General features: G+C 56.5%; 6 protein-coding genes across 10 annotated transcripts; 1 reads left to right on the forward strand and 5 right to left on the reverse strand.

Moving 5' to 3' along the window:
• Nucleotides 1–2,920: 2,920 nt before the first annotated feature.
• Nucleotides 2,921–5,962, reverse strand: NAT16 (N-acetyltransferase 16 (putative)). Its single transcript, XM_053447907.1, is given in 4 exon segments — nt 2,921–4,740; nt 4,742–4,857; nt 4,860–4,908; nt 5,529–5,962. Coding segments are annotated over 4 exon segments (984 nt in total). The 3' UTR covers nt 2,921–4,355.
• Nucleotides 5,963–23,314: 17,352 nt separating this feature from the next.
• Nucleotides 23,315–26,688, reverse strand: MOGAT3 (monoacylglycerol O-acyltransferase 3). The gene is made up of 7 exons (XM_047839270.1): nt 26,616–26,688; nt 26,294–26,401; nt 26,138–26,208; nt 25,649–25,853; nt 25,090–25,264; nt 23,557–23,759; nt 23,315–23,469 (listed from the first exon to the last, which is right to left on the reverse strand). Exons 1-7 carry the CDS (start codon nt 26,686–26,688, stop codon nt 23,315–23,317), a joined length of 990 nt encoding a protein of 329 aa, XP_047695226.1.
• Nucleotides 26,689–30,615: 3,927 nt separating this feature from the next.
• PLOD3 (procollagen-lysine,2-oxoglutarate 5-dioxygenase 3) lies at nt 30,616–37,632 on the reverse strand. 2 transcript variants are annotated; one of them, XM_047838986.1, is made up of 19 exons: nt 37,395–37,632; nt 36,871–36,962; nt 36,574–36,710; nt 36,301–36,464; nt 36,045–36,157; nt 35,834–35,897; nt 35,331–35,428; nt 34,997–35,098; nt 34,708–34,833; nt 34,421–34,542; nt 34,085–34,189; nt 33,863–33,988; nt 33,477–33,618; nt 33,278–33,391; nt 32,994–33,062; nt 32,428–32,532; nt 31,742–31,888; nt 31,345–31,470; nt 30,616–31,057 (listed from the first exon to the last, which is right to left on the reverse strand). In XM_047838986.1, the coding sequence occupies exons 1-19, from the start codon at nt 37,507–37,509 to the stop codon at nt 30,902–30,904; spliced, it is 2,223 nt and encodes a 740-aa protein (XP_047694942.1). In that variant the 5' UTR covers nt 37,510–37,632; the 3' UTR covers nt 30,616–30,901. The 2 variants fall into 2 exon arrangements, with proteins under 2 accessions (XP_047694942.1, XP_047694941.1); XM_047838985.1 differs by having other exon boundaries at nt 35,681–35,897.
• A 413-nt stretch (nt 37,633–38,045) lies between these two features.
• Nucleotides 38,046–44,171, forward strand: ZNHIT1 (zinc finger HIT-type containing 1). Of its 4 annotated transcripts, none has more exons than XM_047838989.1 (5): nt 38,046–38,250; nt 41,960–42,130; nt 43,437–43,516; nt 43,651–43,820; nt 43,916–44,171. In XM_047838989.1, exons 1-5 carry the CDS (start codon nt 38,193–38,195, stop codon nt 43,935–43,937), a joined length of 501 nt encoding a protein of 166 aa, XP_047694945.1. In that variant the 5' UTR covers nt 38,046–38,192; the 3' UTR covers nt 43,938–44,171. The 4 variants fall into 4 exon arrangements, with proteins under 4 accessions (XP_047694945.1, XP_047694946.1, XP_047694947.1 ...); XM_047838990.1 differs by lacking the exon at nt 38,046–38,250 and adding an exon at nt 38,428–38,543; XM_047838987.1 differs by lacking the exon at nt 38,046–38,250 and adding an exon at nt 38,551–38,821.
• Nucleotides 44,172–48,010: 3,839 nt separating this feature from the next.
• On the reverse strand, nt 48,011–53,997 carry CLDN15 (claudin 15). The gene is made up of 5 exons (XM_047838763.1): nt 52,481–53,997; nt 49,715–49,879; nt 48,685–48,766; nt 48,501–48,617; nt 48,011–48,417 (listed from the first exon to the last, which is right to left on the reverse strand). The coding sequence occupies exons 1-5, from the start codon at nt 52,695–52,697 to the stop codon at nt 48,297–48,299; spliced, it is 702 nt and encodes a 233-aa protein (XP_047694719.1). The 5' UTR covers nt 52,698–53,997; the 3' UTR covers nt 48,011–48,296.
• A 764-nt stretch (nt 53,998–54,761) lies between these two features.
• On the reverse strand, nt 54,762–59,022 carry FIS1 (fission, mitochondrial 1). Its single transcript, XM_047838764.1, has 5 exons — nt 58,866–59,022; nt 57,841–57,973; nt 56,215–56,291; nt 55,673–55,778; nt 54,762–55,083 (listed from the first exon to the last, which is right to left on the reverse strand). The coding sequence occupies exons 1-5, from the start codon at nt 58,908–58,910 to the stop codon at nt 54,986–54,988; spliced, it is 459 nt and encodes a 152-aa protein (XP_047694720.1). The 5' UTR covers nt 58,911–59,022; the 3' UTR covers nt 54,762–54,985.
• Nucleotides 59,023–63,067: the final 4,045 nt, after the last annotated feature.

The following is a 63,067-nucleotide window of genomic DNA, read 5'->3' on the forward strand; positions in this document are numbered from 1 at the left end:
GTGTGTGCATGCACATATATGTGCATGTGTGTTTGTGTGTGTGTAGAGATTGATGAAACATAAACGGGTGGGGAGAAAGGGAATCGGAAGACCAGTTGTGTATTTAATCAGATAGAATGGATGGGCATGGTAGTGTTCCAATTTAAATATGAAATCTCTCCCAATCTGTGTGGCCGTGTGTTTTGCCTGTGTCCAGATGTCTTTGTAGAAGTATGAGTGTGCAGGGGTTCTGATCCTTCTGAGTGTCCATATACTTGCGTGGTTGGGAGACTTTGAGTGCATCCAGTCTGGGCATCTGCTGGTGTCTGAAAAGTGAGCCTGGCTTGATGTGTCAATTGTGTGTGTGTGTGTGTGTGTGTGTGTGTGTGTGTGTGTGTGTGTACGCATGTGTCTTTGTGCATTTCCCTGGGTCCTTCCATACCTTCTGATATATGTTAGAAGTTATGTGATGTTTCTGTCTTTGATCTTGCTCGCCCCTCCCCCACATCCACCATGTCTAGATTTCTGTAAAGTAAAGCCACTCATCTGCAGCCCCCAAGTTTGGGTCCTTGCCCCCCATTTTCAGATCATTCCTCCATTCTTCCCCAACTCTTCAACCCTTCCTTCCTTCACTCAGCCCAGAAGCTCAGGAGAGCTTCTCAGACACTGACATCCCAAGAATTTCAGTCAGCATGGGGTGGAGTAGGGGACAGCAAGGTGGAAGCCAGGCACCCAGGGTGATAGGCTTGGTCATTCCACAACCTGGATCATGCCTGCACAGACTCTGAATCTCTGGGTCTGTTTCCGCCTCTCTTCGTGTCAGTTCCCTACCTGGGTCTGCGCATTCACACACACCCCACCTCTCAGAGATGTGATGCGCCCTTCATATCCTGCTGCCTCTAGGGGCTTCTGGAAAAAAGCTGGACTGGGGACAGAATCCTGGAATCGGTAGAGGAGGGAGGTGGCAGGAAAGAAAGAAAATGGAGAGACAGAGCTGGAAAAGGCATTGCTGAGATGGGAACCTGGAGGGTATGCCTGGTGCTTGCTCTGAGTTATTTGTATAAATCTATCTCTGTCTTTGTTTCTGAATCTCTCATACTCTCCAAGAGGGTAGCAGGAGAAGCTGGGGTCTGGTGGAGTAGTGATCCAAGCTGAAGATTTGGAAAGCCAGGAGAGGGGGGACAGAGCACTCTGTCTTTTCCCTGAGAAGCTTTGGAAGAGAAAAACAGGCCAGGGGCTTGGGGACCCTGCAGCTCACCGTCCCCCCATCTTTCCCTTCCCCCCAACTGGTGACTCACCTCTGCAGCCTTTCATTGCGTCAGCGATGGGGGGACAGACAGGGAGGGGGCACTTTATGAGAGGGGAAGGGGTCTCCACTTAGAACTGAAAGAAGGCACAGGAAGTCCCCCTGAAAATGGCCCCATTAGAAAACATCATTGCCCTATCCCTTGCCCACCCCAGTTCAGTAGGGTGTAGGGTGGGGAGTCCTGGGGAGGGGACTGAGAGGAGGCTGAGGGCCACTGGTGGGACTGGGGATGATGAGTGATAGGAAGGGGGTGCTCACCCTGATTTTCAGTTCCGGGGTCCCATTTCCTCATACCCCCACCCACTCCCGAGTGGGGGATGGGAGACCCAGCAAGCCGGGGGAGGGCAAAGCCGCAGAGATGAGTCACCAAGAGAATGAGAGAGAGAGAGAGAAAGAGACAGAGATGAGGGGAGACACAAAGAGAGACAGCTTCTGGAGAGACTGAGAAGGGAAAACACACACACCATGAAGATGATATCCACAAACTAATCAGAGAAAGCACATTACTTTCATAATCCTGAACCAGCCTCCTCCAACACCCACCGGTCACATACAAACATACTATTATTCAGAGTTACACTGATATTCTGAGACACACCCACTTACACAAACACAGTATCACACCTAGCCTCGGCAGTGTCACTCAGACACATGCTAAGATGTGACCAGGGTAATGGAGATTTGCGTTGAGAGCCCTCGTTTCTTTTACATGGGATGGTGGGAGGGGGCAAAAACCCTGAGGGAATGTGACTTCACAAATCCAAGATGCGGCTTCAGGGACTCGCAGGCTATGCCTTGCACACACCACGATACACAGTTGCCTACCTCCCCATCCACACATACATAGTAACATATCAAGCATCCTCCTCATCAAAAAGCCACTTGGAGTACCTGATTCTGGGGTACACCAGGCACGTTGTCCAGAATACATCCCACCCGGACACCCTCTGACTTGTACACACATGTACAGAAACGCAGACACACAAAGACTCCCATGGACACACTCACACGGACGGAAACCACCTTGCGCTGCCTCGCCTGCGTCCACACGTCCTGGCGCCCCCTCGCGTTACTTTTCGGAGTCGCAGTCTCCGGCGCTCTGGAGCTCGGCTCCCGGGGGGGCGGTGCCCAAGCTCCCTCCACCTCCTCCCCCTTCCGCGCGTTGCCCACCCAGGAATCCGGAAAGCCAGCGCGCTGGCCCAGAGAGCTGGGAGTTAGACGCCTGGATGGTGGGGCTGAGGGAGGCCGGTCCTGGATGCCAAGGGGAACTTGGGAGAAAAGCCCATAGAATTTGGATAGCAGCGGACTCCCAGGCCCAGGGGAAAGCGAGACCCAGGCTTGTCAGGGCGCCGCGCAGCTGCCCGCCTCGCTTCTGAGCAACCGCTTCTTTCTGCCGCTTGGCTGGGGTGGGGGTGGGGGCGCGCAACGGCCAGCAGCCCTCTCCAGCTCCAGGAAGTCATTAGCCCCATTGCCACAGGGCTTAGAGATCCTCTCTAATACAGGCTGCTGGGGAAGGGGGAAGGATAATGCTCCTCATCCCTCCCCCGCTGAGAAGTGAAACAGACACAGAGGGTGGGCTAAGGGTCCTTTTTATTGTAATACAGCCACGGCTGAAGTGACAGGGAGGGTGGCAGCATGGCCAGGCGTTGAGGCAGACAAGCAAGGCAGTGTAGCACAACAGCAAAACCGTAACTGGGGGAAGTGATGGAGCAGCGGCTATCCTCTGTGCCCACCTTCTTCCACCTCCTGGCGCCCTCCTCTGCCCACGTCTCTGATTCCATCCCCAGCGACCCCTGTGCTTACTGTCAACAAATCCCTAGCAACTGTCCATCGTCCAACAAGAAGTTCAAACAGTCACCGCCACAACGAGTGAGGTTCTGAGGCATGCTCTGGCTTGGGACAGACCTGAACTCCAGTCCCTGCCAGGCTCCCAGCTACTCTGAATGACTTGGAAGTCACTTTGATCTTTCTGAGCCTGTTTCCTCCCTCGGTGGTAGATGTGAGGATCCAGTGTAGAAGACAGCGCTGTGCAACTGCAGCTGTTACTACTTGCATTGAAATAGAAAACTGCCGAAGTCCAAAAAAAAAAAAAAAAAAAAAAACAACCCATAAAGGAACCAGAGGAAGGGAGGGATGTCCAGAAATATCTGGAGGCAGGGGTTCCAGTTGCATTGGAAGGAAGCCTGGTTAGAGCCAGAAGACAGCCCCATACTGGGCTGAGGAAACTGCCCTTCCTAGCTCAAGCCCCCTGTTTCATGTCCTGGTTCAGGCACTGGTTGGGGATATAGGAAGGGGGCCTGGGAAACAGCAACATCGTGCAAAGTTGGACGAACCCCATCAGGGGGGGCAGGCTTGTAAAGATGTGTCACCAGAGGGTCAACAGGGCATTATGATTGTTTCATTTACAGGCTCTCTCTCCGTATTGCACACAGGGCGGGTGATGAAGAGTTCATGGGGAAGAGGAAGGGAGGAGCAGACAAATGGGCAATGAGGAGCTAAGTGTCTGGGGGGGGGGGGTCCGGGGAATAGGAGGATGGGAGCTCAGAAGGAGAGAGGGGACACTGATGTAGAGGCGCAAGAGACTGAGAGGGAGGCAGGAGGGGAGCGCGGGGCAAGCTCTGAGAGCTTGAGAAAGGGCGGGAGGAAGAAAAGTAATATGTGTTGGGCAGCTGGACCTTGCACATCCCTCTACCCGCTTCCGCCCACGAGGAGGCAGAAGGGAGAAGCCAGGAAGGACGGAGTTCCCCGCCAGCCCAGGGCGACGGACAAGAAAAGGCTCTGAAGCCTGTGAAGGAACCCATTCTTTGGCCCGTGAGGGGAACGGGCGGACCATAGCAGAGCAAGGGCCTCCCCCAAACCCGGCGATCGGATCCAGTTGTGGGCCATAGAGTGGGCGCGCTAGAGGCGAGATGGCAGAGAGGCAAGGCTAAAAGGTTAGGGGGGGCGCTCCGGTAAGGGTAAGCAGGCTTCCCAGCAGACCACGGAGAGTAGGGGGAGGGGGCGGGGCTTTCTGAAGAGCAGCGAAAATGGACGGATCTAAATGCTCCTCTCGCCTCCGAGAGGAGAGGCCCTAGATGTCGGCCTCCAGCGGGTACTGTTCTGCGTAACCCTTGACCAGCTCGAGCCCCAAGCCGGCCTGGCAGAGGTCTGCCAGCTGCTACCATAACTGGGACGCCAGGAAAAGCTGGCGCATGGCGTTGAGACCGGCGAGGCGCGGGGCCTGGCCCTGCAGGTGCCGCAGAAGCCGGCTCTGCGCCTGCGCACCAGCGCTGCGCACGGCGTCGACGTTGAGGTAGCGCCACGTGCCGTCACCGCCGTGCGGGATGGGGAAGGGGCGCGTGCGCAGCGTGGGTAAGCGCGCGCGCGTGGAGCTGTCTACGTGCCACTCCAGGCCCTTGGCCGCCAGCAGGCGCAGGTTGCTCTCACGTGGCCGGTAGGGCTGCCAGTCCTGGGTGAACGTCGCGCTGCACGGAAGGCAACAGTAGGAGGCGGGCCACGTCGCCGCCAGTCTCCGACACGGTCTCGGTGGGCAGCGGCGAGGTGACGGAGGCCCGCAGCGCCGCCAGCTGCACACGCCCAGCCGCGCCGGTAGCACGGAGGCATTGACTCAGACCCAAAGGATGCTCCTGTGGGGGGCAAGAGTGAGCGCGGAGTGGGCAGCGGAAGGGCTGGAGAGCCCAGCGCCTCAGCATCTTCACACCCACGGGCTCCCAGCAGGGCCCCTCGGAAGGACCGACTGTGCCGGGCCAAGTGGAGTGGGGTATGTGAAAGCCTGCCCCACCCCCGAGGGTAGCATGGAGGACCCAGGGGCAAGTCCTCAGGATAGGTTCCTGGAGCCCCAAGGAGGGGCGGGGTTAGTGTGCGGGAGCCAGGGGACTGGGGGTGTGGGCCCCTGGGTCTCGGAGGGGAGTGGAAGGAAGGAAAACAGATCAGTCGGTAGGATAGGGGAGCCGGACGGAAAGGACAAAGATTCACATTAGGATGTTTGGATCCCTGGAGGGAGGCCGGATCAACAGAGAGGAGTCCTGGTCACGGAACTCCGGACGCGTAGGCTCCTCAGCCATCTGGAGTAAGGACTGAGGGTTTGAAGGCTGGGAGTCGGGAACTTTTTGACTTCCCCTGGGCAAAAGGGCCTAGGTAAGGACTGGGAGTCCGGGGGCGGGGCTCACGGGCGCCCCCACTCGGTAGAGCCAGCAGAGAAGGAAAGCCGGTGACTGGGCTCGCGAGGAGGACGCCCGGCCACCCGAGCTCCCTTGTCCTTCTCACCTGCTTGGTGATTAGGCCGTGTTTCTTGAGCTCCCGGGGGCCCACTTGGTCGTCCCGGGTGAGCCGTGCCACCTTGACCCCCGGGTTCTGTGTCTTGACCAGCTGCGGGCAGAAGCGCCGCAGCAGCCCGGCCACGCCCTTGCCGCGCTCCCGGGGAGCCACGCACAGCCCCTCCACCAGCGCTGTCTCCCCGGAGTCGATCACGTGCGCCGACTCCAGCGCGATCTGCGGACCCAGGCCGTTAGGGGGCCCTCCGCCCCTGCCGGGACTCTCGGCTCGCAGGGCTCGCCTCTTCCCACACGCTGAGCACTCCGTCGTCACCACCCCGGGCACCAGGCCAGGCCCGGGCCTGCCCCAGATCTCCTCAGCACTTGGGTCTCGAATTCCAGAGCCGGCAGAGAGGGAGCTCATTCGCCGGGCTCTCGTCCACCTCTTGAGATGCTCCAGCTCCGCGTGCACCCCGTGCCTGAGCACTGGCCACGCCCCCTTCCCTTGGATCCACCCCAGGAGCTGGCTACGCCCTCCCGCCCCGGGCCTTGCCACGCCCCGCTTCTTCTTAGCTCCGCCCCGGACCCCGTCTAGGGGCTGGTCCTGCTAACCGCGTCCAGGTGCTTTTTCGTACGCGAGTTCGGTCTATCGGGGGTCCTGACCCCACTCTTGCTCTCACCCCCGGTCTACCCTCTCTTGCCTGCTCTCTTCTTTTTGTGCTCCTGCTCCCAGGAACTCCAAATGAATGCTCAAACACCGAAGCTATCACCAGCCCCTCCCTCGGGTTCCTCTGCTACCCGTGTTGTACACGCTCTCCATTCCCACCCTCATTGGCTGGGCCCCTGGATCCGCACATCCTACTCTTTGGTTCCAAGGCCGACTGGCTCCTCAGCATCCGGACGGGGGCTGGGGGAGAGGCTCGCCTCCTCTCTTTCTTAAGGTCCACTCACCCAAACGTAGCTTCACCCCCTTTTCACCTGGGCCCCGGCTCTCCTCACTCCTGTTTCGCTTGGCCAGCACACGGTGCCGTCCTGTTCTGTTGCCACCACGAAGTCCAATGGCTGGGCCGTGGCCTCAGGCCCCGATCCAGACCTGGGGTTGGCCCCCAAGGACTTGGCCTTGGCCTCAGGCCCTGATTCAGCCCCCAGGGGCTCAGTCTCAGCCTCAAGCCCCCATCCGGATCTGAACTTGGCCTCTGCCTCCTGTAGCGGGGTGTTTGAGTGTGGCTCGACATCTGGCTGGGCCTCTTTTTCAGGCTTAGGGAGCTCTGAGCTGGCTGAATCACAACTGGATTGTTTCATCACCCTGCAGAAAATAGACAACCCAGTATCATGGTCAGAGCCCCTGTTTCCACATATAGCACCTGACACGTGCATGCGCGCTCACACACACACACACACACACACGCACACACACACACACACACACACTCCCCACAGTACTTTGCTACACAAATACCCCTTCTCTTTCTCTCTCCACACTAACCCTGGGAATTCAGGGCCTCCAACTCTGATTAAATCCCAATCCTACCCTGCCCCACCCTATCAGGGTGCTCCTCAACAGTGACAAAGTCAGGAATGCCATGAGCTCCTCACGGACTGGCCCCAAATCTCCTTCAACCCCAGTCACCCCCAGGGACTCAGGCAAGGGGCAGAAGGTCCTTGGAGGGGTAAAAAAAAAAAAATGGAAAGGCATCCCTCTAGGGTCCCACCATCTCTCTCAGGCCTCTGCAAGAACATGGGAAAGCCCCATCATCCCCACTCCTCCCACAAGAGGGTTCCCTGGGAAAAGCAGAGGGTTCAACCTCCTCCCCTTCCTACCACTGCCACTCTCAATCCCCAGGGCAAAGGGAGGAGGATGTAGACGCCAGATCTTCCCCCTATGTCCACTCCAGTGCCTTCCACTCCCCTCCAACACATACATTCAAACATAAGCCAGAGGAGTGGACAGGTGGACAGCTCCATTAAAAAATTTCAAGTCATTTCTCCCAGGCTAATCAAACCTGCCTTTCCCTTCCTTCTGCTGAAGTTTGTCCTCTCCTTCTCCATAGGAAGACCTGGTTCCACTCTAGGGCTAGATGATTATTTGGAAAAGGGCTCTGTTGGAGCTCCTGCAAACAAGATGTGCACAGGGATCACCGATGCCCCCTCACCCCATTTACCTTCCCTACAGAGAGTCTCTGTGTTCTCTCTCTCCCTCTGTTCTGCTTTTAGTTTCTTCCTATAATTCTTGCTCTGTCTCTTGCTCAATACTTTCTGTGCCCTTCCCCTTCTCATTTTTGGGTCAACTCCTATGGATCTGGTACCCTTTGGCCTCCAGCTCTTCTGTTTTCCCTGCCAGAGACAGGGCCAAAGAGAAAGGCCCCTCCCCAAGTCCTGAAGACTCCTCATTTCCAGACCTCTCTCCTTCAAACCAACCAAATCAACTAATCGTTATTAATTTTTATTTGACTGGGGGAGGGGCAAAGGGAGGGAGAGAGAAAGAGAAACAGAATTCAGGCTCCATGCTCAGCACTGAGCCCAACGCAGGGCTTGATCCCAGGACCCTGGGATCCTGACCTGAGCCAAAATCAAGAGTTGGAAGTTCAACCGACTGAGTCACACAAGTGCCCACCCAAATCCTCCAATTAAATCCTTCTCCTCTCTTTCAGCCAATTATAACTGTCCCTTCATATAACCTACTTTAAGCCTCATAAAGCAACATCCCAGGGGACACACATACCAGCTACTTTGTGAGAGATAATATGGTGTTGGTTGGCTATTTATTTATTGTTAACAGGAACATGACCTAGGCTTGGGATAGGGGACAAACAATGACACCAAGGAGTTTAGGGATGATCTTAGCCTCCATGCCATAAACATAGCTTACATGTACACAGCGTGCCTGCTGTACAGACAAAGCTTTAAAACAAGAGCCCCATCTCCCTCTTTCTTTTCAGTCTGATGCTGATGTCTAAGGCTCTCCCAGGTAAGCCTGGATGAAGTAAGACAGCATCAGGCCAATGTCATCAGAGGTGGGGGCAGCACAGGCTCAGAGGATCCTAGAGCCCCTGCTAGAGTTGGGGACCATCAGGTTCAACCCACTTTCACAATGAGGAAACAGACCCCCAAGGAGGCTAAGGTCTTGCCTAAAGTGACTTAGCTTGGGCAGAGCCAGGCTAACAGTTAAGTTTTCCTAGCCCCCAGGCTAGTGGTGGGGAGACCTCTTTTTGGTGTATATTTGGATCTCCAAACCCAGCCTGAAGAGCAAGGAATTACTGGGTCCTTGGCAGGAGTCAAAGGTCCCAAGGGCTGAGGGCTAAGAACCAGAGATGGGACCATGGGAGGAATCCCCACTACCCTCTGCCCAGGTCAGCAGTTCCTATGCCAACAACAAGCCGGGGACCAGCTCAAGCATCAGATTCCTTGTGGCAGGCGGGAATGATGAGGCTCAGAAGAGATAAAAGCAAGTTAGCTTGTGGCTCCCATCTATGTCTCCAGGCAACCTCACCAGCTGTTCTTGAGTCCCTGGAAAATAACAAGCTGGTAGTTCTGTGCTGACTCCAGCGATTCCCCACTGCCCCAAAAAGGGACAGAAAGTGAGCAACTTGTAGACTGGGACACATCCAACGAATAATTCGAGACATGAGGTTTTGGTTACCCCTCCTGTGCTTTCAAGATGGGGGAGAGTATTTCCAAAGGGTGTGTCTATGCCTTGGATAAAATGGTTTGTAAGGGGGTCACAGGGAAGAAGGAAGCGCCTGCAAATTCATCTCTTCCATTTTTCCCCCAGTCACTCTTCTACACCTGCTCCCTTTGGTGGGGAGGGGGGGGACAAAACAGTTCCAAATTCTTTAAGCCCTGGGGGAGGTGGGGACTGGGAAAAAAGCAGGTCGGGGGTTCCAGGCCAAGCCAAAGTTGCTGGCTGGCCCCACAACCCTGGCTCCACACTCTGATCCCTTCCCATCCCTCAGAATAGCGCCCTCCAACCGGGCTCCTTGAACTATCGCTCCCATAGGTGTCTAGGCAGAGGAAGGGGCAGCCCTTTGCGTCCAGGGCACTGTGGGAGATGTAGTTCCGGCATCTCCTGGACCAAGCTCCAGGAAGAGGGGCGGCACATCCCCTCCATATCCTCCGCATCCTTGGATCTATTCTTTCAATCTTATAAATATAAATGATCGCTCTGGGAGGGGATGATTCTAGTCCTCGCTGGGCATGCTGGGAGCCCCCCTACCCCACCTCCACCGCACCCCACACACCTGAAATATTGATGCCCTTGAGGTCGACAGCTTCTCGGAGCTGGAAGAGGGAGCAGAGGGAGCAGAGAGCGGAGAGGCGGAGACAAAGAGACGGCAGTTACACAAAGCGCCCAAAGAACAGAGCGGGAAGGACAGGAAGGGAGGCAGGAAGGAGACAAAGGCGGACAGGGGGATGCGAGGCAGAAGAGGATGGGAGAGGGGAGTGGCAGCAGGCATGGATATCAGACACAGACATGACACCTCGTGACTCAGGGCCCAGCAGATGCCAAAAAAAAGTCCTAGCGCTGCACCCCCTCCCCAGAGAGACCATAAATAGAAAACAGCGACACACCCCCTTCTCCCCACGGTGTGCGATGGGGGAAGGGTTCAAGGGGAAGAGAAAGCCAGAAAAGGGTCTGGAAGAGAACAGAGACCTGGGGACAGAGGCAGGGAGACAAGATAACAGGGGCAAAGGCAGGGGGTGAGGAAGATAGACCAACGAGCAGTGTGTGCGTGGGGGTGGGGGGAGAATGCCCCAGGGCCACAGCCATGGACTGGGGACTGTACTTGGGGGTCTTCCCCAGTTTTCCCTCTGCCCTGTTCCAAGAGTGGGGGTGGGGGCGGCAGGCGCGCGAGATTCCGAAGGAAGCTGTCTACTTGACAGGGGTCCCTCTGGGCACCAGGCTCTGGGGACAGGTGGGAGAGCAATGGCGACGGGGTGGGGGAGGGATGACGGACAGGAAAGTGTCTCTGAACACCTAGGCGAAGTCCAGGTCCCAGTTATCTAGGTCACCGGACAGGGAGAGGTTGGGCTGTAGGGGGCGCAGCGGCTGACTTCCCCGGGCGGGGGTGGGGGGTGGGGGACGGTGGCCTTCTGCTGCCCCCATTCCGCGGTGGAGGAGCACGCCAGCCCTGAGGCCCGCGGCCCCCTACCTCGCCGGAGCCGGAACAGGGGCGGGGAAGCCCAGACACGGAGCGGGGCCGGCCACGCGGACAGCGAACGGTGCCGGTAGAGGGGTCCCTTCGGAGCCCCGAGGGTCGAGCTCGGGTGATGCGCGGGGACCGGAGCAGTCCCAACTCGGAGTGAGAATGTAGGGTCTGCGCTGCGGCTCAGTTCGGCACGCGGGCACGAGCGGGGACATTCAGGGTTCGGGCGCTGCGGGCACCTCCCGCGGCGACGCTCCGCCGGGCCGGGCGGCGGCTCGGAGGGGCGGAGACCCCAGCGACGTGGAGGAAACCCGGCCCGGATCTGGAGTGGACTCGGGGCGGCCTTGGGGAGGTGCGGGCGGAGAGCAGGTGCCCTGGCGGGGCGGGGGCGGGGGGGCGTGTGGACCTGGGTGGCAGGCGCAGCAGGATAGCCTCAAGTCTGGCGGACGAGACTCCGCCCCTTGTCCTGGCTAGGGAGCCGGACCTTAGGTGGAGGTGCCTTGGGTTTTGGTGGAGGGGGGAGGGGGTACTGCTGGCTTAGTTATTGCCCCCACGTCCCTAGCACCTCTATGCTCTGTCCTGAAGCACCCCCCTCCCCCAATCTCGCAGTCCTCCCTCCGACCTCCCGCCGCCAGATAAGTCAGAGCGACTGGAAGGGGCACGCAGAGCCCTGGGGACCAGGTCAGAGAAACTGATCAAAGAAATTGGAAAGTCGTGAAGATGGGGATGTGAGGGGACACTAGGAGACAGAAGCAGAGAGGCGGAAGGGAGCAGAGCGAGGCCAAGACCGGTCAGAGTGTCCACCCCTCCCCGGGGGGCGCAGGGTAGCCTCGTCCCGCAGGTGCATCAGAGGCCTCAGCTCACGTTCAGCGGCTGGCCGGCAAGCAACCAGGCCCCCACAGGGCAGCACGCAGAAAGAAAAACTCCAGGTACACCCACCACGAACCCACTCCCTCACCCCCAGCACACGAACACAGACCTCTGCGCGCGCGCACACACCACACACGTCCTGGGGATCTCCGCACAGGCTCTGCACCTCGTGCTAAACCGGGTGTGTGGGGGAAGGGTGGGAAGAACAGGCAAATGTGGACTTGGAGCACTGTCCCCAATGAGCTGGTGGCCCGGCACTTAACTCCTGAGGGGCTCCTTCCCACCCTCCCCCCCCAAAATGAGGTAAAAAAACACCTGCAATTCTACCCTGTAAGGAACCAGGTAAGTGATGGATGGGGAAAGCCCTTCAGCGACTGTAAAATGCTGTAGGGATTATTAAGGTCTGTTAAGGGTGAGAGCCCCTCTCCCTCGCCCTCCCTCCAGGGTCTGCCCAGCTCTCGTGCTCCTCCTGCCCCCAGAGTTAATTTCTCACCTATGTCATTCCACTTTTTTTTTTAATTTTTTAAATGTTTATTTATTTATTTTGAGAGACAGAGCATGAGCAGGGGAGGAGCAGAGAGAGAGAGACACAGAATCCGAAACAGGCTCCAGGCTCCGAGCTGTCAGCACAGAGCCCGACGCGGGGCTCGAACTCACAAACCGTGAGATCATGACCTGAGCCGAAGCCGGGCGCTCAGCCGACTGAGCCACCCAGGCGCCCCTCATTCCACTTTTTTTACACTTTCCAATGGGCTGTGATCAGATGAAGGTTCATGTCGTGTTCCTCGGCTCCCACACACATGGCCACACAATAAGTAACTTGACAAGTTACTCAACCTCCCCCCACCCTCCTCCTCCTCCTTCTTCTTTTCTTAATAGGACTTCTCCCCATTTCTATTTTTTTTTTTGTATTTCTGAGTTTTAAAACTGCTAACACACTGCACATCTCAAAGCCGCAGGTCAGGTGGAACTTGCTCAATTGTGGGATAGCACGTCAAAAAGTTAGAGGAATTGGAGGAAAAAAAATCACTAGTGGCAGGCGGTAGATGCAACCAGGCTCTAATCCTCCCCCTTTTCACCAGAAGCCCCGCCTTCTGCTACCAGAAACTCTGGGATTGGTTCAACGTCCTCCACTTCCAGTTCCGTCAACCAATCAGAATAGAAAATCCCCCCTCGCCCCGCCCCGCAAATCCTTCAAGTCCAAACCGCTCTGAAGGAAGAAGTCAGCGCCCATTGGGCCGATCAAACACCGTCAGGGTCCTAAATCACCAAGCTCAGACTTCTGAAGTCTCAGCTCCCCAGAGGGGCTAGCGGGTGGTAGTGGTTGGAAGATGACTAATCTCCTGGCTGCCCGTCCCAGCGAGGGAGAACAGGAGGCTGTCAGCATCCTTAAGTGCTCTGAGGATGTTGGCAAGTGGGACATCACCCTGTGCTACTGTGCTTTAAAAGAGGCCGAGGTTAAGACCGGTGGGGATGGAAGAGTGCTCTGCTGGTAGAGGTCTGGGTTCCAGAGCCACCCTGTACCCCCTCCTGATGGTGAGCCACAGCACCACCCAGAATGTTTACAGAGCACTTTGACTTAATTCTCACAGCACTGTAGGATGGGTGAGGCTGTATAGTGGGGGTTCCGAGAGGTCGCATGGTGTGGGCTAGGGACGCTGGGGGGTTTTCTGACTGCAAACTCAGACCCCACTGCCCACTCACCTCTCGGAGGTGCTTTGCAAGCTGTAAAGCAAGCAAATGCCAGTGCTGTTCATGTTGGAGATTTCCCTTAGTTGCTCTGAATTTTGTAAACACCTATACCTTGGGGTCCCTATTGGCTTTGGCCCTCACGCTGGGCTTGCTTATTTGGGCCTTTTATTTGGGAGAGCCTGATGTTTTGTTTGCCTTCTCTCAGGGCAGGTGGGCCCTACTGTCAGCCGGGCAGTGCTGTCTCTCTCTGTCATTTCTTTTGGGCCCATCCTCTGCCGCAGGGGCCTCCCCATCCTTGCCTTTCTCTCCCACCCCTCATCCCCAACAGACCACCTTGGGTCTTCCTCCCTACCTTCTGAACACCTCTGCACCCCAGGATTCTTGTGTCCAGGACTTCCTCCTCCAGAGTTTGTGGGTTTTGACTGTTCTCCTCTCTGACCCCTCTTCACCCTCTGACTCTCCAAGCTGTGAGATCGAGGCTGAGACCCCTGCCCTCTCCCTGATCCAGCGACCCCTCTATCTGGGCAGTTCCCTAATCCACAAGTCAGGTCTTGACTTCCCAGGTCGTCTCCAGCTATCTGTGGGAGGACATCAATTGGCTGATAGCAGAGAAATAAAATATGCTTAACAGGAACTGAACTGGGCACCTCGTATGCTTTTTGTGGTACAACTTTCGTGACCAGCTCATCTGCAGATAAGGAAGGAGACCAAAGATCAGAGGGTTAAGTAATTGGCCCCAAGTCACAGAACCAGAGAATCCATAAAAGTCTTGCTTAGGATTATAACACTGAAAGGAATCATCCAGATCATCTCAGAAGGCAAAGTATCACAGATGCCACATACTCCTGGTGACTCACGGTTTCCTCATCTGTAAAGAGAGCATAGCACCTAACTTCCAGTAAAGGTTGAATAAGATAACGAATGAAAAGTGCCTGACATTGCATAGAAATTCAATTAAAGGTAGGTGTTACTATCTAGCTAACTGGAACAGCAGTTCTCACATGTGGGACACTGTAGCTTATACACTGGAATTCACACATAACCAGAAGCCCGTCTTATTTATTCTTCCTTTGGGGCTGTCAGATGTTAGGAACTTCGTAAACCAGGTGATAGAAAGCTCGGAGACCATTGAGCTTGATGGTGAACTCTTTTCAGAACAAGGCTGATGTTACAGTTAACTTTATGCCTTTGGCACTTTGTTCAGGTCTTGGGCACATAGTAAGTCCTTAATAAGTATGTTATGAATGAATGAATGAATGAATGAATGAATGACTTCAACCTGTTTCTAGAGTGGGGTAAGGCAAGACCACCTTTGATCACTTAGCAAAGGTCACCCACTGGGTAGAGGTAAGACCAGATTCCCGGTATCTTAACCCCAAGCCAATGCACAACCCAGCCTCACGCTACATTTCTAAAGGGTCAGCGTGATGGCTCTACTTAGAAGTCCCTGAAGTTCCGCCTCGTCTCTCCCCACTCATCACCAGGTTCCTCTCTCCAGTCCACATCATGCAACACCAGTAACATCTGTCATTCATTCATTCGGCAAACATTAATGTCATCTTCTATGGGCCTGGTTGACCCACTTCTGCTCTCAAAGAGTTCAGTCGAGTTAGCCATCCACTTTTATTCTGGACAATACCTAATACAAAAACAGAACAGGGTCACCTGGGTGGCTCAATAGGTTAAGCATCCAACTCCTGATTTCGGCTCAAGTCACGATCTCATGGTCGAGGGATGGAGTGCCATATTGGGATCCTCACTGAGTGTGGAGCCTGCTTGGGGTTTTCTCTCTCCCTCCCTCTTTGCCTCTTCTCTACTCACATGCACACTCTCCCTCAAAATAAATAAATAAACATTAGAAAAAAAAATAGGACAGTATAATGAAGCCCCACTAGCCTATCATTAGCTTCAACAATTATCAACTCATAGCTGATATCGCTCTACACGGCAAGCATCCCAATATTTTGAAACCAATTTCAGACATCGTATTGTTTCACTGGTATTGCAAGAAATCATTTTAATGGCATTATCACAGTGATATGGATGGAATTGTGCCTTCCCCCAAATTCGTATGTTGAAGCCCTAACCCCTAATGTGACTGTATCTGGAGACAGAGCCTGTAAGGAGGTAATTAAGGCTAAATGAGGTCATAAGGGCGGGGCCCAAATCCCACAGAATTGTAAGGGGAAGAGACACCAGAGATTTCTCTCTACCCATTACGCATTTGCAGAACGAAAGGCGGAGGAGGCAGAGAGAAGTTGGCTGTCTACAGTTCAGGAAGAAAGCTCTCGCCAGAAGACGAATCTGCCAGCACCTGGATCATCACGGACTTCTAGCCCCAGAACCATGAGAAATGAATGTCTGTTCCTTACACCCTGTGTGTGGTGTCTTGTTATGATGATGCCTGAGCCTAAAACACTTCCTCCCTCCCTCCCTCTCCCTTTCCACACTCACTCTAGGGGAAGCCAGCTTCCTTGTCTTGAGAGACTCAGCCAGCCCTGTGGAGAAGCCCATTCAACAAAGACCTGAGGCCTCAATCGAACCACTGGGAACTGAGTCCTGTCACCAACCATGTGAGTGAACTTGGAAGCAGATCCTTCACCCCCAGTTGAGCCTTGAGATACTACAGTCCTGGTCAGCAGCTTTAATGCAGCCTGAGAATTCTAGACCAGAATCTCCCAGCTAAGCCCGAAACTATGCTACAATAAATGTTTGTTCTTTTAAGCTGGTAGGTTTAGGGGTTATTTCCTCTGCAGGAACAGGGAACTGATCAAGTTGATAGATGTTTTAGACTTATTTTAATCTACATATTTCCCTTCCACCTCTCCCTTTTTGCAACTATTTGTTGAAGAAACAAGATTGGTTGTTCCCTATAAATGTCCTCACCATCTGGATTATGCTGATTACACCTCCATGGTGTTGTTTACCATATTTTTCTCTCCTCTGCTTTTCCTGTAGGCTGGGAATTAAATCAACATGCCCTGTCCAGTATGGTAGCCATTAGTCACTCGTGGCTATTGGGCATCTGAAATGTGGCAGGCACAACTGAGGAACAGAGCTTTTTATTTCATTTCATTTGAATTAAAATTTAAAATAGATAACTGATCTAGTTATTGGAAAACTTGAAAAAAATGTATTTTTAAGTCATGTCTGCACCCAACGTGGGGCTTGAACTTACAACCCCAAGATCAAGAGTAGCTCACTCTTCTGACTGAGCCTCCAGGCAACCCTGGAAAACTTTTAAGTATGTTCAGAGTAACTTTTTCACTTGTGAATTTTACAAACTTTAAATATGGATCAAACATTTCCAGTGGATGTTTAGCATCTAAACTGAAATATGTTCTTTTTTTAAAATTTTTACTTTTATTTTAGAGAGAGACAGAGAGTGAGAGAGAGCAGAGAAGGGGCAGAAGGGGGGAGGGAGAGAGAATCTCAAGCAGGCTCCACACTTAGTGTGGAGCCTGACGTGGAGTTTGATCTCACGACCCCAGGATTTCGACCTGAGTCAAAATCAAGTCAGACGCTCAACAGACTTAGCCACCAAGATGCCCCTAAATGGAAATATGTTCTAAGTGTACAACACAAACCAGATTTCAAGGACTTAGCCCCAAAGGAAAGTATGTAAAATATCTCATTACTGTTTTTTTATTACACATTGAAAGAATATGTTGGACATATTGGGCTAAATAAAAAATATTATTAAAATTAATTCCACCAATTTTCTCTTTATCATTTTATTGTATTATTTTATTTTAATGTATGTATTTAAGTAGGCTCCACACCCAACATAGGGCTTGAACTCATGATCCTGAGATCAAGAATCACAGGTGTGGGGCACCTGGGTGGCTCAGTGGGTTAAGCAACCAACTTCGGCTTAGGTCATGATCTCTTGGTTGGTGGGTCCGAGCCCCTTGTCAGGCTCTGTGCTGACAGTTTGGAGGCTGGAGCCTGCTTCGGATTCTGTGTCTCCCTCTCTTTCTCTGCCCCTTCCCTGCTCATTCTCTCTCTGTCTCTCAAAAATAAATAAACTTAAAAAAAAAAAAAAAAGAATCACACGCTCTACCAACTGAGTCAGCCAGGCACTCCTCTTTCTCTTTTTAAAGTAGTTACTAAGAAAAGCTTAAATCATACATGCACTTTTTTAGGAAGGACTGTATTCTTCCATCAAAGGCTCAAATGTAGTTTATCTTGTTGGAATCTTACCAGATGCTGTCGCTCAAGACTTCAATCCAATCCGTTATTAGGGCCTGCAAAATGTTGATACTCTTATTCTGTCATTCTAGGTGTTTCTGTGTTTGTTTTAACTAGTTGGAAAACACCTATAAAAGAAAACTTGTTCTTCTGTGCTCTGATTACCCTGAGGCATAGTTTGTGAAGGACAGCCAGGATGAATGCTTAAAATGTTTCCTTTTATTTGTTAATTTTCAAAATAACAAGTTGATGCCTTAGCAATTTTCAGTGGTGATCAACTCTTCTTTTTAGAACCACTATGAACTCATGGACTTTTAAACACGTTTAATGTGATACAGTTACTGTCCCTTCCTGATGTCTCAAGGTATCCAACTGTTCGGATAAACTGGTGCTTTACAGTGACACAGAAGGGTCATGAGCGATCCTTACAGAGAGAGTTACCGGGATGCAGAGGTGGGATGGGCTGAGCCTGCCTGGCAGGCTGGTAGGTTAAGGGAGGTGTCCTGGAAGTGGGACCTGAACTGAGCAGTAAACATTCCCCCCCAGAGGATGAAGGACAAGGTCCCGCCAGCAGGAGGGGAAAGCGAGACCAAACCCCGAGGCAAGCAACAGCCGGCTTCACAAGAACAAGCAGTTCTGGGTTGCACGCATCCATCCGGTAGGTAGGGGCTGGCCAGCAGGGGGCGTGTGGTGGAGGGCGGGGGGAGGCAGTGGGCAGGGGAGGGAGGGAGAAGGGAGGAGAGGGAAGGAGAGGGGAAGGGTTTTAAGCAGGAGTGACACATTTGCCTTGCGAGTAGAGACAGCCCTCTGGTGGCCACATGGAGGATAGCAGAGAAGGAAAAAGCCCTGAGAGCAGGCAGAGAGCCGAACTCGTGAAGTTTCTTGGGTTCATGTATTTATAAGTTAGACTCTTCCAGATCAGGAGGAGAAATTACAGTGTTGGGGCTTATTATCCAGCTACACGGGAGGAGGAATGGCACAGGGAAGTTCAGTAACGGTTGAAAACAGAACAGACCCTCAGGACAGGCTAGTGATCCGTGTTCTTTCTGTGCACCTGCCCGGCACACGTCCCCAAGGAAAGATCTCATGGCAAATGCTGACCACTTGCACCGAACATAATTTCTACAAGAGACCACCTCTGGATGGGTGAAGTCCCAGGCACAAGCAGAGAGGACTTTTGTGTGATTTTTTTTTTTTAAGTATGCTCCACGCCCAGCGCAGAGCCCAGTGCAGGCCTTGAACTCACGACCCTGAGATCAAGACGCGAGTTGAGATTGAGAGTCGGGTGCTCAACCGCCTGAGCCACCCAGGCACCCCTGTGTGAATTTTTAAAAAACACCTGTTGTGGGTTGAATTGTGGCCCCCTGCCTCAAAGAGATATATGGAAGTCCTAACCCCTCCTACCCATGAAAGAGACCTTATTTGAAAATAGGTTCTTTGCAGACATAATCCTATCAAGCTGAAGTCACCCTGATCAAGTATGACCGGTGTTCTATAAGGAGAGGGAACTTTGGACACGACACAGAGGGGAAGGCCGTGTGACAACAGAGGCAGAGACTGGGTGATGTCGCAGCAGCCGAGGTTGATGACACCACCAGGGGCTGGAAGGCGGGAAGGAGGGTTTCTCCTCTACTGGTTTCAGAGGGAGCAGACCCTGCTGACACCTTGATTTTGGCCTCTGAACAGTGAGACAATAAACTTGTTTTAAATCACCAGATGAGTGGCACTTTGTTACAGCTCCCTAGAAAACCAGTATAGCTCCCTTCCTTCCCATGATGGGTACGCTGCCCCCCTCTCTGGCTCTGTGAAGGGACCCGCAAGCTCTCCCGGCCCTCTGCTGGGCTTCCCGGTGCTGGGCACAACCTGCAAACCGGGCGGCTGGTTCCCTCCACAGCAGGTCTCTTGGACCAGGTCCCTTCATCTGTTCGGCACTCGTCATGCACTAGGCGTGGCGATCGCCATAACGTGGTTGAAACGCAAAAACGAGCAAGACATACCTCCTGCCCTCAACACTAGCATTTAGGAACATGAGATAAAAGATTATGAGGGGCGCCTGGGTGGCGCAGTCGGTTAAGCGTCCGGCTTCAGCCAGGTCACGATCTTGCGGTCCGTGAGTTCGAGCCCCGCGTCAGGCTCTGGGCTGATGGCTCAGAGCCTGGAGCCTGTTTCCAATTCTGTGTCTCCCTCTCTCTCTGCCCCTCCCCCATTCATGCTCTGTCGTCTCTCTCTGTCCCAAAAATAAATAAACGTTAAAAAAAAAAAAAATTTAAATAAAAAAAAAAAAAAAGATTATGAGCAAGCCCGATGTTGGGGTAGCAGAACACCTGATGTGGTGGTGCCCGTAACGTGATCACGTAATGCAATGCAATGCAATGTAATTTCACGCAATGCAATTCTTGTGAGGTGGCTGTGGTCAGGAAAAGATCTTGTGTCGAGATAATAGTGACACCAGCTGATGTTTGTTTAACACTCTGCCAGGTGCCACGCTAAGCCCTTTGCATGTGTACCTCATTTAGAGCTCAGTGTGGACACTGTGGTGTAGATGACAGGATCAGAGCCTGCCACTATCCGCACATGGTAAGTGCTGAACACCGGGGTGGGGGCTTGGGGGAGGGGTTGGGCTGTGACTTGACGGTAGGGGTTCCATCTAGTCTCCAGGCAGGAAGGAGAGGCGAGTCAGGCCCGGTTGGGAAGCTGGACTGGGCTCTATCTCAGGGGGACCTCGAATGCTCTGCTGAGGATTTTTACACCTTTTAACAACAAAGATCCAAAGACAGTGGGGATCCAAAAGGGAGAATTAGATGATGAAAACAGCATTTTAGGAGGAGCGTCTTGACAGCAAGAGAGGGTGTTGGATGGGAGACAAGAGACAAGACCCCTGATCACTCAGGAGTGGTCCCAGAGGGAGTCCATGGAGGGATGGGGTCATGGAGGAGAAGGAGACGCTAAAAACCACTTAGCAGGAAGACACAAGAGGCCAGGAATTTTGAGTGCGGTTCTGGAAGGTGGGGAGAGAGGAAGGAGGTGAAGCCAAGACAGATGCATGAAAAACAATGTTTGGAAAGCAGGATGACAGAATAAAAATGGGGACCAGAGGACACTTAACCGTCAGCGCGGCTAGGATCAGAGCATGGCTGCAGAGGTTACTTGGGGAGGCTCAGGAGAGGGTAGGAGGTGTGCCAAGGCCTCCTGAAGCCTATGGCCTCCACCCAGTCTGGGCTGGCTTCCAGGAGAGGAAGGATGCTGGTGGAGGTGCCTCCAGGGCCAACCCAGTTGTAACTGGATGTCTAGGCTTCTGTTTCTCTCCAGCCTCGAGCCAATCCCTCCCACCCCCTGACTTTATTGGTCTTGGATTTCAGACAGGGGCAACAAATGATGGGGAATGAAGTCCCCTCCTCCCTCTCTCCCTGAGTCCTCAAAGGTCCCCTTCCTCACCTGTCACCCAGCCCAACCTCCCCTCCCTAGAGATAGGCACCTACCGCTCACAGGGGAGAATGGCAGGGGGCTTCTTGGAGGAAGGCCTGTGGCAATCTAATCCCCATACTCCCAGCTCTTGGTGGCCAGTTCTCACTAGAAGTTGGTGCTTTTGTCCCTCGGGGGAAGAACTCAGAGAAAAACACATGTGATGCTACCCTTAAAGTTTGGGATGAGGCACAAAGGTCCTGCATTCCAAAAGGGGCCAGAGCAGATCACATGCAACGAGCAAGAATGCATTGCCCAAGCAAATAGTTGAGAAGTGACCCTTGAGTCCCTGACCCATGACAAGGATTGGACACAAAGGAGAGAAGTGGGCAGGGGGAGGGGGGCTTTCAGAGCTCAAGGGCAAGGCTTACTTCCACAAGATCGGTGACATAGGTTGCAAGGCTCAAAGAGCTCGGTACGCCCCTGTGTTTTGTTGGATGTGCCCACAGAGAAGTCTAATGGCCAGACTGTAGCTGACTGGAGGTTCCCTCCAGGAAAGAAGGAAAGACAGTGGTTGCATTGAGGTCAGCCTGTACTATGGTCGCATCTGGGCTAAGGGTGTTCAAACCTGGGGAGCCTGGGCGACTGGTTGTCAAGCATCTGACTTCGGCTAGGTCATGATCTCATGCTTTGTGAGTTCGAGCCCTACATCAGGTGAGCTCAAGTCCCGCTTCGGATGTCAGACGTTCAACTGACTGAGCCACCCAGGTGCCCCTCTATAGTACAACTTAAGGTGGATGAAGAAGTTATTACCTGAGAATGACCCAGATAAGTCACAGGAGTGCCCAGATTTTCATGCAGGAACAAGAAAAACTTCTTCCACTGAATATATTGTATAGGACAATATAGGGCAGTGGGAGATAGGTATGGTTACGTCCCAATTACATTTCAACAAGGTATTCTTACGTCCTGGACACAGACGCACAGCCAGTCCGTAAATGGGACTGACATAGTCAGAGGATGCTATGACCACACGAGGTCCCCCTAGACTGTTCGGTCTTACCCTCTGGTTGGACCGATGCCATGCCCATCATGGGGATGACAATATTTTTTTTTTAATTTTTTTAAATGTTTATTTATTTTTGAGACAGAGAGAGACAGAGCATGAACAGGGGAGGGGCAGAGAGAGAGGGAGACACAGAATCTGAAACAGGCTCCAGGCTCTGAGCTGTCAGCACAGAGCCCGATGTGGGGCTCGAACTCATGGACTGTGAGATCATGACCTGAGCCGAAGTCAGACGCTTAACCGACCGAGCCACCCAGGCGCCCCAGGGATGACAATATTTTGCCAATCTCTGTTCTAAGCCCTTAATTTTTTTTTTTTAAGTTTATTTATTTCGAGAGAGACAGAGACAGAGACAGCACAAGCAGGGGACGGGCTAAGAGAGAGTGAGGGAAAATCCCAAGCAGGGGCTTGGGGCTCAAACTCATGAAGCTGTGAGATCATGAACCTGATCTCAAGAGTTGGACACTCAGCCGACAGAGCCCCCCAGGCGCTCCAGCCCTTCAATATTAATTCTTTGATCTTCACTGGAGTTCTGTGCTTGTTGGGTAACTGGGTTCCTGTTGACCTAATGCTGGGCTTGCAGTAGGGTTCAATGCCAGTCAGGCAGGTCCTCGTTTCCCCTCAGCTCCCAGCTACGAGGAGACCCAAAGGACAGAGAGAGGGCGTGGAAGCGAGCAGCGTACCTTTCGTACAACTGGAGATCATTTCCCTCCCCGTGAGGCCAGATGCCCTTGACCAAGCTCAGCATTTGCTCACGCTCTTGCACCAGGCATCCTGTCTTCTGCAGCCCACCCTGCAACGCCTAGCGCCACCACCCCCCCCCCCCAAGAGCCACCCTCCTCAACTCAATCCTGAGACCCTGCGGCTCTCTGCGAAGCAGATGCCTTCATTCACAGAGAGAAAAGGGCTCAGCAAAGGAAAGAAACCTATGCACGATCCTGCAGCAGGATTAAGTCTTGCTGGGAGGAGAATTCAGGATTCTGACACCCAATCTAAGGCAGCAGCTCCAGGGGCGTCTGGGTGGCTCAGCCTGTTAAGCATCCGACTTTGGCTCAGGTCATGATCTCATGGTTCGTGGGTTCAAGCCCTGTGTTGGGCTCTGTGCTGACAGCTCGAAGCTTGAAGCCTGCTTCGGATTCTGTGTCTCCCTCTCTCTCTCTCTGCCCCTCCCCCGCTCACATGTTTTGTCTGTCTCTCAAAAATGGATACATGTTAAAAAAAAAAAAAGATACTAAAGCAGCTCCGTGGCACGTGAGAGTGGGGGCGGGTTACCCACGGAGGCACAGCGTGAGCCCTGCAGGCGGCTGATTCTACAAAGCAGTGGTGGGAGAGAAAGAGCTTTTATTGGAGTGGTGCAGCTGGCCATAAGTGGAGGTCCCAGGGGGCTGGGGGCTGGGGGGCGGGGAAGAGGCTAGATAAAGGTGAGGTGAGTTGAGGCAGGGACGCCACAGCTTTCCTTGTGCTCCTCAAACAGTGTCTCCAGGGCCTGCATGTAGAGCGTGTGGTAGTGGTTGACCTCCTCCTCGGTGGGGCAGAGGATCTGGGGCACCGGAATGGGGCGGCCCACTGCAGGGAGAGGGCAGACAGGGGTGATGGTGCGGGGTTGCCCGTACAGCTGACGGCCGCTCTCCTCCCCCAGAGACGGGCACTCACCCACGGTGGTGATGGGCCTGGCAAAGGGCAGCAGGCCCCAGGAGTTGGCCGAGAAGAGTCCGCGACCCCAGAAGATGCAAGGTGAGTAGCCCGTGAGCTTCTTGAAGGCAACCTGGCACAGGTATTGCCAGGAGCCGGGGGCAAAAGCCTTCAGATGGAAGATATCATTCTCTCCAAAGGAGTACACGGGCACCAGGGAGGCGCTGAGCAGGGACAGCAAGAGAGAGGAGGCGTGTTCGGGCCAGCGGCTCTCGGGGAGCCCCCAGACGGGGCTGCAAATCCCTCCCACGCCTGGCTCCCCTTTCCGAGCAAATGACCAAGAAAGATCTGGAAGAAAGGACTCACAATTCTTGAGAAATGATTGCGTACCGGGCCTTCCTCCCCAGCTGAGCCTCGAACCACATGGCGCTTAGGGAGCCCTGACCCCCACCCTGGTACAGACAAAACTCCTCATACAGCTGCCCCAAAACTCAAGTCCTAATGGCATGACCAGTGACACGAACAGTCGATTAACACATACTTGTAGCTGTTCTTTCTACTGGATTTTTACCATAAAGTGAGCTAGAGGAAAGAAAGTGCTATTAAGGGGCGCCTGGGGGGCTTAGCCGGTTGAGCGTCCAACTTTGGCTCAGGTCATGATCTCACTGTTTGTGAGTTCAAGCCCCGCACTGGGTTCTCAGCTGTCAGCACGGAGCCTGCTTCGGATCTTCTGTCCCCCTCCATGGCTGCACCTCCCCTGCTCTCACTCTCTCAAAATAAATAAATAAACTTAAAAAAATGTTTTTAAAAATATCCATGCAGAGGGGACCCGTGCAGCTCAACCCTGTGTTGTTCAAGCGTCGACTGTACACATTTTCTCATCTAATCTTTGCAACCACAATATCGTTGTAAAATTAGGGATTAGTCCTATTTCGCAAGTAAAGAAACATGTCCGAGGTCTCGCCTTTGAGGTAGAGTCAGAAAGGGATTTGAACCCCGGGGCTTCTGAGCACAAGGTCCTGCTACTCGAGCTATGATCCTGCCTCTTTCAGAGAGGGAAGACTGGCCGAAAGTGGATATGGTGTGGAAACAGAGAAAACCCTCAAGTGTTGACATGAGAGGGGGCGCCGGCCGGGGCGGATGGTGGGGGGTGCTCAGTCTGTTGAGCGCCCGACTTCAGCTCAGGTCACAGTCTGGAGGCTTGTGAGTTCAAACCCCGCGTCAGGCTCTATGCAGACAGCTCAGAGCCTGGAGCCTGCTTCGGATTCTGTGTCTCTGTCTCTCTCTGCCTCTTCCTCACTCACACTGTCTCCGTGTGTGTGTGTGTGTGTGTGTGTGTGTGTGTGTGTATGTCTCTCTCTCTCAAAAATAAATAAACATTAAAAAAAAAAGTGCTGACATGAGAGGCTGATAGGCGCAGGGCACAGTGTGGGCTCTGGGGACACAGAGGCCCAGCTACAGGGACCTGGATATGTAGGGACAGAGAGCGTGGGCCCCCAGATGCAATGCAAAATTCACCAGCACCCCCGGGCTGGGCACTTGCGCCCCACTCACCCGTGTCTCAGTGCCAGGCGCACGAAGCCTTTGCGATTCCGCAGAACGAGGTGGTGCGTCCCTGGGATTGCATACAGGGCCTCCTGGGCGCCCCCAATTATGATGACCACAGCCTGCCCTGGCTGGGGCTGAGAGAGAATAAAGTCCAGGCTCCCCCGATTCACAGAACAAATTCCTGCATGCATGTCGAGGTGGGGAGCAATCACCACGGGTTCCCGGGCTGCCTGGCCCCTCGCTCACCCTTTTGGCGCGTGAGCCCCACACCCCCATTCCTTCGAAGTCTGCTGTCCCGTGCCCGTGTCAGTGTGACCTATAGTGCCTCTCCCCGCAAGGAGGCAGGACACTTGCCCCAAAGCTACTCCTTGCCACCTACTGTGAGCCCGGCCAACATTACCGCTGGGTGCCAGGCCTGGCTTCATCTTCCACTTCCCAATCGGTCAGAGGCCATACCGCGTCCTACGGTGAGGCGCTCCTCCCCCACCATCGCCAGACTGCCTCCCACCCGCCCAGCTGGCCGGGTGGGAGGCAGTCTGCCCCGGGTGGGGGAGGGGCGCCTCACCGTAGGACAAGGTATAGTCTCGGTAGATCGGGAAGTGGAAGATGAAGCTCAGTCCCGCCAACGTGAGCCGAATCCCGGGGAAGTGCTTGGAGAAGTCGTTCATCTCCGTGTTGAAATTAGCGAAAGCTCCCACGCTCATGATCCCGTGTGGGTGACCACCGATCACATAGTTCCGGTCCGGGGGCAGCTCTGCTGTTTTCACCAGCTTGGGGGCATCGGGCGGGAGGAGGAGGAAGAGGCGTGGACGGCAAGACAGCAGATGAAAAGAGTCTCCCTCCACCCCAAGCAGGCTTCAGAGTTCAAGGTCCTCCCTGGGCCAACAGCAGGGGCGGGGGCTACTCTGGAACACCACTCGGGCCCCCTTCCGCGTGCCCCATTGTCTGAGTTTAGAAAGCCCAGGGGTGCATAGGCGGGGGTGAGCGGGTGTGGGGGGTGAGGGTGGGGGGAGAGGGAGGAGGCAGAGAGTCTCTGTGGATGGTGACCTCTCACCTTGACCGGAAAATAATCCCTTAGCTCTTTCCACATACTCCAGGTTTTCACCAACGCAAAGCGCCTTCCACCTTGGGGCAGAGAGATGGGTGGAAGAACGCCTGGGGCGCTCAGCCACCTTTCTTCCTCCCCCAGTGCAAGTCCGGCCATGCTCACCTCGGTTGGGAGTGTCCCAGTCCAGGAAGAACCACACCAAGTAGAGAACAGAGAAAGACCAGAGTGGAGTGAAGAGGAGGAAGAGGAGGAGAAGGGAGAAGAAAGGACCTGGGTGAAAGATGAGAAAGGAAAGTCACCGCTTTTGAAGCTGGGTCATCGCACCCAGCGCCTGATCTCCTCCCCTCTCAGATCGCCCTGGTGCAGCCAGCCACCTCTGGCTCTCTCCTGCTCCCTTTGCAAGGGGGGGGGGGGGGGGGGGCTCTAGCTTTCCTGCCCCCACTCCCTGCTCTCCTTGGGGACCCCAGGCCAGCAGGCCTCTCACCCATGAAGAGGAAAGTCAGCACGAATTGGTAGGCGCTTATTGCTTCCAGCCACTGCTTCCGCACGGTTTTCATGGCGAGGCGCAGCGGGGGGCGTCGGAGACTCCTCTGCCAGTAGCTCCCCTCTGCCAGCGGGGCTCCAGGGGCCCGAGCACAAACCAGGAAGGTTTGGGCACCGACGGGATGGCTTTCTCCCGAGAAGGCCAAGCCCTCGGGGCCCCCTCGGAACCGCGGGTGTGTTGTGCGCGTTTGTGGAGTGGACGGGGAGATCTTGGATCCGAAGCGCCAGTCTCCAGCATGATCTTTGAACTTACAAGGAGGTCCTCGGGGTGGAGGTGGGAGGCGACAGGAAGTGTGCGAGGGAGGTGGGGCGTCGGTTGTGGAAAGGAGTCTCAGGAGAATCTGGGGAGCCCGCCGACTGGGCCCCCGCCGCCGGCCCGCCGTGGCCAGAAGCCCCCCGCCGAGGCCGTGCGCTCTCCAAGCGCGCGTCCCGGAGAGCAGGTCTCCGGGTGTCAAAGTCATCCGGAGGCACGGCCGCGCAGGAACACGCACGAACACGCACACGTTGCGGCTCTGTTCCCACGTTTCATTTCCCTCCCCTCCCCAAGTCGCCGCGGGGACCTGCGTGCCCTGGGGAAGGCGAGGTGCGGGTGGGCGGGGAAGGCGCAGCGAGCCTTGTGCTCCTGGAACAGCTGCGTGAGCCTCTCCACCTAGAGCGCGGGCAGCGCGTCCACCTGCGCCCCGCTGGGCCGCGAGCAACGGACGGCAGGATTGGGGGGTGGGGCGGTGGGGGGGGCACTGCGGGCAGAACGGGAGGTGAGAGGGGCGGTCGCTGGCACCCTCATCCCGTCCCCTTCCCGCCCACCAGCCCGACGGTGAGGGACGGAGTTCAGGCCCCGAGCAGTCGCCTAAGGCCAGCCTCGGGGGTGGGGGGTGGGGTTGGACCCGGCGCGGCAGAGGTGCGGCCCGCCGCCGGGGACCTTCACCTCCCGGAGCTGGGAGCGCGCGGGGCCCGAGCTCCGGGGGGAGCCGGTGCGCGGGCGGGGGGAGGAGTGGGCCGAGGCCGGGGCTCCCCGCCGGTGCCGGGGGGCGTGCGAAAGGGCGGGAGGAGACCCAGGCTCCCGTGGAACAGCCGCAGGGCGACCCTCAGCAGCGGCCTCGGCGCCTCCTGCGCTCTCCGCGCCAAGAGCCCGGAGGGCTCGGGAACTGCTGGAAGAGCTCGTTCTCCCTGAGAGAGAAGACAGGCCCCAGGAGAGCGAGGGGGCATGCCTGACTCTGAGTCCCTCACCCTCCCACCCCCCACCCCCATCCCTGACCGGGGCCGGCCCTCTGCACTCCTCCCGGACAGGGCAGCCCGCGGGTGTCCCCCTGGCCACTGGCCGCTTCCTCAGTGCCAACTTGACAAACCCCTTCTGATTCCGGATCCGCAAGGTTAGCGCACTCGCTTTTGGGTCCAGCGCTTCCAGGGGCCCTCTCGCGGCCACCTGGCCGCCCTCAGGCCGGGACAGCGGACAGGTGGCGCTGGCCTTGTCAGAGGACAGCAAACCTGGGGTGAGGGCAGAGGCAGGGGGCCTGATGCCTGGGTCCTTGAGAAAAGGGGTAGGAGGACACCAGGCAGGTAGAGCTGGGACCCAGAGCCCCCCCCCCCCCCCAAGGGCAGGAGGGTGAAGTAGGAGTCGCCAGCTAGGACTGAGGCTGACCTGCCCCCTCCTCACCACTACACATGGTGTAGTCCCTGAAGCGAGGGAGGTGGAACCAACCTGACAGCCTGAGCAGGTGCAGCCAGAGGCCTGGAAAGAGGCCCAAGAAGCCCGTGGTCTCTGTGCAGAAGTTGCTGGCTTCTGCAGGGAACATACCCCACCCTGGCAGTGAGATCAGACTTTCAGGGGTGACCAGAGAAGAGACGGTTCCAAAGCCTTGCCCCCACGCGGCACACTGTTCCTGGGTGCCCCTCACCAAGACAGGAAAGCCATCTTGGAAATGTCTCCAGGTGGCCCAGTTGCCCACCCAGGCAGAGCAGTGGCCTCCTGCCTGTGGCGAGTCCCTGTCTCCAGAGAGCCAGACCAGGTAGAGGAGGGCTAGGATCCAGGCTTTGCCTAGGATTGTGGAGATGAGTGCGGCCAGGCACACCTGGGCTGTAGAATGGAGCGGCGGGGGTGATTCTCAGGACCCCCTTCTGCCCCCTCTTGCCTGTTGCATGGTTTCAGGCCCTTCTGTCCCGGCTCATTCCTTCTATGCCTTCAAGGGCCCCCAGAGATCCCTGCCCTGCCTCCCTCCTGGAAAGGGGAAAGCGGGTGCCAGATGCTGGGACTCACTCACTGAGCCCCAAAAGAAGATCCACTGAAGGACGGCCACTGCTTGGAGACCCTGCAGGAGGCCGGCACGCTGTGGAGGGGTGATCCCACAGGGGCTGCCATGGGCTCTTAAGTACTCTCCTCATGGTCCAGCCCACCAGCCCTGGCCCTTGGTCCTGGCTTGGCCCCCGTTTCCACCCTCTTTGCTGCACACTGTACCCTTGTGAGCCCCAGGATGAAGAGTTAACCACTCTGTGAACCCACGGGCCCGTGACCAATAGGACCAAACAGAAATGCCCAGGGGTGTGGCCAGGAGCCTGGGGGTGAGGAAGGTGTTTGGGCCTTGGGCCTTTGTGAATAGCCAGGCTGACAGAGGTCTGGGAAAGCGGGTGTGTATCACCAATGGCAGAGCTCCCCACACGAGTGAGAACAGTTAGAAAACTCTTTAGTCGCCCTGGCCGACCCCTAAGGAGTAGCTCGGGCCTCCGTGGGGGACACATCCCAGAGGGAAGGGTTTTTTGGCGAAGGCCAATGATTGGTGAGCCCCGAAGAGCACACCCTCCAAGGGTGCCTCACATCGCCATGGTCCTCCCCCCAACACTGGCCAGAGCTGTGGACTGCTAGCTTCTCCAGGTCAGGGAATGACACTTCTTAAATTAAGAAAAAAAATTTTTTTTAGTGTTTATTTATTTTTGAGAGAGACGGAGAGACAGAGACACAGAATCTGAAGCAGGCTCCAGGCCCTGAGCTGTCAGCACAGAGCCTGACACGGGGCTCGAACTCACAAACTGTGAGATCATGACCTGAGCCGAAGTCGGACGCTCAACCGACTGAGCCACCCAGGCGCCCCAGGAATATCACTTCTTTAGAGTCTGACACAGGTCCCATTCGGTGCCTCTATCACTCGCTCTCCTAGCATAAAAGACGTTCCCACTTTTCATCCTTCACGGTGATTTTCTGACTGAGGTCTCCCCCAGGCTGTAAGCAACCAGAAGACAGGTCTGGTTCCCATCAGCACAGCTGACAAGTGCCCAGCAGATAGGGGATGCTCAGTGCATGAGATAGGATGAGCCAGCGTCTTCCAGTGCCACAGACTGACACGTCGTTTCTGTCCCTGTCCCCTGATTCACTCTCGTGCGGGTTTCCCCCTCCAGGGACCTCACCAGGAGGTATTTCCTCCCGTCCCTACTCAGCCGCCTTCCGTCTGCAGGGAGACCAGGGGGGAGATGTGCTGAGAAGTATGGCCAGAAAGATGCTCAGTCCACATGGAGGGGTGACCAGCCCCACCCATCAAGAAGGCAGGCTTGGGTCGTCGGGGTGGTTCAGTTGGTTAAGCGTTCGACTTCGGCTCAGGTCATGATCTCGCGTTGGTGGGTTCGAACCCGGCATCGGGTTCTGGGCCGACAGCTCAGAGCCTGGAGCCTGCTTCGGATTCTGTGTCTCCCTCTCTCTCTGCCCTTCCCCCCACTTGCGCTCTGTCTCTCAAAATAAAGAAAATAAAACATTAAAAAAAAAAAAAAGAGGCGGGGGGAGAGAGATATGGGATCCACGGAAGTTTCCAGGTTCCCACACTGCTCTACCATCTGCTTCTGCCTTTTCCTCTTCTCTGGTGTTTGTCTTTGGAGTAACTGCAGGCGTCCCCTCTACTCTGGTGGCAGGAGGGATCTGGGGTCAGTAGGGAGGCGAGAGACTTACAGGGACTCAAGGCTTACAAATCCTCCTTTATTGAGAGGGTGAGAAACAATAATTTATCACACAGGGAGCCCTCAAAGCCTTCTCCCCAGGGGTCCTTGGGGACTGTGGGGAGGGGCAAGGGGGGGCTCCAGGAGCTTCCTGAGAGGGCCGCGTGTTGGGGAGGGGGGAGGCGACACATTCAGTCCCAGGCACACCGAACATCCGCTCAGGAAGCGAGGCGCCAGACAGACCCCCTTCCACGGAGGGGGCCCCCCCGGGAAGGCACAGCGGCAGGGCAGGTCTGGCAGAGTGGTTGAGTGTCAGGGGTCGACAAAGGACACCATGATGTAGCGAGTGCCCCGAGTGGTGGGCAGCCCCTCGTGGTAGTGGGTGAGGCGGCCAGGATGCAGGAGCCCCCAGCCCTTCCGTGGGGACGAGACTATGCAGTCGTAGCGCAAGAAGCGGCAGCCACCTCCCTGGAAGAGGGCGGGGGACAGAAGTGGGGCGTGAGCACACGGGGGAGGGGGAGAGGGAGGGGGAGGGGGGCGGGGCCTGGGGGGCAGACAGCCACAAGGGGGTGAGAGGCAGACTAGGGAGGCCCAGGAGGGCAGGGCGGGCAGCCCGGCAGAGCCGGGAGAGGACATGGGGGGGGGGGGGGCAGGGTGGCTGACTGAACGGTGTCAGGGGCGGGAGGGCAAGGTCCAGGGGCAGAGTGTGTGCGCGCGCACGCGTGTGCGGAGGGCCCCCGGCGGTGCGGGCTCACTTCATAATCCAGGCCCTTGTGGTTGAGGGCGACGTTGAGAGTGAAGGTGGAGGAGTCGTGATGGGGCCGCAGAGACGGCTGCTCATCTGGCCGGTAGCGGACCACAAAGTTCATCACCGCCCGGGTCTGTGGGGGGCCGTGAGAGAACAGGCTGGAAGTGCGACTGTGAGGTGGGGGGGGGGGGGCGCTTCTGAGGGGGTGAAGGCCCTGTCCGGGGGGAGAGGGCGGGGCTGCAGGGGTGTCGCTGCTAACTGCCCCCCGCCCCCGGCTGCCCTCCTGCGGTATCCCTTTCCACGGGCCTCCAGACGCTACCAAGGCCCAAAGGGTGCTGCCTGGAGACTTCCAGCCAGGACCGGGGTGTGGGAAGGTGGAGGAGGGGCAGGGGGCAGCGGCCCACCTTGGTGTGGTAGCCTGGGAACAGGCTCTCTGTCATGGGCCCCACGTACGTCCTCAGCAGCTGCAGCCACTGGTCCTCATAGCCCACCTGCTTCATGTGGATGTCTACAGTGGGCACGTTCTCGTAGCCTCCAGCCAGCCTTGAGTCCTGTGGGCGGCCGGCACTGAGCCCCAACGGGGCAGTGCCAGCCTCCCCCTTCCTCTTGCTCTCGGACCTTAAAGCTCGTGGAACCTGGGTCTGGAAGCCTCGCCCACTCAGCCTGACTCGCTCCTGCAGGCCCTCTGTGTCTCAGTGAAGACGTCATCTCTTCTGCGAAGCCCCTCGGATCCCCTGTGTCTGGGCCGAGGCCCCCCCCACCCCCCCGTGACTCCCACAGCATCTGGGCTGCCGGGCGCAGCCTTCAGAAGTAGCTCCTGCCACTGACTATAGCGGGTGAGGTGCAGGGGGGCTCGGCCAGCACCGCCCAGTGCACCACACCGCCTAGGTCAGTGGCGGCACCTGGGACTTGCCTGCCCGGTTAGTGTTTCTTGAATGAATGAATGAATGAACACAGTTGTGCCCTCTGTGGGTCCTCTCCCCCTTGGGGACCCCTCTTTGGTGCCACTCTCTTGATTCCACGTCCCTGGCTCCCAGCCACACCTCCCTCCTCGGGGAGCCCTCCCTCCTCACTACCCAGCCCCCCTCACCTCATGCCGGCCTCCTGACCACTGGCCATAATGCTCCATTTCCTCCACCAGCTCGTCACACATCTGGTCTGACAGCAGCGGGAACCAGTACACGTCTGGACATGGCTGAGAAGACAGGAGAGGAGCAACAGGGCCATCGGGATGCTCGGTGACCTCTCGGGGAGAAGCCAACAGAGCGGAGAAAAGGCGAGGGGCAGAAAGGGAAGCCGGGGACCTGGGGACCCGAGCGTGGGGACAGGCCATGGCCAGCGCTGGGCCAGGAAAGGCTGGGCTAGAGAAGGTGGCAGTGGCTCAGAGAACACGGCACAGGTGGCGGGGGGGGGGGGGTCCTGGAGCCCCGGGTTTGGGGCTTCCTTATGCTAACGGTCCCAGGAGAGAAAAGAGGACCGCTCTGATTGGTGGCAGGGTGGGAAGCTGAAGGCCCATCTGCTCAGCCTGTGCCTTTATCTGCCCGGGCAGAGCATTCTGCCCAGGAGGGGGGTCTGTTTGGAGACCGCTAATCCAGGCGGCAGACTCAGGGCGCAACGGCCACCAGGACAGTCAGGGGTCCCGTGGGGGGGGTTCACCTGCTCCACGAGTCCCTGCCCTTCCAGGGCCCGGCTGTAGTTCTCGTGAATGTACTGCTCCCGCCAGTCCTGCGGCAGGGGAGGGGTGCGCGCTTTGACCCGTGCCCTCTTCGCGCCATCTGGTCCCCCCAAGGAAGCCCCGGCCCCACTACCACGACCGCCCGTCCTCAGGCAGTAGCAGACCTCGGGGGTGAGCACTGTGCGTGTGTGCGCGTGCACGTGTGCCCGCGTCCTCCTTTAGAGAAGGGCGTGCTGGTTCTCTGAGCGAGAGGCCCATCACTCACCAGGGGGTTGTCGAAGATTTGCCAGAGGTCAGGGTGCAGATGGTCTGTGTCATACCGAGAGGTGGCCAGGAGGCGACCAAATTCCTGCTGATTGCTGAGGTGGAGGAAGATGCCCTGGGGCCGGGTCGGGGGTCAGAGTGAGAAGACGCGGGTGGCTGCTTCCCAGCACCCCAGCATGGGGCCCCCAGGCCCCACTCACCTTGTCGCGCAGGCTCTTACAGAAGGCCATATCCGGGTCGGTGTCGCTGCCCGAGAACACCTCCCTCTGGGGCAGCTCTGTCCTCAGGGTCTCGCCGCGGATCACGTACGCCTGGGATATATAGGGCACATTCCACACGCCCCTGGAGGCACCCGCACCGGGGTCAGGTGGGCACGATTCAACCCGGGAGCCCCTTCCCCCAGGGCGCCCGCTCGCCAAGCCGCGTCCCCGGTGAAGCGGCGCCAGTCACGCCACCCCGGTCTCGCTCCGGTCCCCCCACCCCACAGCTGTGGCACTGCGACTGGAGGCCGCGCCGGAGCCCTGGGAGCGGGGCCTCGGGAGGGCACGCGGGTGGCCGCAGGCTGGAGGGCAGGGGCAGGACTCACACTCGCTTCCGCTGCACTAGTTCCACGTAGTCCTCGGACCGAGCGTAGTACTCGTCGGGGCTCAGGGCTCCCCAGAAGTTGGACCACAGCTTCCCGTGGCGGGACAGCATGGGCGCTATCACCTTCCTGTGGATGGGCAGAGGTGAGCCCTGTCCCCGGGGAACAAGTCGGGGGCTCCCCGGAGACTACCTGGGCTCCCTTCGGCCGAACTGGGCAAGCGACCTGTTCTCTTCAATGAGGATGCGCAGGGTCTGCTGGTTGGTGATGACGGCGTCAGCATCCAGGCTGAAGTAGAATTCGCACTCGGGGTCCTGCCGACAGCTGTCCCTGGAGGTGACAGATCAACGAACAGATGAGCTAAGACGGGAGCAGGCGGGGTGGGGGGGGTGGGGGGGGAGGGGGCTGTGGGGGCGGGGGCGGTACGCTTGCCTCCCCAGGACCCCTGGCTGGGAGGGTGCCCCTGGGAGGCCGAGCAGAAACCACGTGGTGAACGGAGAGGAACGACCGAGGCAACGTCCCTTCCCCCTCCCCCGTCCGCCCCTCCCAGTGCTCACTCACATGGCCATGTCCCTGGCCTCGCCCGGGGTCAGGGCCTCCTCCGGCCCCACGAGCTTCACAGCTGAGAAGTGGCCCTGGAGCTGGGGCCAGGAGTCTGCAATGTGGGGCTCATGGTACACCTCCTGGAGATGGGGGGAGAGATGGGAGGAGGGGAGAGAGAGGGCAGAAAAGATGGCGCCTGAGGAACAGGAGGGGGAAGGTGGTGAGCGGAAGGGGCGTAGGAAGGAGTCTGGGCCGATCCGGTGGGGGCAGGGCCCTTTGGGAGGCTGCGCAGGGGGGCGTCTCACGTTGTTATGCAGGAACAGGGTGACCCTGTCAGGGGGGTAGTCCAGGAGCAGGAGCCGCTGCAGGAAGCGGGGCAGGAACGGGGTAGGCTGTTCCACGAACACGGCCAGAAGCACCCGGGGGGGAGGCTGCAAGATACGACACCTTGGGGCTCAGAGGAGAGCCCAGGCCTCCCCCTGGTGTGTCCTGGGGATCCCCAGAGCTTTGCCCCGTGCACTGCTGTCCCGCATGCTCTCCCCGCACCCCCTGCCTCAGTGCCTTGTCCTGCCCGACCCTGGCACCCCTCCTCACCTGCCCCCCCGGGAGTATCCTCCGGTCCCGGCCGCAGAACCCACAGCCTCCCTGAGGAGTCCAGCCATTAGGGACATAGTTTCCCAGGTAATTCAGCTGGAGCTGTTGGAAGAGGCAGTGAGAGGCTGAAGCAAAGGAGTCCAGCAGGAGAGGGACGGAAAGTCAGGAGGACGGGCAGGGGACAGGGCAGGAGGGGAAGGGATAGACACTTAGACCCTCTCCCATCACCTCTGCCTCGGGGGCTGGGGAGGAATGGCTGTCCAGAAGGGATGGAGGTACCCAGGGGCAGGGAGCAGGTCTGACTGGGGCAGGGGCAGGGTCTGTGGGTATAAACCTTAGTCGGACCGTTCCCATGGACCACAACGGGAAGTGTATCATAGGCCACATTCCGGATACGCACGCGATTCCGATCAAACTTTAAAACTATCTCATCTGGGGAAGAAAGGGCCAGCTTTACACTCCCTTCCTCTCAAGGCTGCCAAGCAGCAGATGCTTCTAAATATGGTGGGCGGGGGACCCCGGCTTCTCTAGAGGGTGAAGGACTGTGGCTCCAGGGGGGGCGAGGATTGGCTACCTTCTCTCTCCGAGGGTACTGACCAGGCTACTGCCACCCTGGGGTGCTCCACCACACTACCTGGGTGACCGGGGCGAGTCCCCAGTCCCTCGGAAAGGCAGCGTCCTCACCTGTGACAGGTGGTAACCACAGACCCTCCCTTTGTAGGATTGTTGGGTTAAACGAAATTACAGAAGTAGAGCCCCGACGCAGAGCCTTGGCACAAAGTACGTGTCCAACAGATGCTAGGCACAGCGACCCCCTCCGGCTGCCTTTCTCCTCACCCAAAGCCCCATTGAGGTTCTGAAAGATCCGGGATTTATGATCCAGATTGAGGCTGAGTTTCTCCTGCATGGGATGAGATGGGGCAGTTAACCGAGGAGCGGGCGGGCCATAACTCCCCACTCTTTCTACTTCCTCCCTGAAGCTCTACAGCCCGCATGGCGCCTGCAGCCCTGCAGAGCTGCGAGGGGCCGCCCTCCCCGCCATCCCCACCCTCAGCCCTGGGTCCAGGTAGAGCCGTGTGTAGAACAGCTGGTCGTCATCATCATCCTCGTACTTCCACTGGCGGACGACTCGGTGGATGGTGGGGGCAAAGCCGATGAACCCTGCGGGGGGTGGGGAGGTGCTGACTCCAAGACTCTTAGGGTCCCAGACACCCATCCCCACCCCCTCTCTAGCCCGAAGGCGCCTGGAACATCCCAAGCCCCACCACTCTTGGCCCCTCAGCCTTGGGCACTCTGCCACTCACCACCAGAGTTGAGGAAGCGCTTCCCCGTGCCCACCTCAGGGTACTGCTCCGCCAGCCCCCACTCGGGCCAGCAGAAGCCCTCGGCAGAGAAGAGCAGGCGGCTCCCACTCTGGACGAACTTCTTCAGCAGCTCGGAGGGGCTGCCAGCCAGAATCACGTCGTAGCTGGGCGAGGAAGAGGGGCCTGAGCAGGACAGCCACTAGGAACCTCGGTATCCTTACCCGCCCCTCCAGCTTGCCCTTCCCCCCTGTTCCCCAGCCCCAGCCCCTTTACCTGTCTACGAACATGATGACCATATCCTCCCGGTCAGCATATTTCTCCATTTCCTTCTTTAGCCACCTGACCTTCTGTCCTCCACCAACCGTTCGGGCCACATCACCCCCTCGCCACTCCTGTCCCAGGCCCAGGGTCTGTGGTGGGGGGGAGACCCGCGGTGCCGGGGCAGGGCTCAGCCGGCCCGGTGGGCCCTCCTGACCAGGCTCACCGTGGGGCCCCAGGCATCCAGCCCTCAGCCCGCTCCAGGGGCAGCAAATCCCCTCCTAGGGGCCACGAGGGCATTCCTCTCCTCACCCGCACTGTGTAGTTGAAGAACTCTGCTGACCGCAGGAAACGCCGGTATCCTTCCGTCTTGGCTGTGGCCACCGTGATCACCAGCAGCTTCTCTGTCACCAGCCGGGAATTGGCGCTCGGGACCCGCTCACCCAGCTCACTGCCCCACGAGTTCCGCTCACCGCAGGCCCCCTTGCCCTCCCTCCGACTCTGCCCCTGTCCTTCTATTATTTTTATTTTTGTTTTTCCGATTCCCTCTTAAACTCTTCTCAACCTTAAAACTTCGGCCCCAATTGAGAGCTGGGTGGGAGAGACACCCAGGAATCCGGGATGAGTTCACATGGAGAGACTGGAAATCCCAGCTCGGGGTGGAGGTGTGGGGGGGTGGGGTAGGTGGGCGAGGGGCCGCGCGATTCGTCCCACGGAGGGCCCAAGGGCTTGGGAGAGGCCGGCCACCCCCTCCAGGCCTCCACCCCCCGCCCCTCCCGGACCCTGCGGGCAGACACGCAAAACCCGCATCCACTCGCCGCTCCCGGGGCTCTCACCTGGGTTGACCGGGTCTCTGCCCCGGGGACGGTCGGAAGCAGGGGTCGCAGGAGGCGGGAGCAGCAGCAGCAGGATTCCCAGCAGGAGCCGGAGTCCCGGGCCCCAGGAGGCCATGGCGAGGAGCCGGCAGAGAAGGCACAGAGGCCCGCAGGGCGCCTGGGCTGTGCGCCTAGATCCCAACTCCGGGGAGGGGCTGTGGGCAGAGGGACCGGGGCTGCCTTGCGGCCCGCTGTGAGGAGGTACAGGGCTCGGGCTCCGCCCTGGAAAAAAGGCGTAGCCCGAGGCTACTGAAAACTCGAGAAGCCGGCGCCGTAGACAAGGCGAGGATTGTCCCCGGGCGTGAGCGCGCGGGCTGCACGGAGCCAGCAGAGGGGGCGCCCGGCCGGGAGGCGGGGGCTCGGGCCGGCGGTCGCGAGCCGAGTACTTCGGTCTGAGCCAGCCCGGCCCAGCGCCGCCTGACACACGAGGAAACTGAAACCCGGAGAGGGGAAGTGACCCCCAGCAGGTCCGGCGGGATGCGGAGGCGGGTCTTTGCCACAGCTCTGCCGGGAGCGGCTGGGCGGAAGGCCGGGCGAGCACGGCGTGGGGGCGCTCGGAGCGGGGACGAGCGGAGCAGCGGGCGGCAAGGAGGGAGAAGGCCGAGGAGTCTGCGGTGCCAGGGGCGCAGGGGGTTGAGGTTTCGGCAGAGGGTCACCAAGGGACTCTCGGATTGCCCACTCAAGCCTACGCACTCTCTTTGGTAGTCCAGCCCATCATCTCTGCCGCCCCGGGAAGAATCTCCAGGGACTGCCTTTGTGATGGTGGCATCTTCAGAAGGACGACGAAAGGGAAATAACATTTCTCAAAAGACCACTGGTACCACCTCTTTAAAATGATCCACGTAGGGGACCCCACAAAATACACAGCCACCCTGAGGCCGGAAGTGGTTTTGCCCCTATAAAATATGGCGGAAAGCTTTCTGGTCTCCTAGGGAACATCACGTAATGGGTGGAAGCTTTGGGAATGCTAGTGGGATAATTCTGCGCACGCGCAAAAGCACGCGCTGCCGGAAGTGATGACACGCCTTCCACAGCGGGTGCTTTAGCACGCGTGCGCAGGAGGCTCTTCCGTCAGCTGTGTTGTGGAAATGGTGGAGAAGAAAACTTCGGGTATGTGAGCCCCGGGCGGTTGGCCCCTTACCGCCTCCCAAATCCGAACCTGGCCTAGAATGTTTTCAACCAGTTATTAGTCTCAAGTCCCTTCCCCGGCGCTCGGGCCCTGGCGTCGGGGTCGCTCCTCAGCCCATCCATTCATGTTTAATTGATGCCTGCCTGCTCCACGTCGGGCGCCTGGGTTGGAGATTGGAAAAAGATCCCTATCATCCCCGAACTGGCTTTCTGGGAGGGGAACAGACACGCAGGCCTGCCACTGCACTTCAGAGTGATAGGTGCGATGGCAGAGGGGAGCACAGCTGGGCGCGGGGAGGAGTGGCATCTAACCTAGCTTCTGGGATGGAGGGCACCGGGAAGGGGGCGGGGGAAAACGCTTGGATGGAGGCTTGAAAGTCGGGTTAAGGTTTCACTCGGTGCAGTTGCGCCGAGGCTCATTCCCGGCAACGTGAACCGCGCGTGCAAAGGCAGGAAAGCAAGAGAAAGCAAGTCGCTTGGGGAGCCAAGTTCACAGTTCGGGGCTTGCGGAGGAATAGCAAGAATAGTCTGGAGGGTTGGGGAAAGGTACACCTGAAAGGCATCCCATATAGTGCCAGAGAGTTTGAATTCTCTGGAGAGGGCAGTGGGGAATCATTACAGGCTCTCTTAAGGCAGGGGAGTGACCGAAAGAGATTTATCTTTTAGAGAGGCAGTTCTGGCTTCAGGGCGGAGCAGCGCTGTACGGCGGAACTTTCTGGAATGATGGGAATGGTCTTACTCAGCACCGTGTAGGATGGCAGCCTTTAGCCACATGTGGCGGTTGAGCATGTGAAATGTGGCTAGTGCCACGGAGGAACTGAATTTTAAATTTTAAACTTACTTAATCTACAGCATTTAAACAACCACAGGTGAGTAGTGGCTACCCCCTTGTACAGCGCAGGTCTAGAGACTGGAAGGCAATTTAGGAGCCATTGAGTAGTCCCCCAGATTGACTTTTTAATGAATCCAATCGTGTCAGCATTTCTTAAACTCTTTGCTGGATCTCCATTATTCTCAGTATAAATCCCCAAATCCAAAGTTCTTTAGACACTTACAGGTAAGACTGTTAACAGCGGGCCTGACTTTATAACCACACAGCACCCCCTCCCTACGTGCTTTATATTACCAGCCATACTGAACTTTTTATAATTTATTGAAGGCACCACAGTCTGCCATCCAAGCCTTCTCCCATGCTGGTATGAAAGCCTGAAACACCCTTTTCTTCCCCCAACCAAGGTAACTTCTATTCATTAGTCAGATCTCAACCTAGACTTCTTATTTTCCTGTGGAAAATCTTTTGACTACCCCAGGGCCAGTTGGGTGTTTCTGGCATGTGCCCCCGTAGCACCGTGTACTTCCTTGTGCTAACATATCCTGTGCTCTGCTCATTTGTTTGATCATTTGTATTCCCCACTAGACTGTAAGCTCATGTATTCCCAGAACCAAGGGCACCACCTGGTACTTGGGAGGGAGGCAGTATACAGTGATCCAGAGCTGGGAAGCTCTGCGTTCTTCCCAAGCCACATACCAGCTGCATGAGCTTTGGACATGTTTCTTAACCTCTGAACTTTAGTAAACTGGGGATGATAATGATATCTCTTGCGTTGGGTTGATAAAGAGTTAAAGCTCTCACACAAAGAGCTTAGCATAGCGTCTGGTTCATAGTGCGTGCCCAGTGTTAGCCCCTGGTGCCGATGGTATTTATTTTGGTTACAGGCACTCGATAAATATCTGTTCAATGAATAAAGAGATAATTTTGTGTAGAGTTGTGAGACCCTGATAAAGAGAGAAGTTTAAAATAACTCCTAGGTTTCTTGTTTAGGATGCCTGTGCAGATGGTTCTGTTTACTTAGAGAGTTCAGGAAGAGAAGCAGACTTGGAGGGGAAGATTTAAAATTTTGGGCTGCAGTGCCGAAGGGGTCATCTCTGATTACTGCTCGAAGCCTGTCATGTGGCCTGCCCTCTCGTCTCTAAGGAGAGGGCTGTCCCCATCTCTTTCTGAGTCTGATCTCTCTTCCTGGGATTGCAAACCCAAACATAGGGCTGTCTCTCCCAAAAGCAAAAGACTCCAAAAAGTGGTTCTCTCAATCCTGAACCTTCTCCTGAGCTCCACAACTGGCTGTTCAACTGGTTGCAGGAAGTCAGCTGCTGACCTCACCATTTAATTTTTAAGTTTATTTATTTTGAGAGAGAGACAGAGAGAGAGAGAGAGAGAGAGAGAGAGAGAGGAGTGGGGGCAGAGAGAGAGGGAGAGAGAGAATTCCAAGCAGGTTCTGCACTGTCATCACAGAGCCCAACGCGGGGCTTGAACCCACAAACCGTGAGATCATGACCTGAGCTGAGATCAAGAGTTGGATGCTTAACTGACTGAACCACCCAGGTGCCCCATTGACCTCACCATTTTAAACCTCTCTCTTCTTACCTACCGGCTGTTCACTGGGATCAGATAATTCTACACAAAATGTCTCCTTCTTCATTAAACACATTTGCTGAGTGCTTTTCACCATCAGAAAAACCTGAAGTCACATCAGGGATGCAAATGAAGGGATTCTTTCCACCAGAGGGAAATAGTAAAGTCTCAGGGTGTAGTAAAAGGAAGATTTTAGAAATACACACTGGATTTGGCCCTAGGGCATCGCCAGGGTCCTGAGTGTGAGTAGTTCCCACTGAATGGGAGTCATTTTGCTGGGGGTTGAAGAGTGGATGGGAGGTGAGGAAATGAAGCTTCCCATGGATGATTCTCTCAAAGATGAGTCTTTGTGAATTTGGGTCAACACGTGAGGGTTTGGCAGGTTTTTCCAGTGAAGGGAAGGTCCCTGTTGGGGAAGAGGGTTTGAAGATGCAGGAGGGACAGAAGGACCCGAGCTGGAGATGGAGGGTTGGGTTTAGCAATGGGACTCAGTGGAGGGGTAGGGGGTGCATCCTCTTGGAATGGAGGGAAGGCGGGTGCCAGGCAGTTATATTTGAGAGCGGGCTGGAGGATGAGCATCTCTACGTGTGTCCTTTGAAGTAGGAAATGAGATTGCTAAGCATGACGGCTGAGTGCATGAAGGTCTCAGTGGAGGCTGCAAGCCCTGCGTGTACAGTGGTCCCCATCTGCACGGTTTGATTTCTGCCAGCAGTGAGAGGTCTCCAGGAGGCATCTCTTTGGCTGGGTCTGGGGATTGGGAGGAAAGGCCAGGGCCAAAGGCATGAGTGACTGAAATGACAGCCTTGTTAGCCAGGAGGGAGGCAAGCCAGAGGGGCTAATATATTGGGAGAAGGTACAGGCGCCAAGGGCTTGGTGACTCAGATGACATCAGAGAGCTGTGGTTCCGTCCGCACGCTTCCCGGAACCAAGGCCAGCCCAGCTTCTGTCTTCCCGTGCCCTCATGACTCCCTGGCTCTGCCCCACCCAGTTCGCTCCCAGGACCCTGGACAGCGGCGGGTGCTCGACCGGGCTGCCAGACAGCGCCGCATCAACAGGCAGCTCGAGGCCTTGGAGAATGACAACTTCCAGGACGACCCCCATGCAGGACTCCCCCAGCTCGGCAAAAGGCTGCCTCAGTTTGATGATGATGCAGACACCGGTGAGGCAGGGGTAGGAGGAGGCGGGTGGAGGGAGGGAGGACCGGGCTGGGGAGGCAAGGCCAAAGGAAGGGGAAGGGGTCTGCCTGGAGACAGATTGTAGAGGGACATCGGGTTGGGGCAGGGGGTGGGGGAGCCGATGACACAGGAGCCCCTCTGTCTTTGTCAGGGACTGGCTTCTGTGACTTCTGTGACCGTGAGCCAGCTGCTCTCCCCCTCTGCGTCACCTTCCTCTAGCACATGTAGAGTAAAGAACATGGAGAGCTGAGCTCCGGGAGCACTTCCAGCTCTGACTTAGAGCCTTGGACTTAGGGGAGCGTGGAGATGAATGTAGGAGCAGGTTAGAGAAGTGAGGGGAGGGATGCACGGTAGTGAGAGGCCGACTCAGAACCCAGGTGAGCGTGTGCGCAGGGAGTGGACACGTGAGTGTCGGGAACAATGGCACAGAGAAAGATGGTGTCTTTCTTGGCACGTGCCAAGTAACTATAGTTGACCTTTGAGCAACGAGGGTTTGAGCTGCAGGGGTCCACTTGTACGTGGGATTTGTTCAGTCGGTGCTGTAAATATATTTGCTCTCATGATTTTCTTTCTTTTTTCTTAAGTTGTTTTTTTTTTTAGTGTTTATTTATTTTATTTTTTTTTAATTTTTTTTTCAACGTTTATTTATTTTTGGGACAGAGAGAGACAGAGCATGAACAGGGGAGGGGCAGAGAGAGAGGGAGACACAGAATCGGAAACAGGCTCCAGGCTCTGAGCCATCGGCCCATAGCCTGACGCGGGGCTCGAACTCACGGACCGCGAGATCGTGACCTGGCTGAAGTCGGACGCTTAACCGACTGCGCCACCCAGGCGTGCCAGTGTTTGTTTATTTTTGAGAGAGATGGAGACAGCATGAGCGGAGGAGGGGCAGAGAAAGGGAGAGAGAGAATCCCAAGCAGGTTCCGTGCTGCCAGCACAGAGCCTGATGCAGGGCTGGAACCCCATGAAACTGTGAGATCATGACCTGAGCCGAAAGCAAAAGTTGGACGTTTAACTGACTAAGCGCCCCCCCCCTTATGATTTACTTAATATTTTGTTTTCCCTAGTGTTGTTTTAAGAATACAATATATAATACATATAACATACAAAACATACGTTAACCGACTGTTTATATTGTCAGAAAGGCTTCTGGTCACCAGTAGGCTATTTGATGTTGTTTTTTGGGGAGTCCAGAGTTATACACAGGTCTTGGACTACGTGGAGGAGGCCAGCACCCCAACCCCTGTGTTGTTCAAGAGTCAACTGTAATTAATTGTTCTTCCTCTGTAGGAAAGAAAAAGAAGAAAACTCGAGGCGATCATTTTAAACTTCGCTTCCGAAAGAACTTTCAGGCCTTGCTAGAGGAGCAGGTGAGAGGGCGTGGCCCCGGGGACTGGGAGGGCCCCACGGGGAAGGAAGGAGCCTGCAGAGGTCCTTGTCCCAGGGCGGTGTTTGCCACGTGGGTGGGCGGAGGAGGTGTGGAGCCTTCCCCTTGTCTCTACAGAACCTGAGCGTGGCCGAGGGCCCCAACTATCTGACAGCCTGTGCGGGTCCCCCCTCCCGGCCTCAGCGGCCCTTCTGTGCCGTCTGCGGCTTCCCCTCCCCGTACACCTGCGTCAGCTGTGGCGCCCGGTACTGCACGGTGCGCTGTCTGGGCACCCACCAGGAGACCAGGTGAGCTCAGAACCTCCCCCTGCGCCCACATCCTCTCCTTCCTATCCCCCAGCCTCCCGGGACCTCTCCTCCTCTTGGGCCTCCACTGCCTGCAGGTGCCTGAAGTGGACTGTGTGAGCCTGGGCGTCCCCAGAGGGGAAGGCCCTCTGCACCCCACCTCAGCCTCGGAGAAGGCTTGGCCAAGGAGAGAGGTGCTCTTCTGGACCGAGAGAGGAGCCGTTCACTCGCCCAGCAAAGCTGTGTCCTACCTGCCAGGGAAGACAGGCCTAGTCCCAGGGGCTGTTTGGGGGGAAGTGGGCTGGGCCCTCAGCGTGCTGTTGTAATAAAAGGTGTCATCCGAGGAGGAACCTGCCTCTTTGGTCACGTGGTGGTTTGAGCATGAGGGTCACGGGTCTCTGTGCTGTTCACTGCTCCGTGGGTTTTCCTTCTATGCGTCAGTCACCCCTCCCACTGTCTGTCTCCCTGGGTTCCCTGACCGAGGAAGATTTTGTCCCATTCTGCTGCCACGCCCACATCTCAGCCTTCTTTGGCTGTCGCTTTATGTCATTTTTTGATGATGGATTCGGTGCATTTGCTTTTGCTTTTTGTTTCTGTAGTTCTCCCGAGTATCATTTGTGCACAGTTAGGACTGGGTGACAGGGAAGTGGAGTGAGGGCTGGGGGTGGGGCACAGGAGGAGACTGAGGGAGGAGCCAGTCCCCTGTCTTCATCCTCTTGATACTTAACCGGGTAGAGAGATCAGCCCTCACCCTTGGTGCTGCTCCAGAGGAGGCTGCTGTTACCAGGGGCCGCAGTGTGCAAAATTATTAGTATCCAAGAAAACCCAGACATTTCTGGAGGCATGGGGAATTCACGATATAGAGGCCTCTGTTCTTGGTGGCCCTGGGTGCTATAATTCTTGTGTGCTGTGAAAGCTTCTTACACTCAGGCCTCCTGTAAGTGGATTGTGTGCTATGAGCTTATAAGCTCCTTGGAGTTGTTGTCTTAAGGCTCTGTATCCTGTTGGAACTTAGCAAAGCACATGCTTAGGAAGCATTTGTTGAACAAGTAACCTCAATGAGATATTAATGAGATCCAGTAAATTCGGTGTTAGGCATCTTTATAGGCTCTCCTCCCCCCTTTTGGGACTTTCCTACAGCTGGCTCAGGTGTCCCAGGGTCTGCCTGAGAAACTGCCTGCCCTTTCTCTGGAGACTTGAGGTGGGGTCAGTGGTGTCGGTGGCTGACCCAAGTTGAATGGTGGTGAGGATGCGGTTTGAGGACAATCCCAAGTGGTTTTAAAAGACGGCTGTACATTTTTTTGACAACCCTTTGATCGAAAGGTAGGGTCTTTGTCCCCTTTCCCTGGGATCTAGGCAGAATTCTGACTGCTTCAACGAGTACAGGGTGGCAGAGGTGAGACCATGTGACATTCAAGGATAGGTGATAAAAGGCAGGGAAGCTTCTGCCTTGTCAACTAGGACACTTGAGTTTTAGATCCCTCAGCCACCATGTAAGAAATCCAGCCATCCTCCAGGCGCCTGGGTGGCTCAGTAGGTTAGGAGTCCAACTCTTTAAAAAAAAAAAAAATTTTTTTTTTTTTAATGTTTACTTATTTTTGAAGGAGAAAGAGACAGAGCGTGAGCAGGGGAGGGGCAGAGAGAGAGGGAGACATAGAATCTGAAGCAGGCTCCAGGCTCTGAGCTGTCAGCACAGAGCCCGATGCAGGGCTCGAACTCATAAGCTGTGAGATCATGACCTAATCCGAAGTCAGATGCTCAACTGACTGAGCCACCCAGGTGCCCCAGGAGTCCAACTCTTGATCTCAGCTCGGGTCTTGATCTCAGCTCGGGTCTTGATCTCAGAGTTATGAGTTTGAGCCCTGTGTAGGGCTCCACGCTGGGTGTGAAGTCTACTAAAGAGAAAGGAGGAAAGGAAAGAAAAGGAAGGGAAAGGAGAAAGGGACAGGCAGAGAAAGAAAGAAAAATCAAGAAATCCAACTATCCTAAAGCCGCCTTGCTATGAGGAAGCCTAGGCCACACAGAGAGGCCACACGCAGGTGGCTGAGTCAAGCCTTCAAGCCATTCTAGCCTAGGCTTCCATTGTGATAGTGAAGACACATCCAGGTAATTCTGGCACCTAGGCATCGAATCACCCTCAGCTGTTTGAGTCTTCATGACTGTGTCCTCACTGTCATGGAGCAGACACAAGCCATCCCTGCCACACTCCAAGTTCTGACCTACAGAATCCATGTGTATAACCAAATGGTTTATGCCACTGAGTCTTGGGATGGTTAGAAAGCAATAGTAACTGGGACACCAGGAACCCAGTTTGCTGGCATCTAACTTCTGGCCTCAATTTGTGTCTCCCTCCCACGAAAGGAAACTTTTCTAGGCCCTAACCTTTTTATTTCCCTCTCTATCAAGAAGTACATGCAAGGGGGAACATTGCTGGCTCAGTCAGTAGAGCATGCGACTCTTGATCTCAAGGTCGTGAGTTCAAGCTCCACACTGGGCGTGGAGCCTACTTAAAAAAACAAAACAAGTACATGCAGGAAAGAAAATAGAAGGGCACCTGGGTGGCTCAGTCAGTTAAGCAGCCGACTCTTGATTTTGGCTCAGGTCATGATCTTGTAGTTTGTGAGTTCGAGCCCCGTGTTGGGGCTGACAGCGCAGAGCCTGCTTGGGATTCTCTCCCTCTCCTTGTGCCCCTCTCCAGCTCGCATGTGCTCTCTCTCTCTCTCTAAATAAACTTAAAACAAAAAAAAAAGAGGAAGGAAGGAAATAGAAGAAAAGACTTTCTTGGTGGAGAAATACATCAGTGCTTCACTGTGATCACCTCCATTGGAACTCCTGTCAGATTTGCACTGAGTTAGTAGTCTCTTTGGTTTCTTTCCTAAATTCACTGGCTTTGTTTCATATTTTGCTGATATAAAAAGTCACTTAGATTCTGCCTGGTGTAAGATGTGTCTACTCAGGGACACACCCAGCCTTCCCCAACTGACCTTCATAGGACAGAGCCGGACCCAATGGCTTCCCATTGCTCTGAGCTAAGTGGCTCCAGGAGTCATCTGTTGACATCCTCTAGGAAGGGGTCACTGGACCCCTCCACTTAAAAGCACACATCCCTTAGGGAAAGCCTTGAACAATTTTTGCCCGCTCCCCGTGTGCTAGGGAGATGGGTTTTCACCCGGGGCTTTGGGAAATCTGCACTGTGCCAAAAGCTTGTAGGGGCTGGACCCAGTGTCATGTGATGGAGCAGCACAGCCTCCTCCTGGGTACACAGGGGAAGGAGAGGCTAACCCTCTGGACTAGAAGGCTAGAGCCCGGGGGCTTACTCCCAAAGCCCTCAATGACAGGTGAATTCAGTTGACGGGAATGAGTTTGGAAAGCCAAAAATTCCAGGAAGCAGGCCAGTTGTATCTTTGGTCTTGAACAGATCGTGGTCGTACTGCTTGCTAACTGTGTAGCTTGGACAGGTCGCTTCACCTCTCTGAACCTCTTCCAGCCACTAGCCAGATGGAGGGAAGAATAAATGGGATGGTGCACCAGCCCAGTGCAGGGGCTAGGCGTGGGCGGCGGCGGGGGGGGGGGGTGTCCCTCTCCTTCCATTGGACGCCAGGCCCCTCTCTTGTGGCCTCGTTTTCCTGTCTCCCAAGCCAGCCCAGGGCCCAGTGCCATGTCTGAGCTGGACACCATCAAGTCAGACACGCACCAGCAATATGCAGGCCTCTGTGAAGAGACGTCCAAAGACTTTGCTGGAAGTTATTGAACCTTTCCCTAGAAAAATCTGGTTGATTTGACGCACAGTTTCAAAGGGCTCGTTGGTTTGTGGTGTCCACTCGTAGGCACAGCCGAAGCAAGTGTTCAAGACCAGCTGTCTCCTTGTACTGCTGTGGGAAGAGCTGAGAGTAAAGAGAGTGAGTTGTCGTCTCGGGCCGGCCAGGGGGCATCTCTGCCATTTCCGGTTTCCTCGAGGTGGGTCTTTTACCACGTCTGCTGCTCGATGACTCTTGGCCATAATCATGGGTGCCCCACTCTTGAAATCACTTGCAACCCCTCCTCTCTTTTTCGGATGAGACAGTCCGAAGGGGATAGAGAGAGGGACAGGTGGCAGCCTGAGGTCCAAGAACTGAGACGACCCTGGGGGCACCCCAGCCAACCCTTGCTTGGCCAGCCACTTCATGACACGAGCATGACACCCCCAAACCCTGAACAGTTCACAGTACAAATTTATTTCTGCATAGATCATACAGAATACAAACAGTCGGGGTCGCCTCTGCTCCCTTAACCAACCAGAGCCCAGCCCCAGAAGGTCCTGCCTCAGGAGTCCGAGGTGAGTTCTCAGGAGGCAGGTTCTCGGTCAGACGAAGGAGGCGCGGTCAGAGCCGGGCGTGGCTCGGGGGCACGGGGCGGAGTCGGGGCGTGGCCTGCAGCCCGGGGTTGGCGGGACCTCCGGCGGCTGGGAGCAGAGGCAGGGGCACGGGGTCCACGGGCCTCCTACACGTAAGCGTTCTTCCCGTATTTGCCAAAGCTGCTGTCGCCTTCTTCGTCCGAGACCGCGGGGTGCAGGGGGGCGGCGAGGCCGGGGGACCGCACCGCGGAGGCCTCGTAGGGGAGCCTGGGTCGGAGGGGCCTGGGTCAGCGGTGGGGCGACCCCGCTCCCGCCCCTCCCCCTCGCCGCCACGCGCCCGCCGTCCCTACCTGGGGGCCGGGGCCGCGTCGGGAGTGCGGCAGCAGGTGGAGCCGAGGCAGACGCCGCCCAGGATGGCGAGCAGGGAAGCGCTCCAGCCCAGGTAGAGGGCGGGGCCCAGCTCGTACCTGGGGACAGGGACGGTGAGGGCCGAGTCCCCCCCACTGCCCCCCAGGCCGGGGCTCCCACACTTACTTGGTCCCGGGATACAAGGGGTCGAAGAATTCCCGGGTGATGTTGAAGGCGTACCAGGAGATGGCCACCATCCCGCAGAAACCTGGGGAGGGAGAGGAGGGCGGCGCTCGCGCCCCAGGCCCAGCGGAGGAAGGGAGCTGGGGGAGGGCCACACGGGGGCGGCCCCGAGATCTGGACGCCCAAGAGCAAGTTGCACTCCCTCTCTTTCTTTTGCGCTCCCTAGCTCATGACTTTCTCCTCGGGTCCCGACCGCAGCCCCCCTTTCTTGCCTAGTCTCCCACGCTCTGCCCTTCCTGCCCAGCATCTTGATCACATCGTTGCCTCGTTTGGAATCTGCCCCATCCAAATCCTACCCACCCTGGAAAGTCCGGCTGTCCGGGCAATCCTCCCGCAGAGTCTGCCCCGACACCCTTTCCTTCGGCCTCCCCGACCCCCCCGGAGCCTGTGACCTGCCTCTGTCACCCAGCGCAGTGAAGGCCTGAGGCCAGTGAGACCCCTGGGCTACAGGACCAGCCTTGCCGCTCTCTGGGGGCGCCTCCAGTAAGTCACCTGAGCTTTCTGAGCCCGTTCCCACATCTGGAGAACAGGGCAAGACCCACCCTACCTCGCAGGCTGGCTGTGAGGCGATAACGTGCGCGGGCGCGTGCTTTACAGACTGACAAAGGTGCTGTTGCTGTGCGCAGTGTGCTTGCACCCCGCGCACCCCAGACTCCGGTATCCCCGGCCAGGCTGTAACCTCTGGGGGACAGTCGCTCACTCACCTTTGCTCATGCCTGGCTCCTAGTGGGGGCTCAAGAAACATTGCTGATGGATTGATTTGGGGAGCATGAGTGAGGCTGGGGTGAACGGGGAGGCAGGGAAGAGCTGAGCAGAGAGGGCGGGTGTCCCTTCAATGGGGAGGGTAAGACGCCCGCCGGAGTGGGGAGTTGGAGGCGACAGGGGACCCCGGGTCTGCTGGCGCCACTCTCAACACCCCCCCCCCCCCCCACGACAACGCAGGGCACACCCACCACCACCTTCCCCCAGTTACCAGCCAGTATGTGCAGGGCCCCTGCGACGGCGGCCAGCCTGGCCTTCCTGGAGAGCTCCATGCTCCCGATGTTTATGCAGCGCAGCCCCGCCATGCCTAGGAAGAGGCCCAGGAAGCCCAGGAAGATGGCGGTGATCATGAGCGCCCGGCAGGCCTGGAGGTACCCTGGGGAGGCGGGGCGCAGCCATGGGTCCCTAAGCTGGCCCCTTCCCCCTCCGGGGCTGAGCCAGCCCCTTACAGCCAGCCCCTGCTCGGGTCTCAGTCCATAAAGGCCCTCAAGTCCCCTCCTTCCCCTTCGGGGCCCTATTCCGCTGGAGCCCTGACGCCCCTCCTTCCTAGGGGCTCAACTCAGGCCCCGCCCCCGGTTCGGCGCACCTGCTTACTGGCTGTCTCCTTGGCACTACTGACACTTTGGCCAGTTACTGCTTTGGTCTGGGGGCCGTTCTGGGCCCTGTGGGATGTTCAGCAACATCCTTGGCCTCTACCCACTAGATGTCAGCAGGAGTCCGCTCCAAGAGGGACCATCAAAATGTCTAGACGTTGTCAATGACCCCTGGGGGACAAAGTCGCCCCCAATCGCAGCCGAGAACCACTGCTCCGTCGCGAATGACAGAAATTGCACTTGAGTACTCAGCCCCTGCCCCACATCTGCTTCTCTCTAGGTCCCACGTGGCACAGCCCCTAGACATCATGAAGTGAGCTTTCTCCTGCAGTGACCTGTAGGGGGCAGCAGTTGCCCGCGGGTTACTGGGTGGGGGCTGGTTCTGATCTGGAAAGTGGGTTATCTAGGCGAAGGACAATCCAAGCACATCTAGCTCATATACATTGGATGCCTCAGTTTCCCCTTTCGCAAAGCTGAAGGAAACGGCCAGTTTCCTTCCCGGCCCCTCTTCCCCCTTCTCTTTGATACTTGCCAACCACCCCAAGGACCTTGTTCCCCTTTCCTGGGTGGGGCCGTGCCACTGGTGCTGAAGACGCTGGGTCCCTGCCAGGAGGATGTGAAGTGGCCCGGAGTTGGCGGGTAGAGAGGAGGGACAAAGTTCTCTGGGAGCACTTTCTCACTCCCAGCCACTCCCTCTGGGGTTCCCCCCTCCCCCGTATCCTCTCTACCCAGGGCTGACCAGCCCTGGGTCCCTAGGCCGCTGTGGTAGACAAAGGAGAGATTATTGATGGGCCACGAGGGAGCGTGGGCTGGGCGGCTGTGGGGGATTAAATAATAGTCAGGACCCCCCTCGGGACCAGAGTATCCGCCAGCCTGGGTTCCGGCACCCCTACCACCTGTGGGGCTGTGGGCCGGTTAACGCTTGTGCTTGTAGTTTTCCATTTTGGGTGAAACGGTGTTGTCCGCGCCCCACGCAGCCAGGCCAGCAGAGACGGCACTGTGATGGCCTGCGTGAAGAACCATCACAACGTGGGGTGCCCTGACGACCCCCGATGCCGGGCAGCTGCCCTCCGCCCTTCCCCCTGGAGCAGACTCTTGCCCCTCCATCAGCAGTTCCAAGTGGGGCCCTTCTCGGGCCGACAGGCTCACGGCAAACGCCCCTCTTCAAACCGCGGTGTGGCTGAGGGATGGGTGAGGCGGGAAGGGCCAGTGCTGCTAAGCCGGCTGCCTGCAATGTCCCTTCTGGCCACCCGGCATTCGGGGCTTCTGGTCCAGATGGTACCCAGCTTTTATCGGGAGCTTGGGGAGGGCACGTGCCCTGCACATGGCAAATCCTGGAGAGAGGGATGAAGGCACGAAATCCCTGCTGGATCAGGAGATTCTGGGAATCGCAGGGGCACGAGAGACCCACGCAGACCCCTTAACTGCGCAGAGCATCTCTGGCGTTCCCGCAGCCCTGTTCCAAACCCAGTGTTGGCTTTAGTTCCATCCACTTCCCAGCACCTACAGTGGCGAACCGGAAGAGCACGACGGCTCCAAGGGGGGTGCGGGAGTGGCACCAAAAAGAGGACCTGGTCCTCCCCTCCTGGTCTCCGGCACGGGCCTACCGAAAAGACTCCCCCGAGGGATGCTGGGGACTACTTGGTGAACAGGAAGAAGGAAGATGCTATACCACCAAGGAGAACCTTTCTGGAACAAAAGACCTGTACGTTCTGGCCCTCCGAGAACTTCAAAAAATCCACCGCCTGAGAACACCGAACACACATGCACACACACCCCTAGCTGCTTCCACCAGACACAGCGCCGCGGGAAGTCTCGCTTGAAGAGGGCCCTTGAGAATTCGCCGTGGCAGTGGCACCGATGCCTTTTAAGGGTCTCAACGCCAAGAACCCAAGATGGGCCTCCTCTGCACCCCCACGACCCCCTGCACTCTCACCACAAAGCTGAGATGCTGAAGTCGGTCGTGTGCGCACACGGGCCAACGAGAATCACGCTACCGTCCCAGGCTGTAGCTCAACACTCACAACCATGCCACGCGCCTGTGCACGTTCCCCCGGTTTTACAGTTGGGGTGAACGAAGCTCGTTTCATCACCTGCCGGGAGCACCGAGCTGGTCAGCTGAGCCCGGCAGTCTGGCCCTGGTGCCTGCACTTGGAACCACTAGGGGTGTCACATTAGGGCAGGGGGACACGTGGGACGAGGTCTCCAGTGCGGCTCCAGATGGGGGCCGCCGGGCACTCCCAGCTCCCCGAGCTCGATCCAGGCCTCCCTTATCGGCTCGGTGCCCGAGGCCCGACCATGGGCAGCAGTCACCCTCCCCGGGGGTCTCTCCCCGCCTCCCGCCGCCCCCTGGAGCGGGCCACCCCGCTCTCTCCACCCCATACCGGAGAGGGCCAGCAAGGACGGGAACTCCCGGCAGCTGTAGACTCCCAGGGAGTCGGTGGCACAGCTAAACCAGAGGTTCTCGAAGATGGTGTTGGTGGTGATGACGCTCCCGTGCACGGTGGACACTCGCCAGTAGCTGTGTGGCAGGGTCACCCCCAGCATCAGCAGCCCCAGGGCTGCCATGAAGAAGCCGAAGATCTCCACGGCCACCGACATGGTGAGATGCAGGGCCCTGAGGGGCGCCTGGGGCCCCAGAGGAGGGGAGGGGCTGAGCCCCAAGGGAACTTGAGGGGCTTTGGCTAAGGAGGGGTGTTAAGGCAGGCTGGAGAGAAAGGTGGAGAGAGCAGGGGGGGCCAGCAGCAACCTGGGGTGCAGATCTGCCCCCACCCCCCCGGCTTCTGCCCCCTGCCCTCCCTCTGGGTTCCTGCTTCCCCGAAGGTCCGGGCAGAGGAATGAGCCCAGAGCGCCGGGCAGCTGTTGACGCGGAGATGGAGGGAAGCAACGGAACGGGCCAAAAGTCCACCCCCTCCCCCAGCCTCTGGGCTCCCCGCCCCACAAGGGGGGCGGAGAGGACTAATGGGAGTGACCAACGAACCGGATGGGGCTGAGGGGGGCCCCCATGGGAGGCACTGGGAGCAGAGGGGAAGCAGGGAAGTCGCTCTGACTCAGCTCTCACCGGGGGGCCGGAGAATGGAGCCAGGACAAGGAAAGAGAAGGTGACTGAGAGACCGGGGCCACGGACAGACCTTTCGCGGGGCAGGATCCGGGGAGCGGAGCCCCCCTCCTGGATGTTGGTGAGAACAATTTAAGAAACTCCAAAGACTTAGGGTTCGGGCTACTGAGTCACCGAAGAAGATTAAGGTTGAGTAAGGCATCAGGGCGTCTGGCGGAACCCGCGGCTCTGGAGTCCAGTCAACCTGGATTCAAACCAGACCCACCATCTACCAGAGCCACAAGGGCCTGGAGTCTGAGCCCCTCGGGCTTGTTCCTGCTTCTGTGAACTAGAACTGGCTCCCTCACCGCTGTGACCCCAGATCAAAAGCTCCCTGCACGTGGAAACTGCTCCATCCTCGGGGACCACTCTGGCTCCGGGTGCCGCGGGCACAGGGTGAGGCCACCAGTGGGTTGCTTCCCTCCAAACTTCAACTTCTTGAACTTGAATTTCCCCCCTCGTCGGGTTGATCTTTGACTCTCGGCAACAAGCTTGATCTCGCTGCCAAGGGCCACCAAGGGGGATAAATCACAGGCCCAGAACGTGATCCTGTGGCTAATCTAAGCAGCTCAGTTATCAGAACTGTCGCCAGCTCTATTAATTATGATGGGTTAGAAACCGCCGGGCCCCAACCCCAAGCCGAGGCTGAGCACCTGTCCTGGTGCAGACAGTATCATTTCCTGCCTCAAGGCCACAGCCAGGGCAGCTCTGGTTCTCCTCTGGCAAGCGCAGCAGGGGCTTGGTCTCCAGGGGTAGGGGGGAACTGATGCTACCCCCCAGGCAGTCACAGGGGACATCAAGGAGCCGAAGGGCATCCCATCACCCCCCTCCCCATGTCAGGCTCCTCTGCGCTCCCCTCAGGTGCCTCTGCCCCAACCCCCCCCCCTCGCCCCAAGCCAGGCTGGCTTGGCTGTGGAACGAGAGGTATGTGGTGAAGCAAGACGGGCCCACGCTGAGCCTGGCACCGGGCGGGTGTGGGGCAAAGCAGGCTGGGTGGGGACTGGGTCCTGACCTTCCATCTTGGAGCCTATGACTGGGATGTCCTGGGTTTGCAACCTTTCTCAAGAACCTGAGGAGTCCTCGCCGAAGGCCCAGCCCTGCCCCTGGGCGGTGGCCCCTCCCCAGGAGAGGACGGGGAGGAGGGGGCGCAGGAAGACAAAGGGAGAGAAGGGTGGAGGTTTGGGAGGAAACCGAGTGGGGGCCCCCCCTGGTGTGGAAAACTCCACGTGCTAAGAGGCAGCTGTGTGGGTCAGAGGAGACAGGAGACATAAATCCTGGCCTGTCCCCTCAGCTCTTCCCTTCCCGCCTCCCATCACTGCTTTCTCCCAGGATTCCAGCACCGTGCAAAGGCCACGTCCCGTGTCCCTGTGTCCCCATGCTACCTACCACTGCTTTGGGGGAGGGGAAGGAAGGAAGGGTGTGGGCTCTGGGCAGCTTGGCGGACAAAGGCGAACCCCACACCAGCCTGGGGGCGGGTAGGAGTAGGAAGGTGAGCAGGAAAGGACCACGGGTGACCCCCACCTTTGGGCCCAGTGGAGCCCGCCCCGTCTTCCACACAGACACAGCGGTTCCGAGCCAAAGCCCAGTTTTATTTACACTCATCGCGGAGCACGTGGTTTGGGGCTATTGGACAGGTCTCTGGGGAGAGGAGGCCGAAGGCAGAGGGCAGTGATGGGGTACAGGGGAAGGGACGGAAAGGATGGACGGCCACCCCCCCCACCCCCCCTTCGAACGTCCTCCACAGGCTCCCAGACATCCCTGGGCAGAGGCAGAGGCGGAGGCGCGGTCTCCTTTAGGATTTGGACTTGGATACAGCAAGTCCGATGAGTCCAGCCAGTCCCGCCACGCCCAGGGCCATCCCTCCAACAATGGCCATGCCCACTAGTCCGTCTGGGGAAGGGAAAAGGGAGACTGTCAGGAGCCCAGCCCCCACAGGGACCCTGCCCGGTGCGCCTCTTCCCCTGGAGTCATGAGGCAAGGGACTCCAAGGCGTACAGAAAGAAGGGACTGAGGGACTGAGGAGGATGTGCCTGGAGCGGGGGAAGGGGTCCTTTAAAGGGAGACCAGAGAGGGGGCGCCTGGGTGGCTCAGTCGGTTGCGCGTCCGACTTCAGCTCAGGTCGTGGTCTCGAGGTTTGTGGGTTCGAGCCCCGCATCGGGCTCTGTGCTGACAGCTTAGAGCCTGGAGCCTGCTTTGGATTCTGGGTCTCCCTCTCTGTGCCCCTCACCTGTTCACATTCTGTCTCTCCCTCTCACAAAAACAAATAAACATTAAAAAAAAGTATCTTCTGAAGGGCAAATTTAAAAAAATTAAATAAATACAAAATAAAGGGAGACCAGAGAGCCCAGGCGTGGGGGAAGGAAGACGACTTGGCGAAGAGCAGAGAGGTGCCCTGGGAGGACAGGACGAGGGGGCCAGGGAGACAGGCAGGCAAGGGGAGCGGGGAGCAGGGGGGTGGGGGGCCGAGGGGAAGGTTCACCTTTCTTCATGGCCTTGTCAATAAGCTGCTCCAGTTCCTTGGCCTGGTTGTTCTGGGGCTCTGTCTGCAGCAGCCCCCGCACATACTTTAGTGCCTTCTCATATTCCTGCGCTCAGGGAAAACACAGACACACACACCCCCAGTATTCCAGCCTCTTCCAGCCCCTCAGAGGGACCTGCACTTGCCCCGGAGGCTCCTCCCTCCACCCCCACCTCCTCCCTCCCTCCGGCCCCACCCAACGGAGTAGAGTCCACAAACAACCCCAACTGTGTGGGGGTGATAAGCCTGGGGAGATAACCACCCAAGGCTCGGGGCTGCACCCCAATCCTGAGGTCACCCACACCCTTGGCACCTGGATCTTCTGTCCCTCACCTTCCCTCGGCGTCAGGACCCGTCGCCTTGCACCTCTGTACCCGACACCCCCCCTGCCCACTTGCCCTGTCCGGCCTCCCTGACGGCCAGGGCTCTACCCTGGAGGGGAAATGACGGGTGGGGTGGCCCACCCGGAGAGGGAGGGGGGAAGGAGGGGGCTGCCGCCTTACCTTGAGCCGGTAGTTCCCCACAGCCAGGTAGAAAACATAATCCCGCTGCTCCTCTTTGCTCCCGTTGGGCAGCAGCTCTGGGGAGGGTGGCGGCAAGAGGGTGAAACCTGCTCCTCTCCTCTCCTAGTGCCTGTGTCCCAGAGACCCCCTCCACTCTCCGAATCCCTGTACGACCCCGGGACAAAGTCACCGTGCTGAGCTTCCGTTTCAGCTCTGGCCCTTCTTGGCTTCCCAGTCAGGGCTCCGGGGCAGCACAAACCCAGGCTGCCAAATACCCCGGTGATGAACGCCCTGGTTTCAACACTATATAGTCAGCTCTAGTTCCTCTAAGTGAACTGGAAGGAAACTGAGGCACCGGAGAAGCCAAAGGTACCCGCTGTGTGTTCTCACTGTAGCTGTTTGCTGCCCAGATTGGGGTTAAAATAAATTTGCACTCCCCCCGCTTTAAAAAATCAGCTCAAAACTCCCCTTCAATTAGCATTCTCTGAATGACCCCCGCCTGACTCTATCTTAATTCAGTGACTTCGCAGAGGCTTCTGTACAATTTGGGGCTAAGTAGCTTTGCAGGTGTTCATAAATCTTCCCCAGTGCCCGTACTTTCTCCTCAGCTAGAAGTGGCAGCGCTCAGAGACATCTTCTACAGGTATGCCCTGCAGTAAAGGAAGCCTGAGAAACCCGAATTAGCAACTTAGGCAGATGCCGGTGAGGTTATTTGCATTTAAAAAGATTCTTATTTTGGGGCGCCTGGGTGGCGCAGTCGGTTAAGGCAGTCGGTTAAGGGTCCGACTTCAGCCAGGTCACGATCTCGCGGTCCGGGAGTTCGAGCCCCGCGTCGGGCTCTGGGCTGATGGCTCAGAGCCTGGAGCCTGTTTCCGATTCTGTGTCTCCCTCTCTCTCTGCCCCTCCCCCGTTCATGCTCTGTCTCTCTCTGTCCCAAAACTAAATAAACGTTGGAAAAAAAAAAAAAAAGATTCTTATTTTTATAGGTTCACAATAGCCATCCTTCGCTAGTGTACTGTTTGCTTCCACGTGAATACTTGGCCAAGAGAAAGCGGGTACAGGGTACAGAGAAATCTGAAGGTCAAGTTGGCCTCTGACAAAACAGTGACCTATCGAAAACCAACGGGAGACAGGATTCCAATCAAAAAAGCACCATCTGCTCGCAGGTTTGCACTAATCCCATGCCACCCTCACGAAAGGTTTTCAACTGCTGCTGAATAAGCAACATGGTGGGGCCAAAGAGCAAGGGCCTGGGACACACAAGACAGGAGCTTCTAGTCCTAATTCGGCCATTAATCCATCAGCTGTGTCACCTCAGACCAGTCACCCTCCTTCTGTCAGACTGCCAGATCGCTGAGTCCTGGGGGGAGTGACATGCCATGGTTCTGTCTGGCTAAACGGTGATGACGCCACAAGCAAACTGGGCGAAGCCAGGCCAGGGTGCAGCCCTCTGTTGCAGTGCGTTTACTGGCAAATAACTGTGAGGTGACAGCTACAGGGTCCCATGTCGACACAGGATCCCAGCACTCGAGATGGAGGGAGGGAAGGAGGCCACGGTGGTTGGGAAGGGCAGGACGGACCCGAAGGCCACTGGGAAGGGGAGGGTCGGGTAGCCTAGCACCTCACCCTCCAGTAGTGCGATGCCTTTGCGGATGTCGTCATTGTACTTGCTTCGCACCAGGCACCAGGCGTACTCAAACTGCGTGCTCTTGGACACGGAGCCTCCTGCCTTCTCAGACTGAAATTTCTTTTCAAACTTCTGCCACAAGAGAGGAGAGGAGTCATTTAGCAAGGAAGGGACGAACCATTCTCTACCAGGCCCTGGGTGTCCATTTCCCAGCTACACTCCATCTTCCCCAGTCTCTGTCACGTTTCCCTCGCGGGCCTTGGCATCCGGCATCCCGGCTTCCGCCATCTCCATCCCTGGGATCCAGGTACTCTGCTTCTTGGCAGCAGGCAGCAGGGTGTCTCCCCCCGACACTACCCCTGTCCACTTCCCTCCCCCTAGTGGTACCGAGCGGAGATGCCACCTGGTGGCGGCTCCAGGCACCGCCGGCGAAGCAGCTGACCCCGAGCGGCTGGCTGAACAGTAAACACGCTGTCCGAACAGCTCAACAACAGCCCACGCCGTCCCTCGTCGGTGGCTGCTTCCCCCAGCCAGCCCCACCCGGCTGGGTCTGGGCCTTTTCTTATCTGCTAGGTGGGAATAAGAGTAGTGCCCACTTCCTAGAGCTACAAGGATTGAGATATCGCCGGCAATGCACTTAGCACCGTGCCGGTTTCGGTGAGTAACATCTGAAACTTCATGCTAGTCGCTGTATTCCCCTGTCACCGAAGGAACACTCAAACACAGGTGTCCGCACCCTGACCTCCTAACTCCTGCACGCACTCAGAACTGGTCACTCTTTCCACGCCAGACTCCAGGCCCCGAGTCTGGGGCGTGGTGGTGCAGGAAACTACAAGTCCCATTGGCCTCCGGGACAAAGAAGAGCCTCTGGGCAGGAGCCGGACGCTGCAGAGGGTGCCGGGAGCCGTAGTTCGGCCTCCCTAGGAGAGCCTGGTGCTGGGTAGAGGGTCTGGCCCCACTCGGGCTCTCCTCAGGACCCGCCCGTCCGAATGTTCCCTCTCCCTCCCTCGGGGCCAGGCCTCACCAGCAGGTCGTCCACAGACACCAGCTCGTTCAGTACGGCCTCCATGGCCGCCGCCCCTGCAATCCTTACACCTAGGTCGCTACTGTGCCACCGTCTCCATGGCCCACTGGTAGGGCCGGAGAGCCGCTTCCGTCGTCCGGCGGAAGCGAGCCCCCTCCCCACGCAGAGCCAATCACCTCATGTTGCTGATGCCGAGCCCGCCCCGCCGCCGGGGGATGCCCCGCCCCTTCCTTCCGGCGCCCTCGGCGCACGGGTTGGGGCACTAATGCGCAAGCTCCGCCCGACCCCCTTCCCTCTCCACCTGCGGAGGGCTCACGCTGCAACTCCGAGTCCCCCGTTCGTCCTCCCGAGTTCCCTGTATGTTCCTTCATTCACCGAGGTTGCCTTAATAAAGTTTGGAACTGTGTCTTGTAGCTGGCCCTTGGGCTCAGAAACAGCAGAAAGAAGTTGGAGGACCCGGCTTGATCTAAACCTTCTTCCCCTCCGGCCCCACCCCCTCTAGGCCTAGGAACCCGGAGGCTATGTGACATTTCGGTGCCTGTAACAAAATCATAACTGGTCCCAAGGTTTTTAGGGCCTCTGCTGACCCTTACAAGAGGACTGACAACTGGACCTGTCAACATACACCCAGAAACCGCAGTGCATACGCATAGGGGATAATACGGAAATCTTTAAATGGGAATTTAAAGTTGTTACCCCATTACTTGCAGACAGGGTCCAATCTTTTAATACTTAGATAAAGCATCCTCCGGGTGTGCCTGAGAGGGAGCATCGGCCGTGGGGCACGCGCGCGGCGAGGAACAATCAAAACATGGGAAAGGTAAATGTCCACTCCTCTGGTTCCTGTGCTGTGCAGTGATGGGACTGGGTAGGTAGTGACTTTCGAATTCTTTTCACCTTGACCCACAGTGCTCCAGTGCACATTACAATGTAAGTTCCATGAGGGCACAGATAGGCTCTTGTTCATTTGTGCGTCTCCAGCACCTGACACAAGATCAACGTCCAATGAATATGTGTTAAATATACATGAAATAAAGCGAACAAAAGTAAATAGGGCAGTGCAGATGCAGGAGATTATCATCCAAACATCTTTCGTGTTTGCAAAGCTCTTTTAATTTTTTTTTTTTTTAATTCTCATAGTAGCCTTGTGAGTTAGGTAGGCAAGAATTATTCTTCTCTATTGAGCTCAAGACAGTTGAAATGACTGATATGAGGAGTCCCATTAAAAGATAAAGGAGAGGGTAGAACAAGCTCATAAGTACACTCTAGCTATTCATCTTTAAAAACCTCAGGCCTAAATTTGTAATTTTTTGCTGGTTTACAATAGAGGACTCCCCTTAAGCAGCAGGGTGAACTAGAGAGAAACAATTGGCTTTAACTTAAAATCTAAAAGGCAGGGCAACACTGAGAAACCATTTGTTAGATAGTACAGTAGGAAAATTAAAAATAAAACCCCGCAAACTACCACCAGTGCTGCTGACAGTACACACTGGTTTCACTGTCTTGGCTAGCGGCCAGTATTTTTAATTCACACTATTTGTCTGTTTGCAGTCACACACTTGTGTGATAACCTGATGAATGCCACCCTCCCATTAGAGGCTGGAAGCTACACGACAGCAGGGTCTGTGTCTATATTGCCCATATTATACCCCTAGAGCTCAACGCAGTGCCTACCACTAGTAGATACTCAATTTGTAATTGTTGTGTAAATAAATACTGCAGTCGCCATCATTAACTTTTTGGAAAGCAATGAGGGAGTATGTAGTAAAAGCTACAAGATGTAATATTACTTCACTGGTAATCTGTGAAATGGTCAACAAAAGCAAAAAACAAAAAACAAAAAACAAAACAAAAAAAAAAAAAAAGGAAAAAGGAAAAGGAAGCCATGAAGATATTCATTCCTGCATTATCTTTGGAGGTAAACAGACAACAAAAGCTCCAGGGAATTGTTTTATTAAATGATGACACATCGATATAACAAAATAACACACAGCCTGAAAGTCAGAGTCATCTGGACTCTTTGGACGTGGATGGTAATATTCAAAACAAAACGAAAAAGCATGCACTTCTCAAATTTGGTCCTGTAAGTGGTCAGAAAGGAAGCTGACATTTTTTGTTGCTGTTAGTGGGACTAAAACCTAGAGTTGGTACTTGTTAGCACACTCTGGGCCCTGGGCCCCTCCCTTGACTACAGTATTAGCTGCAAGCCTGCTCTGGTCTTTTGCCCTACAGCTTCTTGTTAGTGGGCAGCCCACGAAAAGAGCTCAGCAAACACCCACTAAACAGGATTCCACTATTTGTGTTCCTCGAGTCTCCTGTGATCGCTCACCCACACTTCCCACTTTCCTCTGCTATCCAATCAGAAAGTCCTATCCACCGCAAGCTCATCCATCCATCCATCCATCCATCCATCCAACAAACAGTAGTTTGAGGCCTACGTGTGCCAGGCACTCTTCTGAGTGCTGGGCAAGAGAAATGAACTAAACTGACACAGTCCTTCTCTCACACGAGTTCCATCTCCATGGAAGAGACAAGCCTGCTAACGAATAAATGAATTATCAGCCCACCTCCGCCTCCATTCTGTCACCATACTTCATACATACTTCAGATTTTTTCCTCCTCCAACCCCGCCTGGCTGCCAGTTGTACTTTAAAGTGCAAATCAGGGCTGAGTAAAACGCCGTCTGGGCTACGCAGAACATTGTGCAAATGTCTTATCACGCACGTGAAGCCCGTCAGGGTCGCCCCTGCTTACCTTTCCAGCTTTATCTCCTGGCACCCACCCGTCCTGCACGCCGAGACGTTTTCCTGGCAGCCACCTTTCTTCCAGCCGGAACGCTCTCCGTTCACCAAACACCGGAGTGCCAACAGGGCAGGCGACTGCCAGCCCCGGGGCCGTCACGCCTCCCGGACAGCTTTCTTCTATCCGGTCCCCGCGCCTCCAGCTCCTCGGAGGTATAGCGTTTACCACCCAGCCCTTCAGTCCTTGATGTGGACAGGGACTGGGTCTCGTTCATTTCTCTGTCAAAGGCCAGGCACCCAAGCATCCTTCGTGGGGTGAACGAAAGAGTAACCACTGGCGCTGAGAACTACGGAGACATTTGCACTTCCGGGTGGCGGTTAAATTGGCTCCCGAGGAAGGGAGGAGCGGATGCCTTCTCCGGGGCTACTCTAGGAAGAGGGCTCGGTGGTCCCGGAGGACCCGCGGAGCCGCAGGGAGAACGTCTGCGCAGTCGCCGCCTCCTCGGGGAGGCGGGGCCGAGCCGAGCCCGGCGGGGGGGCGGGGCGGGACGCCGATGGCCAATTAACGGGCGCGGCTCCGAGAGAGAGGCGGAGCGTGGCGCGATTTGCAGGCGCGGTGGTGGGCGCCAAGGCCTGGGACTTTGGAAGCTCTTCCCCTGTCTCTGTGACCCCGGGGTGACCGAAGTGCTCCCTGCTAGCTGTTGCCCCAGAGATTTTTCTCTGCAAACTAAAATTTACGTGCTGTCTCCTTTAGAGTCTGTCTCGGTTCAAAAGTGTGTGATGGATTGGTACACACAAACCCGACGTGCACACGAATCGCCTGGAATCTTGTTAAAAATGCAGTCTGATTCAGTAGGGCTAGGATGAAGCCCAAGGTCTTGCATTTCTAAGAAGCTCCCACAGGAGGCTGATGCTGTAGATTTTCTAAGACGCTTTCAGGAGCAAAAGTGTGAAACTTTGTCAAAGTGCAGTCTCTGGACCATCAGCATGGGCATCACCTGGGAATTCTTTAGAAATGCAGATAATTGGGGCGCCTGGGGGCGCTCAATGGCTTAAACCTCCTGCTTCAGCAGTGAGGTCGTGCTCTCACAGTTAGTGGTTTCAAGCTCTGCTTCCCGCTTTCTGCTCTCAGCACAGAGCCTGCTTTAGATCCTCTCTCTCTCTCTGCCCGCTTCCATTTGTTTGCTTTCTCTCTCAAAAATAAACGCTAAAAAAAAAAAAAAAAAAAAAAAATGCAGATAGGGGCGCCTGGGTGGCTCAGTTGGTTAGGCGACCGGCTTCCGCTCAGGTCATGATCTCACAGTTTGTGAGTTCGAGCCCCGCTTCGGGCTCTGTGCTGACAGCTCAGAGCCTGCAGCCTATTTCAGATTCTGTGTCTCCCCCTCTCTCTACCCCCTCCCCTGCTCACGCTCTGTGTCTCTCTGTCTCTCATTAATAAATAAACTTAATTTTTTTTTTTTA

Source organism: Prionailurus viverrinus, chromosome E3 (genome assembly GCF_022837055.1).
Source record: "Prionailurus viverrinus isolate Anna chromosome E3, UM_Priviv_1.0, whole genome shotgun sequence".
NCBI lineage: Eukaryota > Metazoa > Chordata > Mammalia > Carnivora > Felidae > Prionailurus > Prionailurus viverrinus.

Coding starts and splice junctions, on each gene's coding strand:
- ZNHIT1 (XM_047838987.1), top strand. CDS start 38,698: ATGCCTGCCTGCTCCACGTCGGGCGCCTGGGTTGGAGATTGGAAAAAG. Junction 42,131..43,436: donor TGATGATGATGCAGACACCG/GTGAGGCAGGGG, acceptor CTTCCTCTGTAG/GAAAGAAAAAGAAGAAAACT. Junction 43,517..43,650: donor AGGCCTTGCTAGAGGAGCAG/GTGAGAGGGCGT, acceptor TTGTCTCTACAG/AACCTGAGCGTGGCCGAGGG.
- CLDN15 (XM_047838763.1), bottom strand. CDS start 52,697: ATGTCGGTGGCCGTGGAGATCTTCGGCTTCTTCATGGCAGCCCTGGGG. Junction 48,618..48,684: donor CCCTTGTATCCCGGGACCAA/GTAAGTGTGGGA, acceptor CCCTGTCCCCAG/GTACGAGCTGGGCCCCGCCC. Junction 48,418..48,500: donor GACGCGGCCCCGGCCCCCAG/GTAGGGACGGCG, acceptor CCTCCGACCCAG/GCTCCCCTACGAGGCCTCCG.
- PLOD3 (XM_047838985.1), bottom strand. CDS start 37,509: ATGGCCTCCTGGGGCCCGGGACTCCGGCTCCTGCTGGGAATCCTGCTG. Junction 36,465..36,573: donor GTCATCATGTTCGTAGACAG/GTAAAGGGGCTG, acceptor TTCCTCGCCCAG/CTACGACGTGATTCTGGCTG. Junction 33,989..34,084: donor ATCCTCATTGAAGAGAACAG/GTCGCTTGCCCA, acceptor GCCCATCCACAG/GAAGGTGATAGCGCCCATGC.
- FIS1 (XM_047838764.1), bottom strand. CDS start 58,910: ATGGAGGCCGTACTGAACGAGCTGGTGTCTGTGGACGACCTGCTG. Junction 57,974..58,865: donor TGTCTGTGGACGACCTGCTG/GTGAGGCCTGGC, acceptor CTCTTGTGGCAG/AAGTTTGAAAAGAAATTTCA. Junction 55,084..55,672: donor TGACAAGGCCATGAAGAAAG/GTGAACCTTCCC, acceptor TCCCTTCCCCAG/ACGGACTAGTGGGCATGGCC.
- MOGAT3 (XM_047839270.1), bottom strand. CDS start 26,688: ATGAAAACCGTGCGGAAGCAGTGGCTGGAAGCAATAAGCGCCTACCAA. Junction 26,402..26,615: donor GCTGACTTTCCTCTTCATGG/GTGAGAGGCCTG, acceptor TCTTTCACCCAG/GTCCTTTCTTCTCCCTTCTC. Junction 25,854..26,137: donor GGGATTATTTTCCGGTCAAG/GTGAGAGGTCAC, acceptor GATGCCCCCAAG/CTGGTGAAAACAGCAGAGCT.